Raw genomic sequence first — 67,246 nt, 5'->3', positions numbered from 1 at the left:
ACGAGGGATGAACTTCTTCAATCCGTTATGTTGCCCCCAATAGGGATTAACATCTTCAATCTGGAGTGTCATTCTTTAATGAGGATGATCAACATCAATCTTGTAATATCATATTTGCGTGGTTGTCGTACCTTTTCTGATGGACTAGACTTAAATTTCTTTAAGTTCCCTTTGTACCTTTAAAGAAAGGGATCAAATTATGATGTAGTTCAAGTTTTTTTTTTTTTTTTTAACTGGATTGAACTTGAAGTTTCTTTCAAGCTGCATACATACCCTTCATTATGATAGGGATCAAGCCAATTCTTAGCCCATCTTGATTAACTATCTTGTACGCGCCGTTTGTGTAGACTTCTTTGACGACGTAGGGCCCATCCCATTTAGGTGTAAATTTATTCCCCATATGTCTTGTCGTGATAATTGGTCTCCTTACGGCGAGCACTAGATCACCGACTTGAAAGGACCGAGGCTTTACATGCTTATCAAAGACTTTACACATTCGCGTCTGGTAACATTCCAATGCTTGTTGAGCTTCTAATCGTTTTTCATCTAGTGCTTCCAACTCTTGGAGCCGCAGTTTGGCGTTGTCCTCTATAGTAAGCCCTTCTTGCACCGTCATTCTTAGCGATGGAATTTCTCTTTCCAAAGGAAGGACAGCTTCTACCCCATAAACGAGAGAATACGCGGTGACTCCTGTAGAGGTACGGTGAATGGTGTGATAAGCCCACAACGCTTCACCGATCTTCTCCTGCCAATCTCTCTTCGACTTGGAAATAATTTTCTTCAGTAAGTTGCACAATGTCTTGTTAAATGCCTTAGCCAACTATTTATAGCGGCGTTATACATGGATGACTTGTATGCTTGAATTTGAATTTTTCAAACAACATATTCATCAAACTGTTGGATAATTGTCTTCCGTTATCCGTCACGATTCAATGGAGAATACCGTACCGATGAATGATATGAGTGTGGATAAAATCCACCACGTTTTCTTTCTTAGCTTCCCTTAGCATGACAGCCTCAACCCATCTTGAGAAGTAGTCAGTGGCTGCAAGGATGTATGAGTGCCCTGTTGATGACTTAGGTGTTATAGGGCCGACTAGATCAAGCCCCCATGCTTCGAAAGGCCACGAGGCTATGGTCGGATGTAGAGGCTCAGGCGGTTGATGAATGAAATTCGTGTGATATTGACAGACTTCACATTTCTTTGCATGATCTATTGAGTCCTAAATCATTCCCGGCCAATAGTAACCCATTCTTTTCAATTGGAATTGTAGCTTTGGTCCAGCTTGATGCGCGCCGCATACGCCTAAGTGTGCTTCCTCCAAAGCCTTAGCTGACTCTTCTTTACTGAGGCATCGAAGGAAAAGTCCTTCAAAGGATTGACGGTATAGGAGCCCTTTATAGTAAATGAAATGCGCGGCCCTCCTGCGAACCTCGGTTTTACGACGGAGGTCATCCGGGAGCCTTCCATGCTCAAGGTAATTTATGATGGGCTACCGCCAGTCTTCCTTGTCGGTTAGATAGACTGATATCGCATTTTTTTCCCCATATGTAGTCCCAANCGGTTAGATAGACTGATATCGCATTTTTTTCCCCATATGTAGTCCCAACCGGAGGTACAACCCATCTCCGCCAAAGCTATATATTAAGGGGCACATTATCCAAGTCTGTTAAGAAAGTGGCTAGGTTTGTCAAGGCATCCGCTTTCTTGTTCTCTGTCCTCGGGACATGTTCCAATGCCACACTTTCGAACTTCTCCATCAACTGGCAAGCGTAAGTGAAGTAGAGTTTCAAGTCGTCATGCTTCACCTCGTACTGGCATAAGAGTTGATTAATTATCAACTTTGAGTCACCGAAGATTTCTATACAAGCTACTCCAATCTCTAAGGCCATAAGTCGTCATGTTTCATTATTGGTTGTTTGAGCATATCTCGATAAGTGCGAAGCTATAAGGCAACATGTGCTTTTCTGGTGAAATGAGGACGATACTTGCCCCCACACCACTTTTTCGTGCCGCACCGTCAATGAACATGACCCACGACCCTGAGGTTTCTGTGAAGAGAACTTTGTAATCGGGAAAGTCTTCACTTAACTCCCAATCTGATGGAACTGGGTGATCTGCTAGGAAATCAGCCAATGTCTGCTCTTTAACTGCCCTTTGCGGTACATAAACAATGTTGTACTATTGAAGCATGATTCCTCACTTGGCTAAACGTCCTGAGATGATCGGCCTGGCAAGACGTACTTGATGGGATCGACTTTTGCAATTAAGTGGACTGTGAAGGCCTGCATGTAGTGCCTCAACTTATCTATGGTGAAGAAGAGCGCAAGGCACGTCTTCTCTATAAGGGAATAATTGCTCTTGGCTTCATTCAGGGTCTTACTTAAGTAATAGAGAGTGCGTTCCTTTCCCTTTTCTCTTTCTTGTGCCAATAGTGCCCCTAGTGATATCTCTTCCGCTGCAATGTACAGTATCAACGGCTTGCCCGCTACTGGGGCTCCTAAGACAAGAGGGCTAATTAGGTACCTCTTTATGCTATCAAAAGCATTATGGTAGGCCTTATCCCATTAGAATTTCTCTCCCTTTCTCATCAGTCTTTGAAAGGGTTGACACTGTCCTGCCAGGTTAGAAATAAACCTCCGGATGTAGGCCAGACGTCTCAATAGTAGCTTGTAGGTGGTCTTTGCGTTTATCACATGAAACAACGCATCGGCCTTCAGATCGCCAAGGAGGAGTTCTAAGCGTATCAGGCCTATCGCCCTTTGGTTGCCTTGATTGAAACCCTGAATTACTAATTTGCTATTTGATAGCTCTTCCATGAGTATGCCCAATTGTTTCATAGTCGTTTTAGGCATTATATTGACGGCGGATCCGTTGTTGATGAGGATTCGACCCATTCTCTGTTCTCGAATGTATCCAGAGACGTACAAAGGCCTATTATGCAATTTGGATCCCAGTAGTAGATCTTCGTCTGAGAAGCCTATGGATGTGCAACATGAGGCATAAGCACGTGTTGCGGAGGTCGACGCACCAGAGGAGTTGGATTCTAACAATGCCTCAATGAGGGTTGTCTTAGCTTCTCGCGGGAGTGAAAATAGGTCATCTATGTGAATGATGACGAACCCTTTGGTTCTCCTGTCGACTTTAATGGGCCTCGAACGATATCTTCGTCCTCCCTGATACTGACAGCATGACTGCAGCAACCTCTGGTGTATCTTCTGAACCCCAATTGCAGAAGTTCTTCAGGAGGAAATCTGCTAACGTCGTCTGTCGTCTGGGAAGAGGAACATCCTCGTCTCTCTCGTCAACAGCTTTGGGCCTCCAAGCCTTCTTTCTACCCTTCCTTTTTTTTTTTTTTTCCCTCTCTTGTAGCTTCTATGAGAGCGTAGCTATTTTTTGGTAGAGTTTAGTCTTCCCTTCTTACAGCATGCCACAAGAATCCAGCCTTCGTTATCATCATCGTCAGCGTGCTCTCCTCCGTTTTGAAGATCTGTAGCTTGGACCTTCTACTGAAACCGCACTACCATAGGTTCGAAGGTCCCAAACTGGATGAAGCTCTCCCTTTCTTCATAATATATGATTGGTGCCGCTATGCTTGGAGCTACCGTCACCGCATCATGATTCGTTTGGACCACCTCCTCTAGATCCAACTCTATTTTCCTCTCACGAGCCAATTTGAGGATCAATTCCTTCAGTACGAAACATTTTTCAATTGGGTGACTAACAACCCTGTGATACTTACAGTAGTTGGGATCATCCACTTTGCCGGTCTGTTCCGGTCATTTACATTCTGGTAGCTGGAAAAGATGGTTCTCTAGTACTTGTTCAAGCATATCTGCAACATCAGAGTCGGGGAACGGGTAGACTTTTTCCTGTCGTTCCTTCAGGGTTAGCGATGTCTTTCGCCTCCTTCGTCTTTCTTTTCTATCTTCTTCTTTTTCCCTTTCGAGGAGAACTTCAATGGGTCGTATTAACGACCATTAATTCCTTTGTGGCACCTTTCACAATTTTCTCGGTACCCTTCACTTCCTTCTTGTCTTTCTTCGGTTTGTGACTCAGAAAGTCCCTCATTCCTCTGTTGGCGATACTTAGCTCCATGTCGTGGGCACGGGTCGCCAATTCTTCAAAGGTACCGGGCTTTATTCCCTACAGGATGTAGAGAAGTTCCCAGTGCATACCTTGTTTGCACATTTCTACAGCAGATAATTTGGTGAGTCGATCTTTGCAATCCAAACTCAGAGCTCTCCATCGATTGATATAGTCGACAACCGGCTCCCTTTTTCGTTGTTTGGCGTTTGTCAACTCCATCATGCTGACGGTGAGCCTAGTGTTGTAGAAGCGATTCAAGAATTCTCTTTCAAGTTACTCCCAGCTATCAATCACCTCAGGCTCTAAGTCTGTGTACCAGTCAAAAGCGTTTCCTTTGAAGGTTCTAACGAACTGTTTGACTAGTAGATCTCCCCTTGTTCCCCCATTCTCGCATGTTTCTACGAAGTGGGCGATATGTTGCTTTGCGTTGCCGTTTCCCTTGAATTGTTGGAACTTTGGGGGTTGGTACCCTGTAGGCATTCTTAGATTGTAGATCCTCTGGGTGTATGGCTTGGAATACATGAAGGAAGTTTGAGCCGACCCTCCATATTGAGCTCTTATGGAGGTCATGATTATGTCTTTCAGTTGTTGGACTGACAGAGAACGAGTCTGACTGTCGCCCTTGGTTTTTTTGTAGTACGGTCTTCCCTTGTCAGTTGCTTTGACTATAGGTGCTTGGTTGGATTCAGCAGCCTCTCAAGACTGCATTTTCTCTCTCAGGGCAGCAATCTCATGGTTTCACTCCTCAACGATTTTCATCAGAAAGTTAATCTTTCTTTCCATTTCTGCTATGGCCGTTTCTGCCATCACATCTGCCATCACGACGGAGATCACGTCTGGTGGTGAATCTCTTTTCGGCTTGCTGGAGGCGAAAATAAAGTTGTCAAACAGGGGATTTTCCTTGATGACAACCCTGCCTTGTGGGGATTCTATCATTTGCTTCAAGATATTGTGGGCAATGAGGGAGCTCTGTTCTTGCTCCTGCATGACTTCTCTTGAGCGGCTGCGGATGACAAGTCCCATGTATGAGTCGTTTGTGGAGGAAGCCTTGGATGCCATCTTCTTAGGTGCCATTTTCCTTGTTTGGATACTGAGAGAGAGATGAGAGGTAGAGATGGTCCCACTAGGCGTGCCAATTTGTTCACATGAGGCTTCCGGAGAAACTTGTTTCATGGAATTGAACTTGAGTTAATGTTAATGTTGAAGTTGATTTGATGCGATGTGGTTCGATCTCTAGTACTTGATTCTCTGATTCTCTTTCAGTTGAATGTGTACGCTTGCTTTGAGGAAGCGAAGCACGTGATGATCATAGAGTTGAAGTCTTGGAATAATACTTGTATCTCTGAAGGACTTCAGTCTTTAAGGGTCTTCTATCTTCTAAGAGTGCAACTTTAGAGTTTTGGGAGTCTTCTACTTGTTGATGAATTCTCTTTGGACTCTCTAAATGTAGAATTGCTTGTATCTTCAACGGACTTCAGTCTTCAAAGGACTTCAGTCTTCAGAATGCTTGCATCTTTAAAGGACTTCAGTCTTTAGAATGCTTGTATCTTCGAAGGACTTCAATCTTCAGGTGTGGTCAGCTTCAGGAGTCAAGGAGTCTTCTGATTGTAAAGAATTCTCTATAAGCTCTCTGGAGTATAGAATTGCTGACCCTTCCAAATGAGGAGAGCTTATCTATTTATAGAGTTCACAGGTGGGCTTGGGTTTGGTTGATCCATGGGCTTGGCCTTTGGGCCCAATTAGTTGGACTTGGGCTTGGTTGGTCCATGGGGTTGGCCTTTGGGCCCAATTAATCGGATTTAGGCCTGATTTGACATTTGGGTCAATTTCAGCCTATTTTTGGACTTAGTTGGACTTTGACCTAAATAATAATATCAAATTGGGTCCAATTAATCTTATCTGATTCAACGATCATGATAAAACCACGTGGCGTCATCGAAATTTGTCTTCAACTTTAATTCAGGACATATGTCAACTCCTAATTGAGCTCAAATTTAATGATTTGGAATTTCATCATTAATTTAGTAAATGACGTGGTAACTTGTGATTGGTCTAAAATTTCTCATTCAACAATATCCTTTTTGTATTTGGCTATTTATCACGATAAGTTTAAGGGGTGATATTGATTTTAAAACTTTGTGAGATTTTTTGGGATTTTATACTTTTTCTTGAAGTGTTGGTTTAAATTTTGTTGTGAGAAAATTGGTGGGAGAAAAGGAGTATTCATATGAAAATAAATGATATATGTGGTCTTACTCGGTAACCATTTTATTTTTTGTTTTTAAAAATTAAGCCTTTAAATATCACTTCCATCTATTAGTTTCCATGAATTGTTGTTTTTGTTTCAAAAAAAAAAAAAAAAAAAAAAAAAAAACTTGTTCTTGCTTTTGAAATTTGACTAAGAATTCAAATATTTACCTAAGACATTTGAAAATCATGAGTTAGAAATTGTGAGAAAACATAATTTTCAAAAACACAATGGTTACTAAAAAGAGCTTATTTTAAAATTAAAATTTCAAGTTCTTTTTTTTTTCTTTTTTTCTTTTTAAGGCTACGAGTAATGAAGCTTTTGAAAGTCGAAGTATATTTTTGAAACTAGTGGTTTGGGTTCATACACTAACAATAAAAATATTTTTGGAAAAAAATTAAGTTTAAAAGTATCTTTTATATTTTTAAAACAAAACACCAATGCCAAAACTAATGGTAAGAGTATAATGTGAAAATATGTATTTTATTTTATTTTAATTAATTAAATTTAAATAATATAGTGATATTTAATTTTTTTTAAAACAAACTATTAGACATTTTTTAAATTCCAAGGACCCTATCTGTCTCAAAATTGAAAATTTAAGAATCAAATAGACATAAATCTAAAATTTGTAGTTTACCCTTAACATTTTTTTTTTAGTATAACATACTACAACGTGGAGATTTGAATTGTCCTCGAGAACAAAAGTATATGCCAATCATCCACGATCTATGCTCACTTTCTCAATTCCAAATTAACATTCTTGAAGTTTAAAAGATTTTCCAAGTGATATTATACCAGTTTCCAATTAATATATAAAATAACAAGAGGACATCATTCTAAAAGGGAAATATTATGGGATAATAATGATAAAGACTAACCGCTATTCTAAACTATCAAATTCTTATAATTAACTATAATTAGAATTCTTATAATTAACTATAATTAGCTACCGTGATCATAAGTTAAGTGGTTTGAATCTCTCCAATCCCACGTACTATTGAACTTAAAAAAACAAAACTTATAATTACATCCTCAAATGTTTCCTTTTGTGTAATTATTCTCCAGACTATTACAAAATTATTGAGACTAAACTTTATTGTTTTCTCTATTGGTTCATTAGAGCAAGAAATCGTTGAATGGGAGTTGGGATCTAATCTCATCAATCCTTCTGTTGAGACTACGAAGAGCTTCCACATGAGGCTCATCTTCCTCTACCGGTACAATTTTCGCAAAGCTTCCTTCTTCGAGAAAATCCACCACTCTATTTGCAGCTTCAAGACCAGTCACAAATGATTTCTCCTGTCCAAGAACTCATTCAAGTCATCAACACATCCAAAAACAAAATGATCATCACATATCAGCAAAGGAAAGATTTATAGATACCAGACCTGTGACCATGAACCGTGACGGTTTATGATCCAGTCTCCAGCCATGAACACATTTGGGAACGATGTAAAGCCGCGCATCATGTATTTGTATGAACCTTTTGGAGAATCAGACAACCACTAATGAAACAAAAAATTGCCAAGTGGTAAAAGAATTTGAACCAAATGTAGGTTCTGATTTTATATACCAGGAAAGAAGTGAGTTAATGATTTTGGAAACTTTCCAATTTCCTTCTTCACCACGATGGCGTTCTCGAAGTCCTTAATGCATGTTGAGAGGTAGGATTTGACCTTTTCGATGATAGCTTCATCGTTTAGCGGCAACAGCTCATTGGCGTGATACTGTTTGTGAAAAAGATGACTGTAATCTTTTAAACTGAACAGATAGATCTATAAACTAGTGGCAGGAGAGGGTGTTCTTATACTCACAAAGTCAGCTTGTAAGACTGTAAACGATTCATCTTTGTGTTCGTCTTGAATGGCACTCAAGTCGACGAAACACCATCCATATGAATTATCCAATGCCGAGCAAGAATTACTTGCAGTTGGAATATTAACCTGTTTAACATTGTAGTAAAAGGATTCCATCGTGTTGAATCCTTCAGTAAGAGTGTAATCATACTTTTCAAATACTTTGTAGTTTGTTCAATGAAATTGGTTTTATCATTTTACTTACTTTTCTATCAAACCAAAGCTTAACAGTGAGCACATCAACACTTCTCAAGTTTAAAACCTTGACGAACTCCTCTTTTGTGTATAATGCTGCACTAAACAGAACAAAGGACAAGGAAAGCCAGAACAGTTATAGACACAAACCAAAAACAGGCAACAATAATGAATACATAACTTATTGGCACTGTTGTTTAAGGGGAGACAGAACCATACGAATTATGAATGAGTTCTTGGAGTACAGAAATTCCAACAGCAAATACAACCGCATCGGCCTCATATCTTTCTCTGCCACAAAGCACGTCTGAGAGAGAGTTTGTATCATCATCTACTATCACATCTGTGATTCTGCTCCTCCTAACAAATCTGCATCCCCTTTTCTCCAGCAAGTCCATCCATGGTTGGAAAATCCTTTCTTTAACAGTTCCACGGCACCAGACTAGATTGAAATCTTTCTGTATGCATCCACGAGTTTAAAGTACAAAGCACTGGCATAATTAGCAACAGAAGAAGCAGGACTGTTGGTAGAAGTAACTTGGTTCTCCAAACCTGGTGAGCGAGGATAGTATAGTATAAAATTCCCAAGGTTGCTGCAGCACTGCACTGCTCGGCTGGAGCAAACAGTCCTACTTGAAGCAATGGATTAAGTACGCTACTATAGAGCTTTCCCGAACAGCCAAACTGCTTGAATAGCTCCCGGGCACTAACTATTGGTGAGAAACAGCTATTGATCAGACATTTCAATTCACATCAGTCCAATATCAAGAGTCTACACAGGTGGTAAAGATATTACTTGAGTCATATTTTCTCCATGCCGTATCCATATTGTCGAAGTCAATAACTGAAAGAAACAAAACTCAGCAAAATAAAGACGTGGGAGAAATACATAAAATCCATAAATTGTTTGTAAGGAATATGTTTTTGTGTTGATCTCCAATGATGGATGATCAATATAGAACAAAGGATGCATTAGAAATTTAGAAGTTAGTGTGCTGTACTCGGTATGCATTTTGGACAGTTAAGAATTGTAACTACCATGAATTAGATCCATGCTCTAACTTATGATATTAGATAAAAGTACAACACTATATGTTCTTTTTTACACAAGAGAGCATACTAAAAACTGACTACTGGAAAGAACACCCAGGTATTTTGTACTTGTTGGAAAAGAAGGTTTATCCTAATTTCATTTTTTAATATATTTGTTTCAGCTCAACAACACGAAGAGAAGAGAATCAAACTTGTTTACCCTTATGGTCAAGAAGATATACCCTAGCCAATTGAGCTACACTTCTAGTTGGAAATTTCATTTTTAATGTCAGGTTTTTTGTTACATTGTGAAATACAGACATCTACAGACATCTATATTGAAAGATCTGTGAAAGAAATGCACCTGCAGCCATCAAAGGAAGTGATGTTAACCGATCCAACAATGGGAGCTGGGAGAACTGTGACAAAAACCACCAAAAGTGATTTTCATCAAGCCATTTTAAATAATACAAATGATTGGGAAGTCATGAAAACGTGAAGCTATTCATACTTCTGGATAAAGTAAGGTTCCGAGAGGAGTTGGCAGTTGAGGCAGATCTTGGAATACTGGAAATTTTACCTACACGAGAACTGCATCACCATCATGACACAATTTAAAATAACAAACCTCAAAACTAATAAATTATAAGATCAACGAACACATAGATGTAACTAAGATGAAACTTGGGACTATTAGAAATTAATTTATTAATTAAAAAGTCTCATTATTTCATCAATGATTGAAAAAGCTACTATCAACCTCCAATCCATCAACTGAATAATGAGCAGGTGCTGTCCAGTTTGTGAAAGGAGCGATACCAAGCTCATCAACGAGGCCAAATATATTCTTGTAGGGACGCCAGTAACCTACAACAAAATGAAACATTTCCAGTACAACCAGAATAAGTACTTATCCAAAACATAAGTGAGGACAAGCATATATATCTCTGGAAACAACAAATTCAGTGATTGCTTGGCAACACTAACATTCTCGTTCCTTGTGAAAAACAAATAGGAAACACAAACGTTACTAAATTGATCCAAAACGAACAATTTTGGTTATTACCGCGGATTCCATGAATATCGGCACCACCAAAATCATTGCCTGGTTCAAGAACAGTGGTATCAAATCCCTGCAACAGAAACTCCATTAACACTTAAATTTTAATGAAATCAACAATTCGGTATTTACCACTCACCTGCATCCCAGTAAAGATAAAATAGTATCTAAACAGTATTAAATCACCGATTGTCCTAAAAACTTAAGTTGATGAGTAAAGGTAAATTTAATATTATAAATACTTTAAAACTCTCTGCTTTGGTACCATGTTAAACCACCTATTGAATCAATATTAATCAATAATAATATTGCAAAGGTTTGAACACAGGACCTCTTGGACTTCTTTACCATGTTAAATCACCGATCAACTCAAAGGCTTAAGCTGACGAGTTAAGATAACTTTAATAATATAATCACTTTTAACACTCTCTACTCTTATTCCATGTTAAACCACCAATTGAATCAATATTAATTTGAGAGAAAATAGCATTGCAGGGTTCGAACACACCATTCTCCCGGATTTCATACATACTCTAATAAGTTGAGTCAAGGTAAATTTAATATTATATCAATACTTTAACAAACAAATAGTGCTACAACAAGGTAGAGACTCGGAGAGATTGGAAGTTAATATGGTATTGATAAACTAATTTACGTTTCTTCTTCTCTCTCTCCTATCGTTCTTTTGCAACTTTTCTTCATATCAAATGGTTAATTCAACAAAGAGAACCTGGTTACAGAGGTGATGAGCAGCGGCAAGACCAGCCCAACCGGAGCCGACGATGACAACCTTTTTCTTGTTTCGATCCTTGCCTCCACTCACACAGAGGTGTTTAGAATGAGCTCTGCTGTAAAACCCACTTCGCAATCTGTTCGAGAAGTGGGGTTTGTGGGAGATGGTTCCCATTCCCAACGTAGATCCAATGAGAATCATGTTTGTGCGATCGAGTTCGTATATGCAACGGGTCCAGTAACTTCCAGCGCTCTTATACCCCATTTGTCGGAATTGAACGTCACCTTCTTCTTCTTCCTCGAGAAGGAAAAAATCTTGCGATTGGCTATGGCTACTGGTTGGACACATGGCTGTGATAGTCGCTTGTACAACAGCAACCGGTAATCGAATGGAAGAGAGCAAAAGATGTCAATTCATGATTTTTTTCCCCTTCAATTCTCACGATTCAAATGAACGAACGAAGCCACCTCCCTCGTATCAATGCATATTTTAGTTTTTTCTTCTTCTTTTTTGGAAAATTTAAAAAATGATTGCAATTATACCTTTACAATTTAAATGGTGAAAATTGAATTCTCCCACTTATACAATTATTAAAGTATAACCACCAAACTTATGTAATGGTAAAAATTGTAGGGATTTTTATTAAAAAAAATGTTTTTTAAGTTTTAATTTTTTTCGGAAAGACTTTTAGTATTATTTTTTGACAAATTTATTATTTTTTATTATTTTTATTTCAATTTTTAAATATATTTTCCTATTTTCGAAACTTTTTTAATGATTGAGGGAGAAATTGTATTTATTATGGAGATAGAAAATGCATTTAATATAATTTTTTTAACATTTTCAAATGGAGAGAGACTGTTTGAGATTTTTCCCTTTATTTATTTTAATTGAAGAGAGAAAATGTATTTCATGAAATTTTATTTTTCATTTTGGTTGGTTTCACATCTTTTTTTTTCTTTTCTAGATTCATAGTTATTTTAAAATATACAAACATTTTGTTAGGTATTTGAAAATATTTTAACAAATATTTGAAATATACCACAATATATAAATTAGAGATTGATTCGATTATTGACATAAATCACCATTTCGTTTTTCATGTATTTTTTATACTATGCGAAATATTACATTGTTTGTTCACTCGTGCATGTAATATATTCCATTCTTTATTTGAAAATATTCTAAAAAATATATGAAATATACTGGTAAATATATTTGATATCTACTCAAATATTCATGGTTATTTTTACATATACTTCTCAAATATGTTTTAATATGTATGTCAATATATTTCATTATTTATTTGATGTATATATCCCAAGTATTATGATATATATGCACTTCTAATTTGGTATTGATATTATCTGATATATATGTCTCTATACCTTAAAATATTATTTTAGATGTTTGCAAATATTCAAATCAATATATGAAATATACTAGTAAAATGTAAATATTTTTAAATATTCAAACGTACTTTTAAATATACTAGTAAAATGATATATATATATATATATATATATTATAAATCATTTCACTAGTATATTTAAATATGTATGTATGTATGTATGTATATATCATTGTTTAGATTCATGGTTTTTTTTTTTTTTAAATATTACATTAGAACATTTGTCTTAGATGTTTGCAAATACTATAAACAATATATGAAATATACTAGTAAGATTGGAAACGAATATATATAGATCATAATATATATATATAACACCACCCTATATATCGAAAAGGAGAAGTCACTATATATATATATAGTAGTACCCTATAAATATATCATAGTATATATAAAAAAAAACCCACCCTATATATCACCGTCATCATCCAGAACCCTACGCAGATGGTTCAGCTCACGTTGGATCTGCTCACCCCACGTTAGAAAAATAACTCCAATCGGATCTGCTTGCCTACATCGGAAAAATCACCCCACGCAGGATCTCCTAGCACGACGCTGGAGTAAACACCCCGTGCCATATCTGCTCGCCACACGTCAGAAGATGTGTCGGATTTGCTCGCCTCGCATTGGAAGATTTCTTCCACACATCGGATCTGAGGAAGAAGGTGACGATAGCTGGTTAGTGGCCCAAACGAAGGAAGGTGATAGCTAGATCTTGGCAGGCACGTCGTCGATGGTGGCAAGGTGGACGGAGGGAGGGAGGCGACGAAAAGAGATAAGAGAGAGTTTTAAGAGAGCGTTTTGAGAGAGAAATTGAAGAAGATGAAGTGTGGTTTGGATATGAAAAAGATGAGAGAGAAAAATGATAATTATTAAAAATGAGCCATTAGTGGAGTGTGGGTGAGATGTGAAAAGTTTTTTCTCTTTTACATTTTTTATTTTCTTTTAATGTTTGGAGGGTTAAATAGTAAAAGACCACTTATTTTCTTGAAAATATGAAGCTCACACATTTATGAAGAAAAAAATGGAAAGTTCAAGACACATAAGTGTAATATTGCATTATAATTTAGTAAAAATCCCAAATTGTAAGGAGCATTTGAGGTCGTGAATTGGTTATTATAGTCTTTGAATTATAATAATTCGTAATTTATAATAATATATGTTTGGGTATAGACTATTTTATAAAATAGTAAACGCTGCAATAAACAGAGAAAGAAATTATAGGTTGGAAATATTAAACATTATGACAAATAGTAAACAAGAAATTTAAAATAGTAATAATGTAGTTAATTGTAGGCTATAATAATTGGAAGTACCAACTATTATATTTGGCACCTCAAATGGATAGTCTGCCACTATGATAATTGTATAAGTTTGAGATTCAATTTTTTATCATTTGAGATTTAATTTTTAAAATTAGTGTAAGTTTGAGGGTTCAATTTCAATATTTGTATAAGTTTGAGTGTTTAATTCTTACAATTGAAAATTTAAGAGTCTAATTGTAACTACCACCAGATTTTTACGATTTGCCCTTTTTATAATATCCTAATTTAATTCATATGATTTCAAATTTTAATGATCTAATTTTAGTTACTTTATTTTTAAAAATTTTTAAATTTTGTGTATGCATTTTAATACAACGAAATGTGAATATATTTTCACACTTTATAAAGAGAATGCTTTTTACGTAGATAAGAAGTGATTTTAAATCACGTGGTTTGAAATTCAAGAAACGATTTTAAATTTTTTTAGGAAAAAGATTTAAAAGGAATGTATTTAAAATGTTTATGTTGAGAATAACTAAAAAAAGGAAAGAAAGTTTAAAAAAAAAATACTGATAGATTTATATATTATGATTTTTTTTTTTATATAATTGAAATAGGTAATTTATCTCAAAACTCTATAAAATCATACAAAATCCAAATATTTCAGTCCGGATAATTTTGTAGATACAAATATAGATTTCAAATTATTCTATTTCTTGAAGTAACAAATAACAAAAATTCTTTTGAAATGGCAAGAACTAAAATTAAACAAAACTCAAAATATAAAGACAACCCAAATGATATTAAAACTAATTTTTTAAGAGATAATCATTATGATAATTGTTATTTTATTTTTTCATTTATTTTTTTCTACTTGTCCAATGTTCATATCTAGCCTTTTTTTTAGTTTGTTGTTTAATACGTATGATCGAAACTTTGAACCTTTTACGATCAATAAGAGCTTAGTTCAACTGGACATGTGTATGTCGAGGATCAATAAGTCCATAGTTCAAATTCTCCACCTCCAATTTATACTAAAAAAAAATAAAGAAGAAGAAGAAAGAAACTTTAAACCTATTACCTATTTGTGTAAGGTGGCTTTTGGTTGTTCATCTCTAACCTATGTGATTTAAAATCACATCCATATTAATACGTTAAAACATGTACTCAAAGTTGTGTTCTTAATTTATAAAAAATATATATATTTTTTTCAAAGTCAATGGACTATAATAAACAAAAGTTGAAAGACCAAAATGACAGAAAAAAGAAACATTAAAAAACTAAGGTCATGTTTGGTAATAATTTGGTTTATGTTTTTAGTCTTTGAGAATTAGGCCTATAAACGTTCATTCTATCTTTTATATATTGTTTTGTTATCTACTTTCTACCAATGTTTTTAAAAATTAAGCCAGTTTTTATTAAAAAAAATAATTGTTTTATTTTTTGAATTTTGTTAATAATTCAACCCCTTTACTTATGAAAGATGAAAAATGTTGTAATAAATTGAGAGAGAAACCAAAAAATAAATAGAAAATTTATTTTAAATGACAAAACTGCTAAAAATATTTACAAATAATAGCAAAATATAACCGTCTATCTGCGATAGACCGATCAGTAGTCTATCGCGGTCTATCGCAAAAGATAGTAAAATTGTACTATATTTGTAAATATTTTGGTTCATTTTTCTATATTTAAGAACAATCTAACTAAATATCTACCAAACAAGCCATTTTGAAAGCACAAGGACCAATATAAGATACATTTGATAGTTTTTGAGACAATTTTAAATCTAATAAAAACTATTGATTGATCGGCAAGTGAAGTGTAATATTCAATTTTTTTTATCTCTTAATAACAAACATATATATTATGTCATTTAAAGGAGAGAGAGTGGAAGAGAGAAAGAGAAGGAAAAATGAAAAATGAAATAGAAAAATCCACCTCATTTAGAAATATAATATAAAATTAATAAAAATGGTCACCTCATATAAAATTTATCAATTCCACATATCACATCATGATCATATTATCTTCGAACTATTTAAAAACATTTTTTAAATCTCGTATATTAAAGTATCTTTTTTGAAACTTCAAATACTAAATAAACACTAAATAGACATCTCTATTTAATGTGAAACAAACGTGTTTTATTTACTTTTAGTATAATGATGACATAAAACTATAAAATATATGTGAAGATTTTAAATTAGCATCTAATTTAAGTGTTGAAATTTTAAAAATATGTGAGTAATTGAATGTCTGGACAAACGAAAATAGTTGGTAGAAAATTAAACTTCTTTAGAATACAAAGAACTATCTTAGATACCCACGATTTAATGACAAAAATAACCAACAAAAAATTAAAATGGGAGGTCAATTGGGATTTTTTTCCCCTAATACAATATGAAGTGGAGGCATTCAAACACAAATCCCTTCGTTGCTAACATATTATAAATGGGTACAGTGTATGTCCTACTTTATAGTATTTGTATAGTCCCACTAGCTTTAGGTCAAGTGAGAGATTTTTGGGTTTTGTGCCCTAAACTCGTGGTTTGTAAATAAATAATATATTTATTGATTTTTAATAAAAACATTTTTTTTTTAAATTGCATAACTCTATCCAATAAAGCAAAATCCATGGTTATTTATATGAGGCTTGAACGGTATAGAGTTGGCATATAGTGGATTATGTTTAAGTAATAATCTAAAGTATCTATAGTTTATGGATAAAGTTAGGTGTCTTATCCTAGTAATACTATGGATACAACCCACTTTGTAAGTGTTATAAACGATATAATCTAAATAGTTCGTATGGAGACATGTGGGTGGAAGTATCCTATATAAAGCGTTTGTATAAGACTAGATCACAAGATAATTAATCTCTCTTTGAAACTCCATTAATATAAAAGATTAATATTTTATAGGTTGATCACATGTAACTCGATCTTAATCTTGAATGAATTATAAACTCCTACCGATGAGGGCTTGTCTTTTGATTTTCATGGTGAGAGTGGCTTGAATCGCAGACTTAATATACCTACCATTTTAAGGACTTGACCGAATAGGTAACTAGGAATGGAATTCACTTCTCCCCGTATATGATAAGTAGACGAGTAGTTCCCTTAAGTGCTAATTCCATGACTTGAACAATGGGACTCGCCCTCTCATTGGCTCGAGGGGGACTTGGCTTATGGTTGGACTATAAACAAACTATTCATTAGAGAATTAGTGGTACTTAAGGATATAAAGGTAATTACAAGAGTAAAACGGATATTTGATCCAATTGTAATTACTAACGACTCATGAATGATTGACTTGTAGGGATCAAATCCTGAGTGGAAGCGTGAGGATCACCTTTCATTCGGTTTTTCGATTTTAAGAAACAAAAACAACATACTAAAACAAAGTATAAGAGGACAAATTGAAGGAACTATAAGGTCCATTGCGAAAGCGGGGATCGTTCCCAATTTCCAATTTTCACAAAACTAAAAATGCAGAGGAAAAATTATGCAATTCACAGATTTTATAGCATGCATTTAGAAGTAATTAAGCTTAGAAATTACATACCCTTGAAGCCAAAACCTTCTTCACGAAATTCCTCCCAAAAGATCACTAACACTTTAAACCGCCAATCTTCCAAAAATTACAATAAACTAAAAGGACACTATCAAGAGGTAATCTTCTGTATTCTCTATAGGGGATGAGAATTACAGAAGATGTGGGCTCTGTGTTCTTTTGAGAAGAAAGAGAGAGATTTGAGAGAGAAAATTTCTCAGGGATGAATTTTTGTAAACTTTTCAGAACCCTTCGTTCTCACTTGGGAAGAAGAAGATGACGTGAAAAAGAAAACCAATCCCTACACGTCTTATGAGAGAAAATTAAAGGGAGTTTAACTCCCTCCCTTTAATTTTGAAATTTAAATATAAATTTATATATATATATATGTTATATCAAATATAACACATAACCATATATTGTATAAAATACAATAGAACCTATAATTTTAGTTCTTTCACATATATATGGTATTTAATATAAATCGTATTTATACTAAATTTAATTATGTGAATCTCATTCATATAATTAATATTTGAATCATATTCAAATACTTAATTCCTCTCAAAATAAACTTTATACTATAATGTATCAAATACATTATATTAATTATATCACACATATAGTTAATTTTAATTTAATTATATCACATTTAATTAATTCTCTAAAGTAAATTGAATAATTCAAATTAATCCAAAATTAATTCTCAACAATCCCTATTGAGCTATAGAGGGGATCTTATGGATTTGTAGATTGAAGCTCTAATGGTACTCATATAATTAATTAAATTATTAATTAAATTATCCAATATCCATTAACTGCTGGTCACTCGACTAAAGACCGACAACTGCACTCTTCGTACTACAGATATATTTATGTGTTAATTGGATATAATCAGTTAATAATGCGATGACCCTTCACAAATTGCTCGTAAGTATAGGTAGACCAAAATTACTATTTTAACCTTGTAGTTACATCTAACTTCTTAAGTACCACTGATCCCTCTAATGAACAATAAGTCATAGTCCAACTATGACCAAACCATTCTCGGGCCAAGAAAGGGTGTGGCGCCACATTATTCAAGCCCCAAAATCAGCATTTAAGAAAGTAATTTATTTACTTACCCTAACATTAGGGAATGAATAAATTCCGTCTTGTGTAGTTGTGTTCTTAGCTCCCCAATTAGATGAATCCGCAAAATGGTAGTCTTATTGAGTCGGCGATCTGACCACTCTTACCCATACAACTCAAAGGACCGCTTTCATAGGCAGGAGTTCACAATTCACTTAGGATTCATGTCATGTCATCTATGGTCATCCTGGTGAAATGTAAGTCTCTACTATTAACGATGTTATATAATGAGACTATTCATTTCATGGTCTGGTCTTATACAAACCCTTTTGCATAGAACACCCTCGCCCACATGTCTCCACATGAATGAACAAGATAAGATCATTTGTAGCACTTTACAACAATTGTAACATCTACAAAGCGGGTCGTATTTGTAGTGTCACTAGGATAAGGTATCTAGCCTTATCCATCTACTACAGACCATTTAGGTTATCATTTAAACATGATACATTTGTATGTCTCTACATACATGTTTAAGCTACAGAAGATAACTTTGGATGTTAGTTTATTGGTTTTGTGGGTTAGTGCTAATAAATGTCGAATAAAATATCTCATATTTTATTAAATAAATAAATAGCTTGTACATTACAATTACAAATAATAGGACCCACGAGATTTAGGACATCAACCCAATAATCTCCCATTTTTCCTAAAGCTAGTGGGGTATACATCATAAAAGTCACACTAACATAAAAGTACACAAAACAGTAAACTAGGGCATAATACACGTCCAGTACAAAATCTCCTGCTTGCCCTAGACTAAATGTGGCTTATTCTAGTAGACTTATACTCTGTAGGTGACTTTCAAACATCTTAGTCGTAAGGGCCTTTGTAAATGGATCAGCAACATTGTGCTCCGAAGCTATCTGCATGACTTCGGAGTAGAAGCAACGTTCCTTTGATGATAATCTCCCGATGAGATGATACTTCTGCTCTATGTGCTTCCCGCGCTTGTGATTCATAAGCTTTTGGGAACCAGCCATAACACCATTATTATCACAATAAAGGGTTATAGGCCTAGACATGTCTGGAACCACTTCCAGATCAGTCAGAAACTTCCTGATCTATGCAACTTCCTTAGCAACTTCACAAGCCGCTACGTACTCAACCTCCATAGTGGAGTTAGCGATGCACTCCTCCTTGGTGCTCCTCTGGACTATTGCCCTTCGTTAAAAGTGAATACTTATCCTGATGTGGATTTCATAGAATCCTTATTAGTCTAGAAATCAGAGCCATGTATCTTGTAAGGATTAAATCTCTATAACCACACACGAGCTCGTAGTCCCTCGTTCTCCGTAGATACTTGAGGATATTCTTAATGGTGTTCCAGTGATCATATCTTGGATTAGACTGATATCTACTGACTATCCCCACTGCATAGTAAATGTCAGATCTAGTACATAACATACATCAGGCTACCAACAACCGATGCATAGGGGATCCGTCTTATTTCTTCAACCTCTTGAGGTGTCTTAGGACATTGTTCCTTAGACAAAATAAATCCATGTCTGAAAGGGTGTAAACTCCTCTTGAAGTTTTGCATTGAAAACTTGACAAACATCTTGTCAATATACGATGCCTGAGAAATGGTTAGTGTTTTATTCTTTAAATCTCTAAAGATTTAAATGCCCAGAACAAACTTCGCCTCTCCCAAATCTTTCATTTGGAATTGGGTCACTAGCCAATTCTTAATTTCAGTTAGCATACCTACTGTTGGGTTTTATGCCCTATTGGGGGTTTTATGCCCTAAAACTAGTAGATAGTAAATGTTATTAATTGACTGTCATCAATAAAGAGTTATAGATGTTAAATCAATAAATGTTATTGTTTGTATAGTTGTCTATTTTGTCTAAATAACCCTAAATTCAATAAACTAACATCCAAGGCTGCCTTATGAGTCTTAAATAACCCTAAATTCAATAAACTAACATCCAAGGCTGCCTTATGAGTCTTAAACTCTATGTGGAGACATACAAGGATTAATGTTCAAGATACAATCTAAATGGTCTATAGTATGGGGATTGAAGGAACCTGTGAAGGTCCTGAGTGGAAACGTGGATCGTCTCAATTTTTGGTTTTTCACATAACGCAAAATTACAGAATACTAATTATGCAAAATCACAAAATTACAACATGCTTAATAAATGAGAAAAAGAAAATTAGGGTTTGAAAATGCAACTATAGGTCTATGGTGGTTTGCTCTATAGTTAATTGAATATTAATTATTAAACTCGAATAATTAAAGCTTATAATGTGTAGGTCCATTAGATCCCTTACAAGCTCACAACGGATTGACAAGGTCCAAAGTTTCGGAATAAAGAAATAATTTGAATTGTTCTAGAACTTAGGGAAACATATATTAAATGTATATGATATGATTAATACAGAATATAATATTTGTAAAAAGAGGGAAATATGCATTTGAATATGATTAAAATCTTTATCTAATTAAATATGAGATATTTAATGATGATTTAACTAATTGAATATTAATCAATCAGATAATAATTAACTAATTAATTAATTAATACGGCCCCTTAATGAGGGGGATTAAGGAGGTGGGAACTTAATCTCTCTCTCGTTAAAAACACATGGAAGAGTTTTGTATAGGTCATTGTAACAATTATCTCTCTCTTTCCATCAATTCTACTTAAAAATTTGGTCCTCTGTAATTTCTTCTCCTTCTCATTTCTCTAACCTTTTTATAAGAACATTCCCACCGGTGGGTTCTTGCCGAGAGTCATAGATAAAAGAAGACTTCTTGGAGGTGATTTGAAGTAGACAGTGTTGTTGGAAATTATTGAAAAAAGTGTCTTCAAAGGTAAGTATCCTTTTCACTAATCTTCAAAACAAAAGCGAAAAAATACTTCTGTTGAGGACTCGATCCTATCAATTGATATCAGAGTCAATTTTATTTTGTTCAAGACTAATTTGTGACTATTAGATCTTTCACATTGTTCAAAATCAATCTAGAGTCATCGGACTTGTTTGATGGCCTAAGTTTTTTTGGGCTATAGATAGGTGAGTCAAAGTGTGAGATAAAATAAAGAGATTTTTTTTTTTTTTTATCGAGTTTGTTCTTCAAGGAAGAAAGTTTGTAACTACTATTTTATATGATGTTTTTTTAAAAGAATAATATCATCATATATGATTTTTATCCCATGTATTTAGGATTTTCTACTTAAAATCACGATGTTATTCTTTAGGATTATTCTTCTCAATCTATCGTAGATACGATTTGGACCCAATTCAATCTCAATAATTTCAAGACAAATAGCACTTAATACTTATCTATATTTGGTTAATAATTTGTCATTACTCCTAATTCTACTTAGCAAAGGAGTGACAATCTTCATCCAAAATGAAATTGTCCGTTCCCAACAAGCCCCGTCAAACATAAACTCTTGTCTACACAATTTTCCATTTCAAAATGACAATTTTACGCTAATAGCGGATCTGGACCGTACATCGCCAAAGCCGAAGGATCTCTTGAAAGATCAATGGCCAAGATGAGACAATAAAAAGAGCTCATCAGAGCTTAATCTAAGAACGAGTGACCATAATATTCCTCAATTTTTAATTAATCAATTATGGAGTTTCAGCGGTTAAATTCGCAAGCACGCTACAGCATCAACGAAGGCCAGCCTCACGCTTCTACAGAAAATCAATTCATCAATGGCAGCCACCCTCTCCGTCCGGCCCAACCCCCCTGCCGCCGGTTCACCGTTTCCTAGGCCGCCCTTCCGACGATCCGGCTCAACATTTCCCGGTAGAACAACTTCCTGGAGTGGCGGTGCCGCTGGTGCCCTCCCTCCACGTCGCGCATTTACAAGGACGCTGCTGCTGCCGGTTCAGGCGAGCTCGCGAGCTGACGACTCGGCGCCATCTGAAATGTCTCTTGAGAACGCGCTTAAGCTTCTTGGAGTTTCCGAAGGAGCTTCCTTCGATGAAATACTCCGTGCCAAGAATTCCATTCTTGCTACTTGCAGTGACGACAAGACGATTGCACAGGTCGTTTATTGATCGTATTTTTTAGTGCTGATTTTTTCTTGATTTTGAAAATTTTATTATGCGTTTGATGTTAATTTGGTCGTTTTGTGACTCAATTTTGATATTTCTGTACTGTTTCTTACCTTCGATGAGTGGAACCTAATAGGCGAGTATCAGTATGTTGTACAATAGGTTCGCTTAAAGTTTGACTTAATTTAACTATCGTGTATTATAATGAACGCCATGTAAAGTATTGAAATTGAAATAATCTGAGCTTTCTCCCCCAGTGTATTTTATATGGTATGGATAATTCATAACAGCATTGTGTAATACCGTTATTTCAGTTACGATGAAATTCGAAATTGTTACGAGTATTATTACGGCTTCTAATGATAATAAAATGGTCATAGAGCATTCTCCACATGATCTCCCCACTTTCCAACGCTTTCGCCTTTTTACATAATCTGACATGTAGAAGAGAAGTAGAATACACATCTGCAACACCCACTGCCAAATGTCCAACATATCCATTTTCTACACATTGGTTTCTACTGTTTGTTACTTATATACCCTTTTTTTCCGTGCTTTAGCCATCTTTCTCACGTTCAAATATGTTTATATTTGGTTTCTCTTGCCTGCTGTTCTACCATGTTTGTCATTTATCACTTCTATGGCACAAGGTATTGTATTGTTCATTCCATTTTGCTGTTTTGTTAATAATGTATTGGTAAGAAGAGTTGGTTGTTATTTGGAGAAAAATCCTTTGCCTGGATGTGGATGCTAAAAGTAGAATATCAGGTATCATACACGTTTAATGAATGGCCAGAGCAAATAGTTACATCCATGTTACGAGCTCTCCAGTTCCCTGGGCGAATGTTTGATTGTCTTGAAGCTTCTAATATTGACAGATTTTGTGTTTTTAAAAAAAGATTTAATGTGTTCTGTTTTACATTGTATTTGGAAGGTTTTCTAACTGATGCACTGATGGTATCTATTGATTTCATCCCATAAGTCATTACATATTTTCTGTTATAAGTATTGTTGCTCCTTTATAGCCCATATGGTAGGAAACCCTTAAAATTTTCCTTGTTGCTGTGCTTTGCTTGTTTCAGGTTGAAGCTGCATATGACATACTGCTTATGCAGAGCTTAACTCGGCGTCGAGCCGGGAAAGTTGAGAACAGTCGGATCCGATATGCTGATGTTAAGCCGATAAACTCTCCTAATGTGGGTTCATCGCCTCAGTGGCTGCGGAATATACCTATTTCTGTTGAAACACCATCTACTGGTGACTTGGGCATACAAGCTGGTGTATACGGGGCATTAGCAGTCTTGACTTATGTAAATGGAGCTTCTTCATCTTCTTCACTGCCGTATGCAGGTGCTGATGTTCCTGGACTGATCTTGGCTGGTAGTTTTGGAGCTTCCCTGTACTTCATGACTAAGAAGAACGTAAAATTAGGTAAGGAGTTTGATGAAGAAGGTTTATGATGTATTTGTTTACAGGTATTGGAAGAGTTTGATTCTCATGAACTAGAGAATTCTGCATAGCAATTCATCATGTTTAATGTTTTAGAGCAGTCCAGAAATCGGCTGAAGAACCATATTACACAGCTATGGAGAATATTGCCAACAAAAATCATGGATAAAAAGAAGTGAATGTATCTTGATTAGTTTTTTTAGATAGAATGTAACTTGATTAGTTTTAATCAGAATTTGAAAGATGAGAGGTTCTTTTAGCTTTATTGCTCTTTGTTGAGTAAACATATTTCTATCGATTGACTTATTGGTTCCGTGTTTGTTTATCAGTGTAACCTTTTGAACAACCAACCAATTAGTTTTCTTGTGGGGGTGTGTGTGGTGTTATGGGATATTTGGAGGGGGAGGAACGATAGAGTATTTTGAGGTAGGAATAGGGACCCTAGTGAGATTTTGTCCTTCGTATTTCATGTATCCCTCTGGGTTTTGGTTTCGAAGCTTTTCTATAACTATTCGTTTGATAACATTTTACTTAGTTGGAACCCCTTCCTTTAGTAGGGGTGTTCTTGTGGGCTTCTTTTCTTTTCTTTCTTTTTTCTTTTTTTTTTTTCTTTTTTGTTTTTTAATTATTAATTTTTATTTTTTTAATGCCCTTGTAAGTTTAAAACATTGAAAGCTCTCTTAAAATTAAAACAATGTTAATCAGAATTTGACAAGTTGATACAATTCTTATTCTTAAAAGAACATATTTGATGTCAATTTTTTTTCCTCATTGCAGGAAAGGCAACGGTAATAACGCTAGGTGGCCTTGTGGCTGGTGCAGTAGTGGGGTCTGCAGTTGAGAGTTGGTTGCAGGTTGACATTGTTCCTTTCCTTGGTATACACTCCCCTGCTACTGTAGTAAGCGAATTTGTACTTTTATCCCAATTGTTGGTCTCTTTATACCTTAGATAGAGTTAATAGAATCTTGTAGTTGCCCCTTCATTGCAAAAGTTGTAATTATTCAATTGCTCTATCCCATGTTAGTTCTGTAAGATTATGTGCTTTTGGATGCACGAAAGCTCAATAGATTGTTGGGAACGACTTGTGTTTATAGTGAAGAACGTAATAATTATCATATATTCTCCATACTGAATGTGAGTGTTCACAGTGCTTTTTATCCATCCATGTCCATTTGTCACTGTTTCTTTTTATATTTTTCATTTGCAAATATTCACATGTTTTAGGTTTTATAGGCTTGACATGTCATTACTATAAGAAGCCCATGGTGTCAGCCTGATTTGGTCCAATATGGAGTTCGTTGATTTCAAACAGGAACTAAAAAATGAAGTATGACCGAAGATCGTGCAATTCGTTCATGCTATTCCGGCTGTTCTTCCATTGCAATCACATGGGATATTGGTTTGGACTGTTTTAGAGTAGATATTTTGTTGCATTTTCTCATAAAAGCTAGTTGGTAAGAATGGTCCACTCCCCAAATGCCTTCATATAGTCCGTTGAAAGACAAGTGTCAGGTGGCGACCATTGGCTAATGGCTTATTGAGATCCTTCAGCTCTTTATGTAATGCAGGACGGCTTCTCGAGATAGTTCATTTCTCTCAGCTTGCAGGGCATTACAGAGAGGGGATTATAATGAAAGAGAAATTTTAAGCTTTAACAACCACGTGAATATCTTTTGTTTTTTTTTGCTAGTTTCAGACTGTTTTCACGTGCCCCACACCACAATAATGGAATCAAAACGCATATATGAAGACAAAGCTTTGCAACTGCCATTGATGGTGCATCGAGTTTCAGAACTGCAAGCAAACATCACCAGATTGAACGACAACACACTGCTGTGAGTGTGCTTTCTACATTTGTCCAGAGGGATTTGTTGGAAACTGAGAAGGTTAAAATGGAGCTGTCGACCATTAAATTTAGGTCTCAAGCTTCTTTGTTTTTCTGATACATTGAAGCTACTTACAATAATTGCCCACTTAAAATCCAAATCTACATTTATTGGGCTTCTTGCCAATAATGTAGAGAAAAAAGGCAATAAATTGACCATCTGCAAACAAAATTGTGGGCATGAAAAGCCTGTAAGAAAAATCTCAACAATTTTCTAGGAGATGCTAGAATAAAAATACAAATCACAAACCAATGTCTCAGCGAGCTGCTTCGACAAAATATAATTTACAGAACTCCAAGAAAACCGACCACGTTCTGGTTTAATCCTTCATTATCTGCTAACATTTTCTTCAGGTTGGGAGGAGCCCTCGATATAGTTTATATTTTCAGATTTATCAGTGTTCTCACTGAAATTCACGAGGTGGTCGTACATCTTTTGGGAAGCCTTGGAGAATTCTGATAAGGATTCGAAAACAGCTGAAAACCCTGATTGGATTCCATTTAATGTAATCCTTTGTGCTTCTTGAATGCAGTTATTGTGTTTTTCCTTCTCCAATTCAAGCTTCTTCCTAAACATGTCTAGCTGATCTTTCTTTTCTGTTAAGTACTCATTCTGATTTTCGACTTCCAACTCTGACTTTGTCTCGGTAAAGTTGAACTCGAAGAACTTGTTCTCTGTTTTCTGGAATGACAGGATCCTTCGGTCGAGTTCCTTTCCGAGACTTTCAACTCTTCTCTTTTGGTGCTGCTCCTCCATCTGTTTATCTGATAGAGCTTTCATATCCTTTGCAAAGCTTTTCAATGCAAAGGCTACTGGTTTATCAGGTAACTTTTCCATGGAAGATAGCCAATCATGGCAGATTGAAAGCAATGGAGGTCCATGCAGCCCATAAGGGATGGTCGATGTTCGACCCCGAGAATAGAACTCAACCTCAGGCACTACAAACTTGGTCAGCCATCCATGGAGAGCTTCAACATAAGCCTTTTGTGATTCAACATATTTTGAAAAACACGAACGCCAATTCTGAAGCTCAGCCCCAAGCTGAAGAGTAGCAAGACGATGAGATTCGTTACAGAACTTCAGATAGGAATGGCAGGAATAAGTCTTCACTTCAAGGATAATCTTTTTCTGGGTTTCATGAACTTCCAACATGATTTTCCATGTTCTTGTTAAGCTGCAAAACAATTTGGGAAGAAAATCAAGTGACAAACTCACAATATTACCTACATTATTTTCATAAAAAATACAGGTATCTTGCACTTTTTACCCTTTTAAGAGCTCAACGATCTGAGGTTGTAGTTCGTCATCTCTTAGTTTCTCAATTCTTGTTGAGATCGATTCAGCACTCCGAATGGCAACCAAGATCCTGGCATATAAATCCTTTACTGCAACTCGAGTTTTATCGGTAGTAACTCCATTCTCCCCTTTAATGTCCTGGTTTCTTAGTCGTGAACACCTTTTCTCGTACAGTTTGCGCATGCTGTCCCCAGCCTGGGTATAAGAATAAGAACAAAAACCATATCACATTAGGAAGAGTCACAAAGTTACAGTCGATAATTTACCAACACTTGATGAAAAATCCAAAATGCAAAACAATGTAAATTTCGATCTTGTAATCTTCTGTGCAACATTTCTAAATTCAAGAAGAGCTATAATGAAGCAGCAAGCTATCAAGTCTAGAAAGATCAAAGCTTTATTCTGTTTACATCGCTATAATGAGTTGCAGCAACCGACACGAAAGAACAACTAATCTGGCTCCGTTATCCCTTCTCGAGTAACTAAAGTGGCTTAAGATTATGAAGTGCTGTAAATAACTCAAAGAAAACAATAAGGTTAAGGATAAAGAAAGCTAAGATCTCAAAACAATTAAAGAGGTAGCCAAAAGAAAATGTTATTGCAAGCTAATAGTCATGTGAAAGAACAAAAATGTGCAGACAACATAAGACAATCAACACGAACTTCAAATTTGGCTGGACAAACAAGAGTCTCAATAAGATAAAATGTAAAGTAGAAAATGATGTGTTATTATTGTCTGTCCTGGTATACTATGATGTTCTTCCTGTCATAGTGATCTTTCAAGAAAAGAAACAGTTTGAGGATCCTAGTTCACCTTGACTTCTTCATAGAGTTTCTTCTCCCAAGCATATAATCGTCCAAGAGTTGATGAATGGCTTCCTGAATCCATTACGTCATAATCATCGAACAGCTCATTCTTAAACTCTGTCCATGCCGAAGAACCTTTCGAACTCGATGCTACTAGACTCTTACATGACGAAGGCTTGCCCGAAGCAGACCGGTGCCAAGTTATTGCTTGGATGAGTTTTGTCGAGTTCTCTGCAGTAAAATGAGCTTGTTTAATTCAATAACAAAGAGAGATATGATTAACTTTAAGCCATGAATGTCTGTATTTACTACTGCAAATATAAGACAAACTCACATTACTGAAGAGCACAACCCTCATTTCCAATGAATTTAAACCTCTAGAAACAAAATTTCACATAGCTTAAGATGTAATGAACATTCATATAAGGTTTAACAATTCCCATCATTAGATACAAAATTCAAATTCTATAATCTACGAGGAAACAAAGTTTTCACAAGTTTAAACAACTCATGCATGTTTGGTCTCGAGAGCTCAATGAATGAAGCAAATGAAGATATATGAATGGCCCACCTTTTATTTCTTCTAAACCAGATTGAAGCTGAATTTTGTTAGCCTCCAACATCCTAGAAACATCAATTCCAGAATCATAAGCCCTAATGAAATAATCCTCAACATCTTGCAATGCTTCCAAAAGTTCCCTTCCTTCAACTGGTGTATCAATGACATTTAGCCCTTTCTGCTTCATTTGACCTTCATCTTCCTTCTCTCCAACTTTAACCATTTCAACTCCATTCCTCTGCTCTTTAAAAGCTCCAACATCTTCCTCCTCAACAACAGCCACAACTCTTTGGTTTTGCTCTTCTTTCTCTACCTCGGCCTCTTCCAGCTCTGGAATGCCTTCTTCCTCCCTCACCATCCTGAGCTCCTCCTCGCGATATTCGCCGACGACATCGGTCCTCATTGTGTCAAATGGATTGAAGAAATCCCATCCAAATTCCCTTTGAGGGGATGGCATTGGGGGTGGCATTTGCATGTAGAGATATGGAGGGACTTGTTCAATCCTCTCCTCTTCTACTGATTCTTCTTCTCTTTCTTCAATGGAGGATTCTGTAGAGGTTGAAGAAGAAGAAACACATGAAGGGCAGGTGGCTATGGTTTCATGAGTGGAATCAGAAGGCATTTGCTGAAGAAACATTGGATTGGTTATAACTTTTTCTGAAGGAGGAGAAGGAGAACATGGAGGAGGGAATGTAATGAGGAAAGGAGAAGGAGAAGAATGGCGAGCTACAAAGAGTTTAATGGCAGCTGAAACAGCATATAAAGCTTGACAATATTTACAATGTGCTTCTGCAAGAGCATACCTTCTCTCAACAGCTAACTTTAAATGGCGTTTTCTTTCTCTACAAATGGAAACTACTTCTTCTTCTTCCTCTAACTTTGAGGCAACACAACCCATTTCTTTGTTGGCCAAAGCTATAAAGCAGCAGCAGAAGCAGCTTCTTCTTCTTCTTCCTTTAATCAAATGGCTGAAATTGAAAAAGATGGTTTATTTTTTATCCCCCCCTTCTTGTATTATTCTTTAGTGATAAAAAGGAAGGTGAGTTTTTGCTGTTAAAAGAAGAAGATGTTTGTTTGTTTGTTTGTTGTTCACCTGGGTTCAGAAAAATAAAGTGTAAAAATGCGGCCTTTTGAGAAAAATAACACCGACCCATTTCATCTTCTTGCAAGTAAAATGGTGGGATTGCTTCAAAAAAAGAACTTTTCAAAGAGGCAATATCCTCTCCAATTAAAAACCTCTGTTCCTTCTTCTACCAAAAGAAAAACAGAACAAAAGAAAAAAAAAAAACTCTTCTTTAGTAGTTTTTTTAGAAACGTGAAGGATTTGCAAGAAAACCCTTGTGTTTTTGGGCTAAGAAACGAAGAACAAAGGGGAGAGAGAGAGAGAGAGGAAGAAAAAACATAGGCAAGGGAAGAAGGTAGGGGCTCGAGAAAGAGAGAAGGGACTGTTCTGCAAAACTTTGTACTCCATTAATTGGCGTGTTAATGTTAAACAGTTTGAAATAGGTAAAAGTTCAGAACTTGTTTAAACTGGTTTTTACATTACATATCAGTAACTTTTCTGGTTTACTTTATTTCTTTCCAATATCTCAGCATTAATTAATGGGTCGAAACTGTTTACTTCTCTCTAGAAAGATGAGTCAAACTTGGTAAAAAGTGACCAAAAACACTGTGAGAGAGAGAGAGAGAGATTTTTGTTGTTTTGTATGTGGTGGTAATGTTGTTTTTTTGTTGTGTTTGGAAGGTTGAAATTAAATAAAAAAAGGTATAATTGTGTTCTTTTTGGCAATTTAAACAATATATATTACAGAGTAAGCTTAGGTTTAGGGTTTGGAGAATCCAGAAAGCCACAACTGTCACTGTCTTTTTAGCTCAAGAGACAATCTCTTGTCTCCTTGGAGAAGAATGCTCTGCTTTTCTCCCTCTGTTTTTTCCCCTTTTAAGTTTAATTGTTGGATGAATAATCTACAGTTCTGATTTCTCATGTTTGTGTTAATTTGATGTCTATATTTTTTAAATGACTTCCAATATTCGTAATTATTCGAGTCAACTTAATTGTATCTCGACTAATATTACGGGACAATCCAAGTGGCTTTACAATATTTGAATATCAAGGGAATTTGTAGAATACTGAATTGTAGGTTAGTGACTATTATGAATTGAATTCATTCTCTCTTAACCCTTTATCGAGTTCATGCCTTTTATTTACTACTAGGTTATTCCATGACGGTCCTAATCTCTCTTTTTATACCATTGTACGTTAAGTAGTAAACAAGGTACATCAACTTTTAAGTACCGATGTTAATAATATTAAGGAAAAATATCAATTTATACTCCAAAATTTTAAGAGTCGTATTAATTTAAGTCATGAACTAATAATTCTATCCATTTAAATTCTGAACATTTATAAATGTATCAATTTACATTCTCTACTAAATAAACATCGTATGAGATTTGTAATTTTATCGATTAAATCCTTAAACTTTCACAAGTGAATCAATTCAAACTCTCAATTAAGATTTCATTTAAAAATTATTTATGTATCACATCTAATCGTTCATTTTATTAATCCAACATCTGAAAAAATCTACATGTGTGTAAGAATTGAACTCATGAATCATTTTTAAATGTAATCTTGATAAAAGTCTAAATTGATTTGCTTATAACATTTCAAAAATTTAATCGAAACGGTTTTTTATATAGCACGATATTTTTCAAGTTAAGTCTAAAGGAATGTGCTAATTAATACACGTAAAAAAGTTCGAGATTTGATTTAAGATAATTATTAGTTCACGATTCAAATTGATACAACTCCAAAATTTAGGACTATAAATTGAAAATTTCTTAATATTGATATATTATAATCAAAACTGAAAGTTGACATAATTTGAATTTTTTACTCTTCAATGACTAAACATATAGATTTTTTTTATAAAAAAAATCGATAGCATTATATTATAAAGAAAAGTTCATAGACAATAAATTAGATAAAAACTTGGTAAGATCTCTACTTTTAGTTGTTTGTTCCCTAACGTCTATTTACTTAGTCCCTAAGCTCTTATCACATAGCTTGCAATAATTTGTTTAAAGTCTCAATAAATAAATAATAATAATAATAATAAAAAAGTAAAATACAATTTTGATATTCAAAAGTGACCCAATGTACCAATAAAAATTATGGCTAGATTCGTTAAAAGGTCTCCAATTTCTTAGATTTTTATGAACTTAGATCCTTAATCTTTTAAAATTTACAAATTTACCCACAATGTATTATAGTTTATCACCAGTCATTTTGTAGAAAAATATGTTGAAATTTGTTCATAAACCGTAAAGTTGATGTCATTAAATTATTATTCTTTTAACATATATATTACATGAGCATGTAATTTATAATAAAAAAAAAACAAAACAGAATTTTATTGATAAGCAGAGCAAGATTTTATTGATAGCAAATTGAGTTTTATGTAATATCCGAGTGGCATATTGACGTATTTTTTTCGGTGATTACAACATTTGTAGAAAATGAGTATTTGAATGTTCAACCTTGAAAGTGACATATTCACATGTCTAAATATTAGAATAAAACAGCAATGGAAGACGTAAACTTTTTGTTAACAAATTTTGACCATCTTTTTTAATGTAATGACTTAATTGAAATTTTATAATACATTACAAATAAAATTGAGGTGAATTTCAAAAGATTTGAGACTAAATTGAAAATGGACTAAAAGATTAACCACCCTCTTTTCTTTTAGGGTTATTCTCACTATCTATCTGCGATATACCACGATAGATTATTATCTATGTCAAGACATAGATAGTAGTCTATCGTGATCTATTACAATATATCATAGATAGATTATAATATTTTATTATTAGTTGTAAATATTTTCAACCGTTTTTTTTATTTAAAATAATTTCCCTTTGTTTTAACATTCCTCCATCCAATCCAAAATGAACAACTAAAAGAAAGAGCACACAAACCTATCCCACCCCAACTTTAGAGAGATGAGAGGGTTGTGAGGGCAGTGAGAAATGTGCCATTTTACTTGGGGATGTAAATAGAAATGATAATTAAAACAAGACAAGCATTCACTGCTATTCTTTACCCTACTTTCTTACATAGGGACCTTCAATTTTTCTGTCTGGATTATTGTGTTTTATGCCCTCACTCACTGACACTCTGACTTACTCAGATTAAAGCTTCCCCCCTTCATTCTCTCTCCCCCTACATACCATAACCATACTATATTCCCATTTCTTCTTTTCTCCACTCCTCATCTAATCCATCCCATAACTCCACCAGAAGGAACATTTTTCTCCTTTTTTTTTTTCCTATTTTTATGAGATCACTCACCTGATCCTACAACTTAGAGTTAAGAACAATTTCTTTAACATATGGATTCTTTTGTGAAAGATGTGATTTGATCTTTAGTTTCCAACTTAAAATACACAACTATATCATAAGGACCTAATCTGCAAAGATAAGAGGAGAGAGAAAATACCTTCAAAAGACGTATTTGACCCATAACATCGATGTTCGTCATGTCTTGTAAGTAGATGTTATCTGTATTCATCTGTTGAGTTTCAGAAACTACAAGAAACCGGGAGAAAGGGAGAAAATGGAGGGAAATAACAATCAATCATTGAAGTGGTTTCATAAATAAGCAAGTGCAGATGTAATAACAGATTAGGCAGTTCGGCATGAATTGACACAGATCAAAACAAGCAAAACTGAATTTCCATAGTCATCATACATACAATTTACATGAGCTAAGCAGTGAGCAAAATGGGTAAAGAGAAAAAAATAATGGGAAGGATATGAAATATGCCAAGGAATTAGCTACAATTACAGGCAACTTGAAGCTGTCTACTTCAGTTGCTTTGGTTTTGGACAGAAAGCTGAAGCTTCTTCTTTTTTTTTTTTTTTCCCCCTTTTTGAGTTAACAGTTACAGTGTATAGTAAAAGGATTGATGCCTTGCTCCACTTTATCTCTGTTGGAAGCTACCTGGTATTCACATATGAGAACAATACAACAGACAAACATGAGATGATACAGCCGAATCAGGCCATGCCAGTGTCTGATGGTGTGGTGCAAGGGGCCAATGAGTTTGGACGTAAGTTAACTCCACCCCCTCGCACAGATAGGCTTGCACATTTTGTAGAGCTAGCTCGGCTCACAAGGTTTGAGTCGAGAAACACAACAATCACTGTGATGTCATCGTGGAAATGTCGCCGTACGCCACGGTCAATCTTCTTCAAATCGGAGTACCTCATTTCTCTCTTCTTTGCTGCTTCTTGTAGTGCTGCTTTCACCAGCCTCCTTGCACTTCCCTGCAATTAGATTATTCAAATGAAAGTTGAGTTTTTTTAACATCTTTCCTTTTGGTAACTCCTTTTCTAACACACTAGCTTAGTGTTTTTCATATGACTTCCGCCAACCTCCCTCTCTTAGAAAAAATATTCATTTTACAACTTTCAAAAATGAAATATATGCATCATATAAGCCAACACAAAAAGGTAAACGCAAAAGAATCTACAATCATTGTAGCAGGTTGCTCTTTTCAATCAACCAGAACAAGATGTAACATCAGGTTTATGAGAAGACTTGACCTAAGCTACACTTTAAAACATGAGAGGTGATAATGAGAACAATTTTCAGATCGTTGATCTAATCTACTTAAGGTTGCTCAGATTATGTATAAAAAGACTTGCCCGTTTGTGGTTGAAGAAAGGCAGAAACAATTTTTTCAGCCATTGTCTTCAACACAGTTCTTTCAGCCAAATCAAACCACAATCCTTTTTATGTGGTGAAGAAACTACACCTAGTAACCTAAACCATGAAAATACATAATGTAAAAAATATAGGACATATCATGCGCCCATATTTCTTTTGTCCATTTTCTTTGCAATACAAAACTAGTTGATCAATCAAGAAAGAGATAGCATCTTCTTCTCTGATTTTAGCTGGGGGAGAAATCTTACATTACGTGGATGGTTTTGGACAATATCAACAGCTTCCTGATTGCTAAGGTGTTCCCAGAGCCCATCTGAAGCAAATATAATAAATTGATCCTGTGGCTGCAATTGGAGCACTGAGATAGATGGTTCGGCGCTCAGTATGGGCTTTTTGATAGGTTCACGAAGGCGGAACTTAGCATAAAGAGGCTCTCGGTTGAACTCGGCTCTCTTTAAATAGACATCACCAATAGATCGAGAAACCTAAGAAAGAAAGTTGTTTGACATGGTTAAAAACATAATTCAGCCACATGAAAAGACAAACTATGAGCACAATCAATATTAATGCATCAAATAACTTACCTGTATAAGGCCCTTCACGCGCCATACATTATGCTTCAAGACTACAATATGAGGATCATCGGGATGCAGAGCACGGAGCTCCTGCCTCACAGACTCTATAGATGCATTATGCTCAGCCGACAACTGAACGGACAAAACTTCCCCCGTTGCCTTTACAACTCTCCCTAGAACAGCTCGTGAATCACCAAGGTTAGCGATGTAAAGGGTTCCACCACAAATTACACCAACAAGGCAGCAAGATCCAACAGCTGCAATTTGTGGCCTCATTGACCATTGTTTTGAAACTTGAGCAATGACCCCCTCTTCGGTAGCTTGAAATGCCTTTCGTATGACATCCACTGACATGGATTGTTGCTCTGAAGTAAACCCTAAAAATTAGGAAACAAATCATGAGGAGTCTGGAGCAAATCCTAGTTCCCAAGTTTTATGGACAATTACAAGCAAGCCTGAATTATGAAATAACGGATACTATACAAAATTACAGCTCATGTGTCACATGCTTTTAAATTATTGACAAAGCCTTCAATACGGAAGAAGTGAAAAAGGAAAAGAATATTCAAATCTTAACCTCTAAACGTAAACCTAGATCAAGCCAGCCCAACTGATTAATCCAACTTATACGAGATGGGAATCTGCTTTTTGGAAAACTATAAACAGGTGAAAGCACTATGAGCATAGTATTCTTCAGTTTTTCAAACTAAAACCCACCTGTATTGAATCTGAATTTCACCTTTCATCCCTTTCTAGATGCACAATCCACTTGCAAACCAACTCCCATCAACTTGAGTAATCAAGCATATGGGAAATAAATTACTGAACAAACAGGATATGGAAGATCAAAAAATTTTCAGTGCCTTACTTTTAAGATGCTGGAAAAGGTGATCATTTACATAACGAGACGTCTCGGGCCCTCCATGCCCATCATATACACCAACAAAGGTACCATATGACCCGGCCTCGTGCAAGCTCAAATTGCCTGACTCCATCTGGCTTTGATCCTCAAGTAAATTGTTAGCCTGAACTACAGCCATTGAAAACTCACCATTGGCATGCTGCCCACTGTCTTTGTACCATAGGAGACCATCCTGTCGACCACCAGCATCGGAACCCTTGTGCACATGTCGATCCGACCTCGGTCGAAAACAAGCTCTCAAAAAGTTCATCAACTCTGAGAACATCCCTCATCTCACCCAAACAACCCTCCAAAATATCCGCATCTGAATATAAGGAACAGGCAATTTAGACTCAATGATTTCAATTTCTTCTGCTATGCTGATGTTTAAAATCACAAACTCATACACGCTACAAAAACAACCAATAAGATTAAGAACAGCAAAAACATAGATAGATGAATATGGATTTTGTCAATCAAACGATAGAGCCATCGCAAATAGGCAGAGCATACAGTTAATTTCAATTGGGAAAATCTGAAACCGGTTCTGTTTCCTGTTTAAAACAAAACTCATGTAGAATAGAGCCGCTAACAGTGGAAAAAGTCAGACGGGGGGGTGAAGAATTAAGAGGTCAAAGGCGATTTTTCTTCAACAATTCCTTAGTCAGCCTTATATCCATCCACAGAAGTCTACGTCTTCACATTGAAACACAAGACTTAAGCCCATCACAGATTCCAAGGGAAGAAAAACAAGATAAAATTTGAAAAATTCAACATGCTCATCAACAAATTCAACAAACCCATATGGAAAAAACTGAAAAGAAAGTGGACCCAGATGAAGAAAAAAACGAAAAAGAGGGCTTACAGCAGTTAACACTTGAATGGAAGCTCCCATAAATGAACAGAGACTGAAGAAGAGAGACAAGATGAAGATCTCGCAAGATGTAGAAGATCAAGATCAAGTGGGTCTGAAAGTATTAGATCTGTGGATCCATCAAAATTAGAGAAGAAACAGAAGTGGGTTTGTGGGTTTGCTTTGGATTAAGAGATATGTGTGATGAAGTTTGCTGTTGAAGAAGAGAGAGTGGAAAATTGAAAGGAAAAAGGGTCGATGGAAAAAGGAAGAATAAACGAAGTGAAAACCCCAATTTCTTTCTTTGTCTTTCTTTTTCTCTCTCCCTCTGTGAAAGGCAGACAAGCCCCATAAAAGACCAACAATGGAGAGCTTGAAGCCAGCAAAGCAGAGGTCCAGCAATGGGGTCCACGCCACTATGCTACACACAGAAACAGAGAGTCAAAGAAAGTTAATAATAATAATACATTTTCATCCAATTTAAAATTATAACCTAAACATCCGTATTACACAAAAACAAAAAAAAAATCCATTTAGCGAATGAAAATTTCTAACACCTTGAAACAATTTTTTTTTCTAAAAAAAAACCTTTTAAGAAAATAAAATAAAATATCTATCTAAAATAGCGGACTTAGTTCAACGATAATTGATATGATCTCATTTCTTAAAGATTGATTCGATCTTCATTCATGCAATTGTTGTACAAAAAAGAAAAGTCGATTACTTACTCTCTTTTTTTCTTTGTTTTTTCAAAAAAGAAAACTGTTAGTTGTAAGTTGTCAATTCTATTTTGTAAAAATCTATTTTTTCTACTCTCAATTTTGTAACAATTTAATCTCTTAATTTTGTCAACTGACATAAAATTTATATGATCAACTTTGAGATTAGAAATTTAATTTCTCTCACATGTTATATAAAAAAATGTATGTAATACGAGCATTCTATCATAAACACTCAACAAAGGAGATATATTGAGAGAACAATGTAGAAGAGGGGTCATCTTATGCTTTCCATTAATTAATGTTGTGGAGTTACTTGATGTGCTACTATCATAGTATAAGAGATCGGCATCCACTAACTGAATTTTCTATGACAAAATATGGAAAGGGGAGAGGGAAGCAATACAATAGCAAACTTTTTGCCAACTACTACATAACTCGTCGTTATAAATGGCAATGAAGTGAATAATACTCGATGATGTTTGGGGATAGATATAGACCAATCGTGTTACAGATCTTGATCTTGTACTTTCATCTCTAGTCTTTAGCTATCGTTTATAGTAATAAAAAGGCCCTTATGCCCCGCATGCTTAACTAAAATGTCAAACGAAAAGTTGTAACTAACAAAGTAGAGTACTCGTATCTAGTTCATATAAGTTAAATTGTAAAACAATAGTCTTATATGCTCTAGAAATGGTAAGAATTTAGTTGTATTTTTTAATTCGTAACAATATAATCCATATCATAAAAAATCTCATCAAAATTAAGTATTAATTTTTGTTATGTACAACTTAGTTTTTGTAGTTTATAAATATATTTAGTTTCTAATCAATTTCTTGATTTACAAATCACATTAAATATTAACAATATGTTTTTCTAATAGGACTTAATTGTTAAATATAAAGATTAAACTATTATGTACGAAAGTTTATAGAACATAACTCAACTGACATAGAAGTTTCGGGAATGATTAATCAAATTATAAGTTAAGAGGTATAATTGTAATAAAATAAAAAATTAAAGAGTAATTGATCAATTAAAAATTTAAGAAGGTAATCATAACAAACTTCATAGTTCGAGAGTGGTGTGTGTGCAATTTTTCCATAAATATAATACTCTTTTAAACCTAATCTAAAGAATTTAAAAGGATTATTTTCTAAAATTAAAACAAGGGACACGGTAGAATTCGTATATTTGACCAAAAGTAAAGTGAATCCAATCTTTTTTACTGTGAAAGGGTAAATTTTGGCGTGCTAAGTTTTTATTTATATAAATTTTTTTATTCTAAGATGATAAAAGAAAAAAGGGGAATATAAATTTTTGGTTTCTAAGTTTCTTTCTCTAGTTTTTATTTGGTCAATGAGTTCAAAATCTCACATTTTTAATCGTTTTGAGTTTAATTTCAATTTAATTTGTAGATTTTCATAACGTTATAAGTTTACCGTTGGGATTTGAGTTTTATTTCAGATTGGTCCCTAAGTTTCAAAGTTTACATTTTTAATATTAATTTTTCACTAAATATTCACTTTTGTCTCTAGTGTTAATGTCTATTAAATAATTTAAATTAATTAAAAAATTTATAGAATTGTTTTCAAATATAGAAAAATAGGTCAACTTATTTACAAATATAACAAAATGTCACTGTTTGATAGACACTAATAGATCACTGAAATTAGATTGTGATATTTTGCTATATTTTAAAATATTTTCAGTAGTTTTTTCATTTAAAATAATTACAAAAAAATATATAATTAATTACTTTTCTCTATTTTTTCATCATTTTTAAAATTTTTATTTCATAATTATTTTAAATTGATTAATAGACATTGACATCAAATACTAAAAATGAGTATTTAGTGAAAAATCGAGATTAAAATTGTAAATATTGAAACTCTAGTGACCAAATTAAAGCAAAACTTAAATCTCATGACAAAATTATAACATTTTAAAACTTAAAAACTAATGAAATCAAAATTAAGAACTAAAAGTATAGTATTTTAAAATTTAGACATCAAATAAAACTAAATTAAAAATTTAATGAAAAAAAAAAGTAATTGTTTCCAAAGGAAATATAAAGAATATTAAAATAGGGGGACAACTTATTTCCGCCCTTGCAAAAAATATGCAAATTTAGCAATAGTTTCTCAATTCGTAAATGTTAGCAAAAAATTTTAATATATTTTTATTACTCTAAGTTTACCTTCATTTATGAATCAACATGTATATCTATTTGATATGCATGTTGATTTAAAATATATCATTCATATAATTGATATACCATGATTTTTAATTATATTGTGATTGATGTTGTTTATCCAATTATGGTGAATATTGTTTTAACTTTTTCTTTCGTTTTAATATGAAGTTTTCATTTAATTAGTTTTATTTCAATAATTATTTTTATGTTCTGTCATTAATTGTCCTATGATTTTGAATTTTTGATATGATATCGATGATATATCTTAATTGCATTAATTATATCAATTAATATATTAAATATAAAGTATATCAATTAATTTGTTTTATTTTTAAAATTTTGATATGGTTTCAATGGTATATGAGTTTTTTTTTTTTTTTTTTCCTCTGAGAAAAGGTATATGAATTACATTTAATTTGGTATATAGGTTGTATAAGGAATATATTTCACATATCAATTTACAAACTTAAAAATATTTATTTATTTATTTATTCTTGCAACTTTGTCTTAAAATTTTAAAGGTATTTTTCAAACATGCAACCATAAAACGGTTGAAAAATAAAAGAATAGTACTAAGGAAGGCTCAATTTAGCCCACACAATAAACTCTATATTAATATATAGTCATTAAATAAAGTGATGAAGAAATGTCTAGACATAGCATTAAAATGTTGAAACCTATATGTTAGGCTTTCAATTAAACAATAATTATGTTATTTCACTCTCTATTGTGAATTGACTTCTAATTTAATTTTTAATTTCTAAACAAGCAACGGTCATATGTAATTGCTAAAGACATATTCCAACTAAAATATCAAAGTAACACATATATATAGTCTTCATTTTACCTATTTTTATTTGAAAAATTCTTCAACGTTACGGTTACAATTGTTTTTAGTACAAAAATTGAGGGATGGAATATCAAATCTCACTAACGTTAAATAATCGAATATATGTCAATTACCGTTGAACTAATGTAGCTATCATTTTTTAGCTTATATTTTTATTTGCATGTTTCATTGTTTGGGTTTTAACCAACTATGTCCCATCAAATATGTATTATTGTCTATAAAAAAGTTTGAGATTCATCGAGTAACATTCAATTATTTATTTATGATAAATACTATTTTCGTCTTTAGTTTATTTTGGTCTTATATATATATATATATTTTTTTTTTATTCGTAAGAGAAAATTTCTTTAAAATCCACAACATTTTAGATACACAATAAATCCTCTTCAAGAATAGAGGAAATCCCATAGGAAAAATCAAGAGCCAAAAAAAAAAAAAAATTCAATTTTTTTCGTATAATTTAAACTTGTCTCCATAGTTTTAAATGTCTATTTTAGACTATGCTTTTAAAAAATGATCATGTTAGTCTATTCTTAAAAAAAAAAAAATTAGAGTCGATAAATATTTTAAAAGTATAAAAATCTAAATAAAAAAGTTGAAAGTAGAAGCTAAAATGGTATTTAAACCCTTATTTATTTATTTATTTTTCTGCCCTTTTTCAAATTTATTAATTATATAGGATACTTATTTCAAATTTTTTAATGTCTGTCACATCAAATAATAAAGCTTCAAGCCTATTGAAAAATTTGCGCGAATTTATATTTTATTTTGAAAAAAAAGTATAGAAATATAAGTTAGCTTGTAAAAACAATCAATATTTTCTTAGAATTAAAAGTAATTAATATATATATAAATCTTTGATGCAAGTAAAATAAATGGTACCACCAACTAATTCAATAGTATATATATATATATATATATATACACACACACACTATTTTAGTTATCACCGTCTTTTTGTTATATAAATCAACTTTCTTTTATTATGCTATTTCATGTATATATCTAGTAAAGTAAATTATATTTTCTTTAACGCCATAACAAATCAATATACAATGTAATTAATATCATATACTTTCAAACAGCAATTTTTTTAAAAAAAAAAATTATAAATCACATAACTAAATCACAATATTCGTGGACAACCATGAAGGGAAATAATTATTCCAAAAAATAACATTCTCTTTCAAAATAGAGAAAGATAAAGAGACGCAACAAGAAATGGAATTAGAAGCCTTCTGTATAAGAGCATGAACAAAAAAATTACAAACTCTTATACCGTGAATAAAAGAGAAAACATCGAGCGACTAAATCCATGTGAAAAAAAAACCTCATTACTTATACATGGATAAATAAAAAAAATATTCGAGAAAATTACGTGAAAAACTTTAAACATGAGAAAAATCACATGCTACCAAAAAGAAAAATCAACCATGTAAAAAATAATTACAAAAGCACTTCTTCAAGGTTTTTGTACCACTCACATTATTTTTTCCACTCTTAACAAGAGAATACAAAATGAAATTTAACTAAAGTTAGCACACCAAAGCTTACGTGTTTCTAATTAGGATGATTTGAAATCAAGTCATAGGTTCTTTTCATATTTTGCTTGAAGTCTATCATCTTTTTTTTTTTAACTTTTTCGATGTAGGACAATTACTCTTCTAATATTTTGCCAAAATTCAACAATCTCAAATCTTTTTCAAAAGAGAGGAAGACGAAGACTAAGAAACAAAATCAATAATTTTTTCTGGCATAATGACTATTTTTTTTTAGAGGTAAAATTGCAAAAAACCACCCCTAAAGTATATAATGGTAGTTATAATTACACTCCGAAACTTTTAATTTAAAAAATTGAGCTTTCAAATTTATATAAGTGTTAAAATTTGACTTTCAAACTTACAATACTTGTAGAAATTGGACTCCAAAATGATAAAAATTTATTTGATGGTTCAATTTTTATCATTTGAAATTGATCTTTTTATAGGACACTCAATTTTTAATTATTGTCTATTAGGTATCTAAAAAAACATTACATTTTTTAAAGTTCAAGATCAAATGACACAAACTTGAAATTTTAAGAACATTTAAAGTACCTTTTAACATTTAGAGGCAAACAAACGGATAAGTCTCATTTATGACACTATTTAACTCTAAACACCTAAGTTATTGGATTGTTTTGGCATATTCTTAGTTTAAATTGAGAAAGAATCTTGTGAAATTAGAAATATGTATGTGCATGTCAAATATCCTTGATCCATAATTTTTGGATTTTTTCCTTATAATTTCCATGTTTTTTTTTTTTTGGGTAGGATATTGGTGCAATAGATTCAGCCTAATTTTCTATGATTTTAAGTTCCAAAAAGATCTTGAAGAAAGCCTAGCTTGGTGGCAATAAATAGGGCATGAGGTCCTTTTCTTCTCCATTCACGTTGAAGTTTTTCTTATTTTATTTTTTCACACTTTTTACCAAAAGTTATTTTTGTTGTCATCTTATTCAATCCACTTTTTTTTTTTTGGATAGATTTAGGGTGTTTAGACCCAACACCGCTTGATAAGATTAAGTTGGGTTGATCGAGAAAAGATCGCTATGAGTTTCTTCTCAATTTAGACTAGATTATAATTCAAGTTGTATTTCAAGTATTCTTGCATTTTCTCCATCTATCTTACGATTTTCTTTAATCCATAACTTTCCTTTGATTTCTAGTTTGTACTTTAGTTACCGTTAAATAATACATGTTCTTCATTGATATTCTTGTCTCCTTGTTGCATTTCTTTAATATGTTTTTCTTTGTATTTATTACTTTCTCTTATTTCATTATTAGCCAAACTCCCTCTTTAGAATTTAAGTATGTAAATACCCTATGGATTAGAGAATAAGTCCTTCATGCACAAAAAGTAACTTTGCTCATTCCCATGTCATGGTATGCTTTTATTGAGTTTATTTCATTATTAGTATAGATTGATCACCTAGATTGGTATACAAAAGTTGAGTTTAATACTTGTGAACAATCTATTTCTCCAAGATGTATTTCACAGAGAAAATGTGTGAGGTATAAATACAGTATCAAGGGACTAAAAATAGACCTTAGAAAGACTCTTCCAATCCTAAAAACTCTCTAACTACATGGACTAAGTATATACATTACTACCCTCCCTCAAACTCAAGGTGGTAAAGTAGGAATCAACTCGAGTTTGTTAAGCAGTGGGAGGAAGCGTCTGGGGGACAAAGCTTTAGTAAAAATATTGGTAGGTTGCTCGATAGTAAAAACAGCTCATAAAAGAAGAGTTTTACTCTAAAGGTGATGTCGAACAAAATAACAGTCATTCTCGATAAGCTTGGTACGCTCATGAAAAACATCATTGTGAGCAATTTGGATGACACTACGATTGTAACAGTGAAGGATAGTGGAAGCCAGTTGAGGAACTCTCGTATCAGCAAGAAACCAATGGAGCCATAATAACTCCAACGTAGCATCAGCCAGGGCGCGATATTCAGACTCTGTACTAGAACGAGAGATAACACTCTGTTTCTTACTCCGCTAAGAAATAAGAGAGTCACCGAGATAGAAACAGTTACCTGAGGTAGAACGCCAGTCAGTAGAATCACAACCTAATCAGCATCAGTGTAGCCAAATAAGACTAGGGATGACTACGATGAGAACGGAAGACCATGTCTCAAAGCCTCCTTGGCATGACGAAGAATACGAAGAACAACAGTAAAATGAATGGTTTGAGTGGCAACCATGAACTGACTTATAATGTGAACAACATATTCAATGTCAGGATGAGTTATTGTTAGATAAATAAGACTACCAACAAGTTGACAGTAGAGACTGACATCTTTGAGGGAAATGTCATCAAACAGAGTCAGGAGAACATTAGGGTTGAGTGGTGTTGAGGCTGTAGCAGAGTCAGTAATCCCAGAGCACACCAATAAATCCGAAACATATTTTTCTTGAGACAATGAGTAACTAGCAAAGCTCATTGATACTTCAAGACCAAGAAAATAACTATGGACCCCAAATTTTCATCTCAAAGTGCTCACGAAGGTAGTGTTGCAGATAAAAAATGGCCCGAGGATCATCCCCAACAATAATCATATCATCAACATACAGAAGATGAAGAACAACAATATGATTCGTCTAACATGTAAAAAGTGACATGACATGAGAGCTAGACGTAAATCCAAGTTGAAAAATGGTGGATTTACGTCCCATTCTAGTTTTATATGTGATCAATTTTTTGACTTAATTCACTCTGACATTTGGGGTCCTGCTCTTACTTCTACTGTCACTAGATATCACTATTTTGTTATATCTATTGATGATTACTCTCGATTTACCTAGATATATTTTCTTAAACATTGGTTTGCCTTGTCTCAAATATATATTGATTTTGCTAATATGGTTTACACTCAGTTCTCTCGTCCAATCAAAGCTCTTCATACAGATAACACCTTGAAGTATAAGGACTCCAGTTTTCTTTCTTTTCTCACCCAGCAAGGCACTCTTGTTCAGCGCTCTTGTCCCTGTACCTTTCAACAGAATGGGCGAGCGAAACGTAAACATCGCCACATTCTGGATTCTATTTGGGCTCATATTCTATCTGCTTCTTGTCGTGCAAAATTTTGGGGAGAGGTCACCCTTACTTCTATTTACACAATCCATCGTCTTCCTTCATTTATCCTTCACAATGTTTCTCCGTTTGAACGTTTATATAGTACTCCTTTTGATTACTCTAATCTCAAGGTCTTTGGTTGTGCATATTTTGTTCTTCTCCATCCACATGAATATACAAAATTAGAATCGCATGCGTGTCTTTGTGTTGGGAATGATGTCCTAAATCTTCTCGTAATCTCATAGTTTGTAAACTTTGTATAAACATATTATTGTTAATAAAATAAGTGTTATTTTATAAGCATATACTAAATCCAATAAACTAATATCCAAGGTTATTTCATGAAATTTAAACAAGTATGTAGTGACATACAAGTGGATCTTGTTTAAATAATAACCTAAACAATCTGTAGTAGATGGATAAGGCTGGGTACCTTATCCTGGTGACACTATGAATACGACCCACTTTGTAGGTGTTACAAGTATTGTAAAGTGCTAGAAATGATCTAATCCTGATCATTCATGTGGAGACATGTGAGTGGGGATATCCTATACAAAGAGTTTGTGTAAGACCAGACCATGAAATGATTAGTCTCTTTATATAACACCGTTAATAATAGAGACTTACATTTCACTAGGATGACCATAGGTGACATGACCTGAATCCTGAGTGAGTTGTGAACTTTTGCTCATGAAGACGACCCTTTGATTTGTATGGGTGTGAGTTGCCAGATTTCCAACACAACCATTTTGGGGATTAGTCTGACTAAGAGCTGGGAACACAGCTACATAGGACGGAATTCACTCCTTCCCTGATGCAGGTGCAATTAGATAAATTGCTCTCTTAAGGGCTGATTCCGAGTCTTGAATATAGTGGCCACACCCTCTCCTGGCCCGAGAGGGGCTTAGTCATAGTGGGACTCTGACTTATTGTTCATTAGAGGAATCAGTGGTACTTAAGGAGTTAAATGTAATTACAGGGACAAAACGGTACTTTGGTCCAACTGTACTTACAAGCAATTTGTGAAAGGTCATCACACTGTTGATTGGTTATATCCAATGGACACAACAATTTATCTATAGTGCGAAGAGTGCAGCTGTTGGTCTTTAGTGGAGTAACCGGCAGTTAACAAATGTTGGGTAATTTAATTAAACAGTTTAATTAATTATCCGAGTATCGTTGGAGCTTCAATCTACAGGTTCATAAGGTTCATACTGTAATTCAATAGGGATTTAATCTTTGGATTAATTTAAAGTGTTCAAATTAATTGAGAAAACTAATTATATATGATATAATTAATTCTAATGTATTTGATACATTATAAATGAGAGGAATTTGAATATGATTTCAATACTAATTATATGAATGAGACATGTAATTAAATTTAAATATAAATATGATTTATATTGAGAGGAATTAAATATTTGGATATGATCCAAATATAATTTATATGAATGAGATTCATATAAGTGGATTTAATATAAATATGATTTATATTAAATGCCATGTATATTTGAGAGAGAATAAAATCTATAGTTTATGTTGTATTTGATGCAATATAAAACTATAGGCTATATGTCATATTTGATATAACATATAGTGTATATATATAATAAAGTAGTTAATATATATTATATTTTGTTAATTTATTTGAAATTAATGAAAAGGGAAGGAGTTATAACTCCCTCCCTCCATTCTCTCAAGATATACGTGGGATTCAAGTTGGTTGCAGAGTATTCTACTTCCTTATTTCTCTCAGAGAAGAAGTGTTCTCTCTAAGGAAAAACTCACTAAGAAAAAAAGTTCTTCTCTTCTTTCTCCTTCTCTCTATCTTCTTCTTCTTCCAAGGATTCAAGCAAAGCCCATTACTCTTGCTTGAATCCTTTATCCCAAGAGAATACAGAGGGTTCTCGAGTGGTAGTGTCCATGCGTGAAGAAGGAGATCCGCGAGGAAGGAGTTCTGCTCGTGGCATGTACGAGGGATTTCTTAAAGAAAGAGTTCTTCAAAGGTAAGGGTTTCTGATGAAGGAACTCTTATTCAAGAGAACTAGTGAGTGGAAGCAAGACCTTTCCAAGCCCATTGTGAAAGAATTAAAGGCATTCACAAACATACAAAACAGTTATGCATCTTAGAACAAATTACAACATGCTTTTGTAATTAAAACAAAATGAATGAGAGACATATCTTTGAAGAACTCTTCTTTTGTGAATCTATCGCTCTCGTGAAGAATTGGACATCAACCTCTTACTCTCGTTCAGATCGCCTACCCAATCGTCTAGTAATCACGAGCAATCTTCTCCACAAACAAGCACCCTCCGATACTACCATTCGGGAACCTTGGTATTCTCGGAGTGAGAATTCAAGAGGTGTGAGCTCTGTGTGAATTTGGTAGAGGGCTGGAGGAAGGAAACGATTGTACTACACGATCAAGCAAGTGGGAGAAGGTTCTGTCTATCGCATAGACTGAGATTCTTGATCGTTTAGTAAATCTCGAAAGTACACGATCGTTTAGTAAAACACGTTGAATTGTTTACACTATCGTTTAGTAAATCTCGCTTAGCACGTGATCGTTTAGTACATCACTTTACACAATCTTTCAGTAAAAGTCGCTTTACATGATCGTTTAGTCTCTCGCTTGAAGGCTATCGTGTAGTCTCTCGTGAGCTAAACGATTAGTAATGCAACTAATAAAGAGATCTCTTGACAAAATGAAAACTCTTTTCATTTGATCCTTTAGTTATGAAAAATGAACATAACCTCCCACTTTCACGGTTAATGGAGAAAATAACCAACCACAATTATCATCTAATTGTTTAATTATAAATAAATATAATAACTAACTATCATATTATATTTATAACCTATCGTTTTAATATCACATCATATATGCAATATTTAAACCATAGTTCTTTTCTCCTTTATTTAATATAAATCATATTTATATCAATTCCTCCAATTAATATATCCCATACATCATATCAATTATATCACATATAATTAAACTAATTTAATTATATAATATACAATCAAACTCCTTCTTGTTAATTTGAACACTTCAAACTAACTCAAAAATTGATTCTCAACTTGAATCCATTGAGCTACCAAGGGAACCTTATGAACCTGTAGCTTGAAACTTCAATGGTACGTGAATAATTGATTAAACTCTTTAATCACGAAATCCACGTTCCATTAACTTTCGAGCACTCCACTAAAGACCGACAGTTGCACTCTTCTCACTACAGATATATTTATGTGTCCATTGGATATAACCAATCAATAATACGATAGCCCTTCATAGATCGCTCATAAGTACAGCTGGGCCAATTTACTATTCTTCCCTTGCAGTTACATCTAACTTCTTAAGTACTACTGATTCCTCTAATAAACAATACATCATAGTCCTACTATGAGTGAACACCTCTCGGGCCATGAAAAAGTGTGTGGCACCACATCATTCAAGCCCCGGAATCAGCCCTTAAGGGAACAATCTATTACCTGTCTCTTATACACATCTAGATGTGTATAAGAGACAGCCATAGTCCTACTATGAGTGAACACCTCTTGGGCCATGAGAAAGTGTGTGGCACCACATCATTCAAGCCCCGGAATCAGCCCTTAAGGGAACAATCTGTCTGTCTCTTATACACATCTAGATGTGTATAAGAGACAGATAGATAACAGTGAAGAAAAAAATCTCATATTATTACATCACAAGTGTTTGTTCGTATAGGTGTTTATAAATTATAGAACCCTACGAGATTTAGGGTATCAACCTCAACAATCTCCCACTTGTCCTAAAGCGAGTGAGTGTACAAGATAAAAAAAGTACAAAATAATAAACTAGGGCAATAAAGCCCAGTACAAAATCTCTCACTTGACCTAGTCCAGCCGCGGACGATCCCATAGACTCATGCTCTGAAGGTGACCCTAAAAAACTATAGCCATGAGAGCCTTCATAAATGGATCAGCAACGTTGTGCTCCGAATCAATCTTTGTGACTATCACATCCCCTTGATGCAAAATCTCGCAGATGAGATGTTACTTCCACTCTATATGTTTGTCGCGCTTGTGACTCCTGGGCTCCTTGGAGTTCGCCACAGCACCACTATTATCACAATAAAGAGTGTTGAGCCTAGACATATCTGAAACAACTTCCAGATCAGTCAAGAACTTCTGAGCCAAACGGTCTCCTTAGTAGCTTCACAAGTCGCTACATACTCGACCTTCATCATGGAGTTAGCAATGCACCCCTACTTAGTGCTTCGCCATACTACAGCCTTTCAGTTAAGAGTGAACATTGAGCCTAAAGTGGATTTCCGAGAATCCTTATCAGTCTGAAGGTCAGAGTCTGTGTATCCAGTAAGGATCAAATCCTTAGATCCATACACGAGCATGTAGTCCCTCATTCTCCAAAGATACTTGAGGATGTTCTTAACAACAGTTCAGTGATCCTGTCTTGGATTAGACTGATATCTACTGACTATCCCCACAGCGTAGCAAATGTCAGGTCTAGTACACAACATCGCATACATCAAACTACCAACGAAAGATGCATAGGGGACCCGTCTCATCTCCTCAACCTCTTGAGGTGTCTTAGGACACTGTTGCTTAGACAATGTAACTCCATGCCGAAAAGGCAGCAAGCCCCTTTTGGAGTTCTGTATCGAGTACTTGATCAACATCTTGTCAATATACGATGCTTAAGACAACACTAACACTTTGTTCTTTTGAATCCAAAAGATCTGAATACCAAGAACAAACCGAGCCTCTAATAACTTGTAGAAATACAAGTTATTTATGTCACCTTATCTAGATATTGCGGCCGAAAGTTAGTAATTATGCGCGAATTGTATGAAAATTAGTCTAGTATTGCAATAGTTATAAATGTTTGTGATTACACCCACTAACACCAAAAAGATGGAAGACAAACTGAACTTTACTCTGTTTTGCAGGAGACCAAGTCACTGCTTGTGCTCAAGGCTCACGAGAGACTAATCAACACATCTCTTTCATATTGCGCTCGTCAATCAACAATGAAAAGACGATTACAGCAATGTCGGGGCAATGCGACAGTTGATCCGAGAGTTGTGCTTCAACCGCATGCGGTAATAAAAACAAACACCGCATGCGAACCTATGATCGAAAGATGCAACTGAGCAACGCAAGAGTGGAGGATTGAGACACATGTACAACTAACGGTTGTGCAGAATTGACGATCTGATTGCATAACAGTAGGAATAATATCCCTCCATCTTCGGAATTACCATAACCATGAGTGGGGACCACAAGGCTGAAGTAAAAAATCTTCACCTATAAATACCCCATTGATTTCAAAGAAAAGGTATGCTACTTGATATGGGGCTAAGTGCTGCTAGATTGTAGAGAAAAGGCTGAGCTAAGTGCTTAAGAGAAGAAATCCGGGAAGAAGACGAGATAAGGTCGAGAGGTGAATCTCAGATCCAACCTACCAAACTCCCGATCAGAAGCTCTGTGCAAAGATCCCTGCTATCGGTAGAGCAAGCCTGAGAGGGAAGCTCTTCCTACCATCAAATCCATCATATCATGCAAGCAGATCTCCATTAAATCTGTGCCAAGACATTGGCACTTGTTTGTATCTGTTCTATCTCTCTTTAATTGTGTATTCCATGTTTTCTTTATCTCTTCATTCACACCATGTATCAAACGCTTAGTAGAAATATTAAATGTTTTGATAAATTCCATTTACCATTCTCTGTCTATTTCCATTCACCCACCAATCACTTTCTCCATGATGCCTCTTAACCCCCTGATGAGCAATATGAATCACTAAGAACTTAATCTGTATTAAAGATATAAAATATATTTAGCTAAAGTATGCTAGACGGCATCTTCACCTGTGAGAGTGAAAGTGAAGGTGTCATTCTGATCTATTGAGAGAAGGTCAGAAGAATGCGTTAACTAAAGCGAGTAGTACTTCTAGACATGGAAGCAACCTTGCGTTCATTACGTTAGTCTTTATTTCACCACATACATGTGGGAGTGTGGCCGATCACTAAGAGGTGTACGACAAGAGAAGAGTGGAATAGTATTTGTACCATCAATCCAATTAAGAACTTGCGTTGTTTGTATTATTTGTCTTTCTCTTTCTATTCTGTTCATAAGACTTGTCGCCGCATCCCATGTCTTTGCATAACTTTCACAGCCAGCCTTAATCCCAACATCTTGTACATGAAGTCTGTATCTTGTATCATCTAGCTTAGGTTTACTGTAATTTTATGTTTTTATCGCATCTTTACTGCTTTCTTTTATTTTATTGTATTTTATATACTTATACAAACTCATTTTTAAATATTGAAAACTTGGTCGCATATATCATGAACGTAACACAATAACCTAAACTAGTCCCCGTGTTCGACCTCGGATCACATCGAAAAACTTGCGGTGGAATTACACTTGGTTCCATCGTAAAGAATCTTGTGACAACGCATGGCATACTATATGAACATCCATAATTAACGCATAATTAGAAATGGTATCTCATCATTGTGAGCAATTTATATCATCAATCCAAACACGTTACAAGTTTATGGCACCGTTGTCGGAGAACGGTTAACGGTTAATATTGAATATTTTCATGTTATGTGCATGACAGATCTCTTTATACTGACTGTTCACCGCAGAGAGCAGTCTGACAATTTAGGAGTGTTGGGGTGATCTGGTAACTCTAAGTGGGCTCAGAGATCAAGTGTATTCTTCACGCAGAGTTCATCAGGGCCGAATTAATTGGTGAAGAAATATGGCTGATGAGAATATGGCACCTACTGGAAACCAGAGGGGAGATTTGCCAGTGTAAGTTCTGTTTTTCTTGCTGCTGACCAGAACATCCCTATGAGGGAATATACAGCGCCAAATTTCTACAACTTTTCACCAGGGATTTCAAGACCAGTAGTTGAGGGGAATGCAAGCTTTGAAATAAAACCTATTATGCTTCAAATGATTCAGAATGTGGGATAATTCGGAGGATTACAGGGAGAAGACCCACACGCACATTTGACTAATTTTGCAGACATGTGTAGCGCATTCTCCATGCCTGGTGTAACTTAAGAACGTCTTAAACTGTATCTATTCCTGTACACATTGCGGGATGAAGCAAAGAGGTGGGCTCAAACATTAGAGTCAGGCGAAATTCATGGATGGGAGCAGTTGGGGTATAGGTTCATGAACAGATTCTTCCCTCCGTCTGTCAACGCAAAGAGGCAGAGGGAGGTTTTGAATTTCGAGCAAAAGGGTTATGAAACCCTAAGCACCGCTTGGATGCGATTTCGGAAATTAGTAAAGAACTGTCCGCATATTGGGATTCTTGATAGTATTTTGATGGAAACCTTTTACAATAGCCTGGACCCATAAATGCAAGCAGTTGCCGACTCCTTCGCAGTAGGAGGATTAATGAATAAGTCATATACGGAAGCAAAGAACATATTGGATCGCATATCGCAACATTCTGACGAATGGATTGATACTGGGCCTGAGATAAGATGTCTGGAGCCAGGAAAAGTAGAAAGGGCTGATGTGCCAATGGACACAATGAGCGCATTGGTCGAGCAAATGACCACGATGACATCGCTCTTCCAGATGGTGGCTAATCAACAGAGAACTCTTTCCCAAGGAACAGCGCAAGTTAATGCAGTGACTCATACAACCATTATGGATTGCACTCAATGGGAAGAGGTACATCCAGTAGACGTCTGCCCATGGAATCAACAGCCGTATATGCTATGTATGATGAAGCATTGGGCAACTACCACAACCCTAGTTGGGGGGGTCACCCATTTTTTTGGTTTGGTTGAGAATCTCAGAGGGCCATGGTTTCTATCAATTTAGTTATCAAAAGGATCGAGGCAACCCTCCGGTCTTCAGTAATCCGGACTGCAACCCAAGTAATTCTCAAGGTACGCCACACTGTGACCAACTATTCGCATATAATATCTTTTACAGTACTTCGTCTCTGGAGACATTATTAAAGCATTATATTGAAAAGAGCGAGGTAATGAGACAATCGCAAGCTAACTCTCTCAAAGAATTAGAAGATCAGATAGATCAGCTTACGAGAGAATTAAAGAAGAAAAAGCCTGGTACGTAGCTTGCAAGCTCAGGGGTGTCGGGGCCAAGAGGTAAAGAACAATGCCATGCAGTGACACTGTGGAGTGGCAGAACGACAACCCCTATTATGCCGAAGGTACCAGATACGGTAATAACACCAGCAGATTTAACTGTTGATGATGACCAGTTACTGAATAACGGAAGCGACCCTAGTTCAGAATTAAGATTATCTACAAAAGATGAAGCCTCTCAAGACTTGAATTCTCAATCAATGCAACCTCCAACCAATGTCACACAGCAAGCACAGGACCTCACCAAACAACAAAGTGAACAAGAAACACAGCGGGATCCTCCACCTTTCTCGTCCAGGCTAAAAAAGAAAGATTATAGCAAGCAGTTTCAGAGGTTTCTGGACGTTATTCGCCAGCTACACATTAATATTCCCTTGATAGAAGCATTAGAGCAGATGCCGAGTTATGTGAAATTTCTTAAGGATATTCTCGCAAACAAGAGAAAGATTGGGGAAAACGAAACAGTTGCACTAACATATGAGTGTAGTGCTTTGTTTCAAAACAATCTCCCTACTAAAATGAAGGATCCCAGGACTTTTAAATTGCCCTGCACCATAGAAGGGAAGATGGTCGGAAATGCGCTGTGTGATTTAGGGGCAAGCATAAATTTGATGCCCTTGTCAATTTTTAAGAAGCTGGACATCAGCAAAGCAAGGCCAACCACGGTCACATTACAGCTAGCCGATAGATCAATAAAGCTTCCGGAGGGCAAGATAGAAGATGTTCTCGTGCAAGTAGACAATTTATCTTCCCAGCAGACTTTTCTTACCAGCTTTTTAGCTGCCTTTTCAAAGTAGGCTTCTTGATATCTGTTATACTGGATTATGAGGCCGATAGAGAAATTCCTATCATTCTGAGACGCTCGTTTCTCGCCACAGGGTGGGCGTTAATCGATGTGCAGAAAGGAGAGTTGACAATCCGGATCGATGATCAAGAAGTAAAATTAAGCGTACTCAATGCGCTGAAGTACCCAAGAGATATAGAGAACTGCCAATATATTGAAGAGTTGCGGGGAGAACAGTGGCACAAACCCCTGAAGGAAATGGAGGAGGAGGACTTTGAAATCGGCGCAATGTTGGAGGAGGATTTCGTTGCAATTCATGCTGAATCTAATTTTGAACCGGTCAAGTTATCTGAACGGACATCACAGCGCATCAAGCCATCTTTAGAAGAGCCACCTGTGTTAGAGTTAAATTCGTTGCCGGTGAACCTAAAGTATGCTTACTTAGGGAGTAACGACACATTACCAGTTATCATTTCTACATCATTGAGTAAGGAGAAAGAAGATGCTCTCATACGGATCCTAAGAAATAATGCAAAAGCCTTAGGATGGACCTTGGCAGACATTCGAGGAATCAGTCCCTCATATTGCATGCACAAGATCCGCCTGGAAGAAGGAAAGAATGGATTAATAGAAAGGCAATGCCGCTTGAACCCTGCCATGAAGGAGGTTGTAAAGAAGTATATAATAAAATGGCTAGACGCCGGTGTCATCTACCCGATATCGGATAGCAGTTGGGTGGGCCTAGTATAATGTGTGCCGAAGAAAAGGGGGATAACAGTCATCACTAATAATAAGAGTGAATTGGTTCCCACAAGGATAACTACAGGGTGGAGAATCTGTATGGATTATCGCAAGCTGAATTTGGCCACTAAAAAGGACCACTTTCCCCTCCCGTTCATTGATTAGATATTAGATAGACTTGTTGGGAATGAATTTTTCTGTTTTCTTGATGGCTATTCAGGGTATAACCAAATAGCAATTGCGCCGGAGGACCAAGACAAGACAACCTTCACGTGCCCATTTGGTACGTTCGCATTCCGACGCATGCCATTTGGACTCTGTAATGCACCAGACACTTTCCAACGATGAATGATGGCAATATTTTCAGATTACTTGGAGGAGTCAGTCGAGGTATTCATGGATGATTTCTCAGTCTTCGGCGGTAATTATGACTCCTGTTTGACTAACCTCGAAAAAGTCTTGAAGAGATGCGTGGCAACAAATCTTGTTCTGAACTGGGAGAAATGCCACTTTATGGTGGAGGAAGAATAGTTCTGGGTCACAAAATCTCCAAGGCAGGATTGGAGGTCGATCAGGCAAAAATCGACGCAATTTTCAAATTACCCCCACCTGTGAATGTAAACACACTTAGGAGCTTTCTGGGGCACGGAGGATTTTATAGAAGATTTATTCGCAACTTCTCTTAGATCGCAAGACCCTTAACTGCACTTCTAGAAGCTGACCGCGAATATAATTTTGATGACGACTACACCAAAGCATTTAACACCTTGAAAGAGGCACTAATCTCTGTACCAATTTTGATTGCGCCCGATTGGACGCAACCATTTGCATTAATGTGTGATGCTAGCGGATATGCTTGTGGGCGCTGTTTTAAGTCAGCGCCGGGAAAAGATGTTGCATCCTATTTATTATGCGAGCAAAACACTGAACGTCGCGTAGGACAATTATACGACCACAGAAAAAGAAATGCTCGCAGTGGTATTTGCACTAGAAAAGTTCCGACAATACTTAATCGGAACAAAGATAGTGGTGTATATAGATCATTATGTGATTAAATATCTAATGATGAAGAAGGATACAAAACCGAGGTTGATACGATGGGTGTTGCTTCTACAAGAGTTTGACTTAGAAATGAAAGACCGGAAGGGCACCGAGAACCAAGTCACAGATCATTTGTCAAGATTGAAAAATTGCGAGGTTCAAGGGACAGAAAAAGATATTGAGGAAAGATTCCCCGATGAGCTACTAATGGCAGTAGACATAAATGTTCCCTGGTATGCGAACATAGTAAACTTCCTAGTTTGCGGTCAACTACCGGATGATTATACATACCAGCAGAAGAAGAAGCTAAGACATGACGCCAAATTTTATTTCTGGGACGATCCATTCCTCTATCGACAAGGACCTGATCATATAATACGTCGATGTGTTCCTGAGCATGAAGACAAGCACATTTTAGAGCTCTGTCATGAGTCCCCATACAGAGGGCATTTAAGGGGGAAAAGAACGACAGCAAAAGTCTTGCAGTGCGGCTACTTTTGGCCAACACTATTTAAAGATGCCCATGCCTAGGTTGTGCAATGCGACAGATGTCAAAGGACGGGGAATATGTCTAAAAGAAATGAAATGCCATTAACATCAATCTTAGATGTTGAATTATTTGATGTTTGGGGAATTGACTTCATGGGCCCGTTCCCACCATTCGAAGGTCATCAATATATTCTGTTTGCGGTTGATTATGTATCGAAATGGGTTGAGGCCATCGCATCTGTCAAGAATGATGCAGCCACTATGGCGAAGTTTCTGAAGAAAAACATTTTTGCTCGATATGGGACGATGGGCCTTAATCAACGGTGATGGCTCTCACTTTATCAACCGCATAATTGTTAACCTGTTGACTAAATTCAACGTCAGCCATCAAGTTGCAACTGCTTATCACCCACAGACTAATGGGCAGGCAAAGATTTCTAACAGAGAGATCAAAACTATTTTGGAGAAAGTAGTTAATACTGCCAGGAGGGATTGGTCACCCAAGCTTGATGAAGCACTATGGACTTACAGGACTGCCTACAAAACACCAATTGGCATATTCCCGTACGCCCTGGTCTTCGAAAAAGCTTGTCATCTGCCGCTTGAGTTGGAACATAAGGCGATATGGGCATGCAAGAAGCTGAAGTTTCATTTAGCCAGTGCGGGGAAAGTTCGTAAGCTACAATTGAATCAGTTGGTCGAATGGCAAATGGATGCCTATGAAAATGCTAAGATATATAAGGAGAAAACGAAGAAATGGCACGATGACCACATTAATGACCGGACATTCACCGAAGGTCAAAAGGTATTGTTATTTAATACACGTTTGCGACTGTTCCCAGGAAAGTTGAAGTCTCGCTGGTTGGGGCCATTCCGAATCAAGACAACCTTTCCTCATGGCGCAGTGGAATTAACAACTTTAGATGGGAGCAACGCATTCAAAGTCAATGGTCGGCCTTATCTCGTTCTCTTCTTGGATTTCTTCTTTTAAGCACTCAGCTCAGCCTTTTCTCTTTTAAAATCTTACAGCACTTAGCCCAATATCAAATAGCATCCTTTTCTCTGAAATCACTGGGGTATTTATAGAAGCAGATCCTTTGACTCCGGCCTTGTGGTACCCACGTGATGGTTATGGTAATTCTGCAGATGGAGGGATATTATTCCTTATGTTATGCAATCAGACCATCAATTCTGCACAACTGTTAGTTGTACACGTGTCTCAATCCTTCGTTCTCGCGTTGCTTAGTTGCATCTTTCGATCATGGGTTCGCATGCGGTGTTTATTTTTATTATCGCATGCGGTCGTAGCATAGCTCTGGACCGACTGTCGCATTGCGCCGTTACTTCGGTAATCATCTCTTCATGGTTGATCGACGGGCGCAATGTGACAGAGATGCGTTGATTAGTTTGTCATGAACCTTGAGCGCAAGTGGTGACTTGGTCTCCTGAAAACAAAGTAAAGTTTGGCTTGTCTTCCATCTTTTTGGCGTTAGTGGGTGTAATTGCAAACATTGATAATTATTGTCATACTAGGTTAATTTTCATACAATTGGTGCATAATTACTAACTTTTGGCCACAATATCTATATAAGGTGGCATAAATAACTTGTATTTCTACAAGTTATCACACCCCCAAATTTAGATATATGCTTGTCCTCAAGCATATCTTCTACTAAGGAAATCATGCTCCATTCCTATCCTATATTTATGCGATGATTGGTTGCTCCGAATGTTACACTTAGGCACATTACCTGACATTGCACTTTCCTTCTATTTTTGCTAATTCTTAGCAAGCCTTACTTTATTCTTCTATGTAACAAAATTCTGCTCAAAGGCACTTTTCGAGTTTTCAAAATAGAAAGTTTATCTCTTCTTTATCAAAATAACTTGATGTATCTATATGCGGTGAGCAACACTTTGCGTCATTTATTCACTTAGAGACAGTTGGTCATGGTTACACTCTTCGTTTTGGCTTGTCCCCACGGGTGTCATGCGAACATCCAACTAACTTTAACTCATGATAATCAGAGAAGTTGTCCCTTGCATTCTTTTTTTTTCTTCTTTTTGGTTTATACAACGTCGTTCTTAGAAACCCACATTTGTTTTGGCTTGCTCCTACGATTGTCATACGAACATCCAACTATGAGCAGACTCCTTTGACAACTAAACTCTTATCAGGTTGGGAACAGTTTTGAAATTTTTCCTTGCGTTGGCATTGGAGTTTTGCATATTTTTTTTTTGGAAACGAAAATGGACGCATTTTCTGAAATACTGCATATTTCTGAGTTCATCTGCTCAGACCTTCCCCACCTCCAAATTTAAAGATGAGCACGGTTCTCATTGCGTTGTTTGGATAGATTAGACAAACACTTAGAAGAAAATTTCAAAAAGAAGGTTTGAGCAAGACTTTGAAAGATAAAAGGTAAAGTACTGCTAAACTAAGAGTTAACTAAGTGTTAGTCAGAAATTACTAAGTATAAGAAATTTTTCTAAGTATAAACATATAATACATCATAGCAACGCAATGAAGAACACAAAATTAAAAGATTGAGAATATTGCAAATATTGACAAAGGATGATAAAGAAAAAGGCACATGCAAAAATGGAGTGAATATATACTCAATTGTATTGAATATTAACAAAGTATACAAAGAATTAAAAATTAACGCAATATAAAAATTGTGCCTATACAAAGAATCAAAGAATTTCATTAACTTTTTAAATTTGATTCAGATGGGTGCATGTTAAAATTTGACACCTCGCTTCTAATAATGCAAATACATTTTTGCTGAGGACAGGCAACAACACATGCACCCCCGCAACACACCCCTTAACTAAACACATTTTTGGAGGATACCTCAACATAGTGCATTTAGCTAAGAATGGGCAAAGGACACAAACACGCGCAACACACCCCTCAACGCAATGTATTTAGGTGTAATGGACACAAGGTATCTTTTGTTAACTCACAATGTACCTATCATCGCATTACATACTAATTTCTCTTCTTTTTATGTCATAAAAAACGTAAGTTGAAAAAACTTTACGGTGTCTAATGTTTCATCCAATCATTCACAAAATTAAAGAACAACGCTACTAATGTATATAAACTAAAAGAATTAAGCATGACATGAAAAGTTAAATTGAAGAAAATTACCAAAAATGTCAAATGCTACTTCTAAAAAGAAAACAGTAAATAACATGATTTAGAAAGTAGTAAAAGAAAACTGTAAAGAAAGCAAGTAAACATAGATAGGGATGTTGATTGAAAGAAGTTCTCAGAATTACTGCAACCTCATCCCCTGCAAGTGGTTAATCCTGCTTGCCCACCCAATGTCTTTAGGGACATTGTTCACCTCCTTGCCTCATCCCGCATTGTATACGGGAAGAAAGCTGATCTACTTCTTTCGGGAATCACACCAGTTATGGGGAATGCGTTGCACCTTGCATCCTTCGCAACCATAGATCTTGAAGTTCTGGTGCCTAATCTGGTTCTGATGTGGTCCTGCGCGAAAAATACACCTGATCTCTAGGTCAGCTTAGAATTTCTAGATCGCTCTAGTACTCATAAGCCGTCAGACTGCTCCTCGCAATAAACAGCCAGTACAAAGAGATCTGTCCTGCAAAATACCAAAAACCACTCAAACAATAAACTGTTGACCAGTTCCCTACTATTTATGCGTTAATTAGGGATTGCTCAGATAGTATGCCCTGCGTTGTCACAAGTTTCCTAAGTGTTTGATACATGATGTGTGAATGAAGAGATAAAGAAAATATGGAATATAATGAAAGAGAGATAGAACAGATACAATCCGGTGCCAATGTCTTGGCACAGATTCGATGGAGATCTGCTTGTCGGATTGGATGGTTTCAATGGCCAGATGTTTCCCCGATGTCGAAATATATCTTTCTTCATATCTAGTGAACGAACTTCCTTGGAATGCTCAATGGATGTGTTTTGTCCATATCAAAACTTTTCTTGTATAAGTTGACTGATTAACAAATATCCCATCTGTTAAATGCTCAATTTGTAAACCAAGGCAAAATTCTTTTTTTTTTCGAGATCTTTCATCTAAAATTATTTCAGATAGTTTATTGCATTTGAAAGCTCAGGAGTTCCAATTATATTTAAGTCACCAACATATACAGCTATAATTGCAAATGTTTACTGTGATTTCTTTATTAAAACACATGGACATATTGGATTATTTAGATATCATTGTTTCAACAAATATCCACTCAGGCGGTTGTCCGACATTCGTCCTGCCTTTTTCAATCCATATAATGATCTATGTAACTTTATTGAATACAGTTCCTGGGAATTTGATTTGTATGGTTGAGGTACCTTATTCTCATATAAATATCATTATCAAGATATCTACATAAATATGTTATGACTACATCCATAAGATGCATGTCCAAACTTTCATACACAGTCAGACCAATTAAATATTTTAATGTAATTGCATCTACCACCGGAGAATACGTCTACTTATAATCAATACCAGGTCTTTTTGAAAAACTTTGTGCAACTAATCTTGTTTTATATCCTGTGACCTTATTATTTTCATTTCTTTTCCTCACAAATACCCATTTGTATCCACAAATTTAACATCTTCTAGTGTTCGAACTACTGGTTAAAAAACGTGACATTTTGAAAGTGAGTTTAATTCTGCCTCGATTGCTTCTTTCCGCTAAAGCCAATTTTTTCTATGTTGACATTCTTCAATAGATTTTGGTTAAATGATGAAGCATGATCGCCTAAACGATCGAAGCGCAAGCGTCGAGTATCGCATACCAAGTGAGCAGAAGTAGATCATTCCAAATCTCATTGTGAAAGAACATGAACATTTATAATCAAACAGAACAATTATGCATCAAAGGTAAATTACAACATGCTTCTAAGTTAAATACAAAAGGATCGAGTAAGACAATACCTTTGAAGAACTATTTCTTCACGTATTTCCTCGATCGAACAGCAACGCGTCCAACTGTTAGGTTTTATGTCTTAAAACTCGTGGTTTGTAAACATTAGAACTTATTCTGAGAATTCGATAAAGTTGTTGAATATATTTTTTTTTTTAGAAATCCAATAAACCTAAGTCCTTTGACTGTTATATGAGTACTTGAACTTTATGTGGAGACATACAAGTAGATCAGGTTCGAGTCAATAGTCAAAATGATCTATAGTATATGAATAAGATTGGGTACCTTATTTTAGTAACACTATTGGATGCGGCCTACTCTGTAGTTGTTACAAAGTATTGTAAAGCACTACATACAAAGTGATCCTAATTCGTGCATGTTGAGACATGAGGAGTGGGGGTGTCCGGTGCAAATGAGTTTTGTGCAAGATCGGACCACGAAACTTATCACTCTTACTTTATAACGTTGTTTACTATTTAAGACTGACTATTTCGAAGTGATGACCTAGGTAACTTAACCTTAATCTTGAGCTAACTATGAACTCCTGTTTGTTCGGGATTATCTTTTGATCTGCAAATGGTGAGAGTAGACCAATTGCCTCTGCTCAATAAGCTTACCATTTTGGGGTAAGACCAGATGAATAGCTGGGAACATAAGGTGCAAGAGGAAATTCACTCCTACCCAATTAGGGTTAATAGAGAGGTTTTTCCCTTCAAGTGCTGATTCTGGGTCTTGAACAAGAGGCCTCACCCTCTCATTGGCCTGAGAGGGATTCGATTTGTTGATTGGATAAAAAATCAATTGTTCATTAGGGGATCAGTGGAACTTAAGGAACAAGAGATAATTACGGGGGTAAAACAGAGATTCGACCCAACCTTATTACGAGCAACCTGTGAAGGGTTAACTTACTAATCATGGTTATATCGAATAGACATAATATATCTACAGTGAGGGGAGTTCAGCTATGGGCTTTAGTGAAATCACCCATTAGTTAACGAATGGGGGTTAGATCGGTCTAATGAGTTTAGCCGATTAATCTCAGATCGTTTGAGCCCATGATCTGTAGGTTCGCGAGGTCCCCCTACTAGCTCGTAAATGCGTACGCTTTAGGGTAGCTTGAGAAATTAATTTGAAACGTTTAAATTAAACCACCTTTTTTACCCACTCAAAACTTACCCTAAAAACCAGTGATATTTTCATTTTCTTCTCTCTTCCCTCATCCGCGATCGTCTAAGCGACTACGATGCCGTGTAGCACCATCGCCTAAGTGATCGCTTAGCTAGTGTCTCCGTATCATATACGTGCGATCGCATAGGTAGTAACTAAGCGATGAAGCTTGCTAACTACGTGATCGTCTAGCGCGCGCCTTCTACTAAACGATGAGCTTCGCATGCTCCCACTACGATTGCCTACCTCCAGTGCCTACGCGATCGCACAACCAATGCTACACGATAAGATAAACGATTTACCCCATCTCACCCCCAAACTTAAAATCATGCTTGTTCTCAAGCATGCGTTATACTCAAGAAATTCTAGCTCACCTTCTTGCTGTCCTTTGCGATGACCAGCTTCTCAAAATATAATTTACACACCTCTGACCATCACCTCAATGCTCTTCAAAAAGATCTTTGTTTAAATCTGGCAAGCCTTTGCTCAAAAACTTTTTATTCATTCACCGCAACTTTGCATTTAGCTTTTGAGAATGAGTTCGTTCAAAATAGTTCAAAAATTTGCGATGACTTATTCAAATGCGACATTGAACCTGGTTATGCCCTTCGTTTTGGCTTACCCCCACGTGTGTCATGCGGGCATCCAACTTCAGTTGCGTTCCATATTCAACTCAACTCTTGTCTTGCTTATTTTGGCTTGCGCCGGACAGAGGAGTTGCGCGTATGCGTTGATCCTGGTAACTTACTTTCGTTTTGGCTTATCCCCATGTGTGTCATGCGAACATCCAACTACGGGTGAGTGCCTTTCACAACTTAACTCTTATCAACATGGGTTTCCCCATTGCATTGACAGTGGAGTTATTATTCTAAAAAATTCACTTTTTTTTGTTTTTTTTTTCTAATGATCGCAATGCAAATGACCACAATTCTTCGAGACCGCTACCACCCCCAAACTTAAAGGTTGGCAGCATTCTCACTGCAAAGCTAAAAGTAGATTTACAGGAATTCGATAATAAACGTTTGAACAAAGGTTTACACAAAATAAAACTTAAGACTTTCAAAATTTGAAGAAGCTAATAAAAGTAAAGAGTGCCTTGCGATGATTAATCAAATGATGCGGTGAATTATACGTACCATCATAGAAACATCGTAAAACAATGCAATCGGGAAAAATAGAATTTCAAAAGGATAATGCATATAGGATAACAAGTAAAGAATCTTAGGCGGAACAATGCACGATTATGCGTTGGAATTCACGCGATCAAAGCCATGCGTTGAAGGGTGAAAGGAATTCTTCCGCTAAGCTGCGCACTGAGAAGACTTATTGTAGCACTTGCAAGGAACAATCGTACCACAACCAAGGAAGCAGCCATATATCCAAAATAACAATAAAAATAAAAATAACTTAAACTAAGAAAACAAGTTAAAGATAGAGTAGAAGACGTCCCTGGAAAAATAGAAGTATTGTCACTGCAAGGAGTCTTCCATGCAGGAGATGGCTCTCAACTGCTTGGGTCAAGCCTTGACCATTGGAACTTCTGACAATTGTTAGGCGCATGCGGCCGTCATGTGCTTAGAATTACCTTCAGCTCTTCTGTGACTGATTGCCCTTCTACCTTGGGGTCAATACTGGCTTTCCGCGCCTACACTTTAATATTGTTTGCAGCCTGGTCACACAAGCTACAATACTTTCAAGATAGAAAGTTTGCCTGCAGAGACACAAAACTCAACAAACAATTAGCTGCCAAGTCCCCGACAACGGTGCCAAAAACTTGATATAATAAAATTTGAATGAATGATTCAATTTTTTTCCCCGAAAATGGCGCCAAAAACTTGATGACGGGAAATTAGATGTTAATTTAATTGACAACTAAAATCCCTTGGATGCAATATGCGATGCATGTTCTTAAGGTATGCGTTGATAGTCATGCATCGATGGTCATACGTTGGAATGAATATGCGTCAACAAATGTATGCGATGACGATGCATCCTGTCACAAGTTTTCTTGCGCTCGGGCCAAGTATAAGACGAACACAAGTTTCTCGAGTGATCCAAGGTCGAACTCAGGGACTTGTAGCAAAATGAATACGGTAATATGCATGCGGCGATTGAATAAAAGAATATTTGAGGGGTTATTAAGCTAACATTACTCCTACTCCTAGCTAACAGACAACGCAATGAGAATATGCATGAGAGGTAGAGACACAACAACTCTTGACATGAAACAAATGGATGGGAAAATAGATAATATGCAGAGATGTTTTCATTGCAATACTTAAGAGTGATCGAAAGGGCAACCCTAGTCAACGCAAGCCATGCGATCATGTTACACATACTAAAAGCCTAAATCTAGGACGTATGCGGTGGGTATGCATAAGTGTCGAGATGACCGCATACAACCACCATATCCTACTTCCTGGATGCATGCAATATCCTATCCGTAAGGTGCATACATTATGCGATAGAAAACATAGCTTATCCCTAAGTTCCCCATTCTTGCCTATGTGTTCCAATCCGCTCTTCCGAGTCTTAGATTTGGATTTTAGACTACTCTCTCAAATATGTCTAAATGATGAATGAAGCGCTCATAGGACAAGGTAATAGCATGAACTTTGCTGTCCTAAGATTGTTCCTATCCCTAATGAACAATGACTTACATTGCTTAATGCGATCAACCACTTACCCTCCTGGGAAGTTGGTTGTTGTTGACTTTACTCATAGACAAGTAATGCGTTAGTCTATAGACAGGCGTTGTCGTAGCTTCACACTAAGCAAATAAGGTTTTCTCACATACTCGCACAACGCACACCTCTCGGTGGTTTTCTACATGCTTCATATCCCCAATCCACATGACTAAGTATGCGATTCTCAAGCAATCTCACTAAGTGATGCAATGAATTTAAAGACTCTAAGTTAAAAAGATGGAGATGGAATCGAAGGAAACATGGAAATGTATTGAACACAAAATGTATTAATTCCTTAATCACAAAATGTATACAATACAATATAAGAAAAGAATGGAAAATGAAATGACTGATTGGAAGCAAAGACTTGCTTCCAGCGGATGTGCGCCAAGGCTACCAGTGATGCCATGGATGGGCGGTAGAGCTGAGTCTCTCGAGATCTAGCTCTAGTTGAAGGCTCCGGTCGTCACTCGGAATGGATGAAGGAGGTGAAGAACTCTCAAGCGTCTTCTCACGTATTTTTTCTGGATCACAAGGATCCGCCCTAGGCGAACCTCAGGCGAAAACTCTAGACAGTTTGGAATTCTGCTCATCGACTTCTTTATATAGAGCTTGGATCTCCGACAGCATTATGGTTTGCTCTGCTTCTGACATTCGGTGCGTTTAGTCCTTTCTGAATCCCTGCTACCAATGGCGTGGTAGATGAGATGTCAACATCATCTTTTGATTTGCGTTGATGCGTTCATTCCACCCATTCACTTAATACCACAACTTCTACACGATGACTGCAATTGCTTGACGATCGCAACTCCTATGTGATGGATGCATACGACTGATTACTGCACGCTCGCCTTTGCGATGGATAGTTTCTTCGCATGCAGTCGTCTATGCGGTGGTTCGGTTTCCGCATTTGCGTCCACTTCCTGCGTTAGCTACAAAAATAGACAATTGTACGCATAATAACGCAAGATAACGAGTTAGCTGAGATTCTCAATGCTGAACGCCACAAACTCAATTTCTCATGAATTCCTAACATAATTCCCGCATATTCCGCTTAACAGCCCTCATAATTCTAGGTAAAAGGCCTAAGATGACGTGCATTTCGCATGTCATCACTTAGTATTAGCTAAACGATCGATTAGAAAATACTATACGATCGTCTAGAATGAAAAATCTAAACGATCGTTCAGTAAAATCCCTACGATCATTTACCTGTGGCTACACGATTCGATCAATGCTGGATCTTCTTCTTCGTTGAGAACTACATCGCCATATGCCGAAGCTTCATCACGAACGACTCGACGAACTCGAACTTTTCGAATTACAGACTCGATTGCAAAGTTAATTTCGCCCAAAAACACAGGGGCCCTTATAATTAACACTTTGTACTAACGAAAGCTTTAACAAAAAGGCAATTTAAACCCGAAACATTTATCAATTCATCCATAAATGCAGAAAATGGTTAACTACAAATGCAGAAACCCATCGCGACTGTAAAAATCGTTCAATTCAGATCTGTAATTTGGAATATCAGAGAACCTGGCTCTGATACCAATTGAAGAAAATTGACACTCAAGATTTCCATGAGCAGCGGAAACAAGACTATTCCAAATTACAATCATGAATCAACATATATTTACAGTCGACTTCCATACAAGCGGTTATACAAATAATACAGAGAAATTACAGCATGAACATCAAATGTATAGAAGGAAAAACTATACTAACAAAGGTAGAAGCGTCTTCACTCTCTGATGCGCGATTGCTCGAACAACAGCGACCACGAACACTCGATCTACACGACCGCAATATCGCACGAACACAGCACGAACACTTCGCGCTCGTGCTCAATGATCTCTCTGCAACACGAACTCCTCTGCAACACCATGAACGGATTCCTCCAAAGCACCACGAACGGCCTCCAGAAAACCTCGACGATGTCGAGTTGAGTCTAATGCCACCAACAAGGCGGCCTTGGTATTCTCGGTGTGAGAATCCAGAGGGTGGGCTATGTTCGAACTTGGTGTGAGGCAAACGAACGGAGGAAAAATAGATCGTGTACACGACTGGGCAAGTGGGAGAAGTCGGAGACCTATCGTATAGGTTGATGCCCAATCGTTTAGATAAAGCTATATGATCGTCTAGCAAAAGCTATGCGAACGTTTAGCTCTATCGTTTAGCTTGGTCGAATCTACACAATCGTTTACCTT

The 67,246-nt window shown here is 35.7% G+C and overlaps 4 protein-coding genes across 5 annotated transcripts; 1 reads left to right on the top strand and 3 right to left on the bottom strand.

Annotated features, from left to right (window-relative positions):
* Window positions 1-7,299: 7,299 nt before the first annotated feature.
* Window positions 7,300-11,707, bottom strand: LOC120089282. Its single transcript, XM_039046704.1, has 13 exons — window positions 11,215-11,707; window positions 10,491-10,557; window positions 10,185-10,291; window positions 9,936-10,004; window positions 9,789-9,843; window positions 9,189-9,236; window positions 8,945-9,102; window positions 8,612-8,850; window positions 8,403-8,493; window positions 8,156-8,284; window positions 7,915-8,068; window positions 7,730-7,824; window positions 7,300-7,640 (listed from the first exon to the last, which is right to left on the bottom strand). Exons 1-13 carry the CDS (start codon window positions 11,563-11,565, stop codon window positions 7,458-7,460), a joined length of 1,746 nt encoding a protein of 581 aa, XP_038902632.1. The 5' UTR covers window positions 11,566-11,707; the 3' UTR covers window positions 7,300-7,457.
* A 10,479-nt stretch (window positions 11,708-22,186) lies between these two features.
* On the top strand, window positions 22,187-25,177 carry LOC120089182 (protein CHAPERONE-LIKE PROTEIN OF POR1, chloroplastic-like). The gene is made up of 3 exons (XM_039046596.1): window positions 22,187-22,590; window positions 23,682-24,030; window positions 24,826-25,177. Exons 1-3 carry the CDS (start codon window positions 22,255-22,257, stop codon window positions 24,999-25,001), a joined length of 861 nt encoding a protein of 286 aa, XP_038902524.1. The 5' UTR covers window positions 22,187-22,254; the 3' UTR covers window positions 25,002-25,177.
* A 178-nt stretch (window positions 25,178-25,355) lies between these two features.
* Window positions 25,356-33,241, bottom strand: LOC120089180 (protein ALTERED PHOSPHATE STARVATION RESPONSE 1-like). Of its 2 annotated transcripts, XM_039046593.1 has the most exons (5): window positions 33,103-33,241; window positions 28,610-29,565; window positions 28,046-28,269; window positions 27,203-27,426; window positions 25,356-27,109 (listed from the first exon to the last, which is right to left on the bottom strand). In XM_039046593.1, the coding sequence occupies exons 2-5, from the start codon at window positions 29,493-29,495 to the stop codon at window positions 26,266-26,268; spliced, it is 2,178 nt and encodes a 725-aa protein (XP_038902521.1). In that variant the 5' UTR covers window positions 29,496-29,565; window positions 33,103-33,241; the 3' UTR covers window positions 25,356-26,265. The 2 variants fall into 2 exon arrangements, with proteins under 2 accessions (XP_038902521.1, XP_038902520.1); XM_039046592.1 differs by lacking the exon at window positions 33,103-33,241 and having other exon boundaries at window positions 28,610-30,660.
* Window positions 33,242-33,318: 77 nt separating this feature from the next.
* Window positions 33,319-37,006, bottom strand: LOC120089181 (probable protein phosphatase 2C 60). The gene is made up of 5 exons (XM_039046595.1): window positions 36,677-37,006; window positions 35,779-36,136; window positions 34,920-35,287; window positions 34,584-34,820; window positions 33,319-33,932 (listed from the first exon to the last, which is right to left on the bottom strand). Exons 2-5 carry the CDS (start codon window positions 36,095-36,097, stop codon window positions 33,663-33,665), a joined length of 1,194 nt encoding a protein of 397 aa, XP_038902523.1. The 5' UTR covers window positions 36,098-36,136; window positions 36,677-37,006; the 3' UTR covers window positions 33,319-33,662.
* Window positions 37,007-67,246: the final 30,240 nt, after the last annotated feature.

The sequence above is a fragment of the Benincasa hispida genome, chromosome 10, assembly GCF_009727055.1.
Source record: "Benincasa hispida cultivar B227 chromosome 10, ASM972705v1, whole genome shotgun sequence".
In the NCBI taxonomy this organism is placed as follows: Eukaryota; Viridiplantae; Streptophyta; class Magnoliopsida; order Cucurbitales; family Cucurbitaceae; genus Benincasa; species Benincasa hispida.
The sequence above is the reverse complement of the archived record's forward strand: the minus strand, read 5'-3'. Positions and strand labels throughout refer to the sequence as shown.

Excerpts from the sequence above, each read along its gene's own strand:
- LOC120089182 (XM_039046596.1), top strand. The coding sequence starts at position 22,255 with ATGGCAGCCACCCTCTCCGTCCGGCCCAACCCCCCTGCCGCCGGTTCA. Across the intron at positions 22,591-23,681 it reads ACGACAAGACGATTGCACAG|GTTGAAGCTGCATATGACAT; the intron begins GTCGTTTATTGA and ends TGCTTGTTTCAG. Across the intron at positions 24,031-24,825 it reads TAAGAAGAACGTAAAATTAG|GAAAGGCAACGGTAATAACG; the intron begins GTAAGGAGTTTG and ends TCCTCATTGCAG.
- LOC120089282 (XM_039046704.1), bottom strand. The coding sequence starts at position 11,565 with ATGTGTCCAACCAGTAGCCATAGCCAATCGCAAGATTTTTTCCTTCTC. Across the intron at positions 10,558-11,214 it reads CTCATCACCTCTGTAACCAG|GGATTTGATACCACTGTTCT; the intron begins GTTCTCTTTGTT and ends TTTCTGTTGCAG. Across the intron at positions 8,285-8,402 it reads AGCTTTGGTTTGATAGAAAA|GTTAATATTCCAACTGCAAG; the intron begins GTAAGTAAAATG and ends AATGTTAAACAG.
- LOC120089181 (XM_039046595.1), bottom strand. The coding sequence starts at position 36,097 with ATGTTCTCAGAGTTGATGAACTTTTTGAGAGCTTGTTTTCGACCGAGG. Across the intron at positions 35,288-35,778 it reads CCTTTTCCAGCATCTTAAAA|GGTTTACTTCAGAGCAACAA; the intron begins GTAAGGCACTGA and ends CCTAATTTTTAG. Across the intron at positions 34,821-34,919 it reads GCGTGAAGGGCCTTATACAG|GTTTCTCGATCTATTGGTGA; the intron begins GTAAGTTATTTG and ends TTTCTTTCTTAG.
- LOC120089180 (XM_039046593.1), bottom strand. The coding sequence starts at position 29,495 with ATGGGTTGTGTTGCCTCAAAGTTAGAGGAAGAAGAAGAAGTAGTTTCC. Across the intron at positions 28,270-28,609 it reads TGGTTTAGAAGAAATAAAAG|AGAACTCGACAAAACTCATC; the intron begins GTGGGCCATTCA and ends ATTTTACTGCAG. Across the intron at positions 27,110-27,202 it reads ATCGTTGAGCTCTTAAAAGG|CTTAACAAGAACATGGAAAA; the intron begins GTAAAAAGTGCA and ends ATTGTTTTGCAG.